Source organism: Lycium barbarum, chromosome 1, assembly GCF_019175385.1.
Source record: "Lycium barbarum isolate Lr01 chromosome 1, ASM1917538v2, whole genome shotgun sequence".
Lineage (NCBI taxonomy): Eukaryota > Viridiplantae > Streptophyta > Magnoliopsida > Solanales > Solanaceae > Lycium > Lycium barbarum.
Genome location: NC_083337.1, coordinates 142,591,129 through 142,663,217, shown reverse-complemented (window position 1 = coordinate 142,663,217; position 72,089 = coordinate 142,591,129). Strand labels below are relative to the sequence as shown.

The window sequence follows — 72,089 nt, the reverse complement described above, 5'->3', positions numbered from 1 at the left end:
ATTTAGAGTTAGTTGGAATGAATAATTTCTTAAGTGCCTATGGTTAATATTGGATATTCATTGGCACATTTTGTAGACCTTGGGGAGCCCGAGGCGTAGATTTGGAGTAGCTTTAGATTGGCTAGCTTGGAAGTGCGTTCGAGGTATGTAAAGCACCCTTCTTTCATTTGGCATGCCTTAGTTATAAATAGGCTAGACTACTAGTCTTAAGGATATCCTAAATTCGAAATCCGAGTTCGCTATGATCTTTACATATATTCTTTGGCACTCCTATGTATGATATGATAAAATATGAACTATTATGCCTTTGAAGAAATTTGATTCCCAAACTTTGCACAATGAGTTGATTTAAAGAATTCCGAACTATAAACGCCATATCTTCCTCCGGAAGGTTCGGATTGCTTTAATATTTTTGTAAGGGTTTTTTTTTTTTTAATTAAAGTCCACTAGGATTTTGACCTAGGGCTAATTTTATAAATTTTATCAAAAAATTCAGAAGTTTGTACAACTCTAGCCAAAAGGCTAATGAAAAATACAAAATTTAAACTAATGATCAAATTAAGACTTGTAACTTGTCTTAATTTGATATTACAAATTGTTAAAAAATTACTAATAGAATGAAATTTGAAATAATTGCTCCATAAAGAACTTCTGTTTCTATATCTCACATGCTCTACATTTGGCCCTCTATATGCACCAAGGCAGTACATTTTCTAACTAATGACCAGTTCTCAGTAGGATGAGCATCCCGGGGTGCTAATACCACCAACTAAGAAATAACCACTAAATAGAAATTGTATGCCCATGTGTACTCAAGAGGTCTGTTGTGTTCCATGTGCTCAATCATTAGGAGCAGTAATTCCACTTCATGTCATTTGTCAAAAGTGCCTCCAACCAGTTGCAATTTATGCTGGTAAAACTTCTCAACATCCTGATTACACTGTGTTTCGTTGCTTGTTGGTATTCCTTCGGTGTGGTTGTTCTGTGGTACCTGTTGAATTAAAATCCTCCATTTATGTTAGTTTGTGTACCTGCAACCATTAGCAAACAGTTAGTGTAAACCAAATCTTTCACATTCTCCTCCCAAAGGATTTGAGTGTGAGGACCTCCTTCTCTCCCACCTTCCCCCTATATTCAGTTTATATGGCATATGATGAATATATTTTCTATAGGCGGGCCCGGCTCGGGTCAATACCCGTCCGTGGGTCTCGCGACTTTCCTTTATGTAATTCGGAAATTTTTTGAAAGAATTTGTTATGATTATTATTTCGAAATTCAAGTATGATCATTTTGCTTATGTTTGAATTTATGATAATGATTTTATGCATATGACTACTCACGACTCTACTCGTGCATTCTGTTATTCCTTCGCCGAATCCCGGGCCGGTTCTGTTATCGTGCGCATTTTGATATACTCCGGAGTTATGTTGTGTTATGGTTCTCCGAGCTACTCGCTAATGAGGGTCGGTTTCCACTTATGTTTGGTGATGTGTGGTATATGGCGTTATGTTGTGATGTGATATGTGACGGGGGTACGGAGATTTGAGACCTTCTGGTGTTATGCTGTGTTATGGCGCCATCGACGGGCGGGTGACCATATTCTTCTGTACCCTATGCATGACTTGCACATTTTTGACAGTAAACAAATTTTGATATGCTGAATTTGCACTTATGTTGATACTTCCATTTCGTTATATCTCAGATTTTTGCTTTCCTTACATTCTGCTTTGCATACTCAGTACATATTCCGTACTGACCCCCTTTCTTCGGGGGCTGCGTTTCATGCCCGCAGGTACAGACGCACAGTTCGGTGATCCCCCAGTTTAGGATATCCCCTTCAGCTGTTTGGAGTGCTCTTCTCATTTCAGAGCATACACTTTTGGTATATACTTTTGTTCGCTACGTATGTATATATATTTGTTCCGGGGTACGGCGGGGCCCTGTCCCGCCATATGATTCGTTTGGTCTGTTTAGAGGTCTGTAGACTTATTTGCGGGTGTGTGTGCCTACTTCTGTACAGTTGTGTCCATATGATCTCTTTCGTTATGGCAGCCTTGTCGGCGTGCATTTTGTATATGTTTTTGGGCCGTTGTGCCATTTGATAGCCTTGTCGGCTTTTGATATATTTGACAGCCTTGTCGGCTTTTGACGTATTTGATAGCCTTGCCGGCTCTTCGATATATGTATATGTATATATTTGTGTCTGATACAGTTTGAGATAGTTTGAGACGGCATATAGCATTTTTGCCGCATATACTATTTGGATGTGATTCGATATGTACAGGTATGTCAGGGTGCCCAAGTAGGGCACTAGTCACGGCCTACGGGGTTGGGTCGTGACAGAAGTGATATCAGAGCGGTTTGTCCTTGGGATGTCTACAGACCGTGTCTAGTAGAGTCTTGTTTATCGGTGTGTTGTGCACCACATCGATAAACAGGAGGCTACAGGACATTTAGGGAGTCTCCTTTCTTTGAATCTTAGATCGTGCGATAGAGCTGTCCTATTAGGATGATTCTGTTCTGATCCGTTGTTGTTTTTCTTTCAGTGATGCCTCCGAAAAAGGCGACGGCCGCCCAGAAGAAAAAGGGTGTGGTAGGAGAGACTAGCCGGGCTCGGAAGGGTACCCGGACCCTTGCTCAGATGATGCGTGATATTGTGCCCCGGCCAACAGACGCTGCTACGTCTTCATCATCAGAGGAGTCTGGAGCAGCTTCACCATTAGCTCCAGAGGCTCCAGCTCCCGCGCCTCCAGCACCCCAGCCAGGGGCGGAGGATAGGACATTGAGGGAGGCCGTGCAGCTATTGACTACTTTGGTAGCGGGACAGGTTCACAGACGCGGGCAGAGAGATGATGATGATGATGACAGGCGTGATAGCTTGAGGGTTCGTGATTTTCTGATATGCCGTCCCCCAGAGTTCTTCGGGTCTAAGACCGAGGAGGACCCCCACGATTTCATTCGGGGAGTGCGGCGCTCATTGGATTTGGTCAGGGCTTCAGAGACCGAGTCCGTTGAGTTAGCCTCGCACAGATTACGAGATGTTGCTGCCAATTGGTATGAGTCTTGGGAGCTGTCCAGAGGTGAGGGGGCTTCCCCAGCTACTTGGGATGAGTTTGTGACTGCTTTTCTCCGCCACTTTCTGCCCCCGGAGTTACGGCGGGCACGGGTTGATAAATTTTTACAGTTGCGGCAGAACGGCCGGAGTGTTTGCGAGTATAACCTGGAGTTTGATTCTTTCGCTCGATATGCACCTGCTATAGTAGCGGATATGGCTGACCGTATGCACCGGTATGTGATAGGATTGGACCGCTACTTGATTGACAGTTGCATGGCGATGGCGTCACAGACAGATATGGATATCGCCCGGTTACAGGCCAATGCTCAGGGTATGGAGGACCGACATAGGGCCGATTATGCTGGTAGGGAGCGAGACTGGAGGCCGCCCAAGAGGGCCAGGTCCGCGGGGTATTCTGGAGATTCTCGATGCGGACCACCTCAGCAGCAGCCGTCAGGCAGATATTTTCCTCCGTCAGGCCGGGGTACACAGTCAGCCGGCAGACGATTTGACAGTGGAGGACCATCTGGGGCCGGTCAGAGTTCCAGAGCATCGGGTTCCCAGACAGTCAGGGGTTCCAGCCAGTCCTGACCACCCAGGCCCCGTTGTTCTTATTGCTGGAAATCGCACCCAGGGGAGTGCTATCGAGCTATTGGAGCCTGTTTTTCTTGCGGCCGTCAGGGCCATATTATGCGTGACTGTCCGATGGTGAGTGGTTCTGGCAGTACAGTTCAGCCGACGGGATCAGCCGCAGGTTCATCTTCTACTCCCTCAGCTGTGCGCCCTACGGGGCGAGGTATGCCGGTACAGGCAGGTCGCGGTCGAGGCCGTGGCGGTGCTTCAGGTTCTAGCGGTCCTTCGAACCGCATATATGCATTGGCTAACCGCCAGGATCAGGAGGCTTCGCCAAACGTTGTTACAGGTACTTTACTGGTTTTTTCCCGATCTGTATATGCATTGATTGATCCTGGTTCGACTTTATCATATATTGCTCCACTTGTTGCTAATGAGATTGGGATAGAATCTGAGCCAATAGAGCCTTTTGAGGTAGCTACACCTGTAGGGGATTCTGTTATAGCCAGACAGGTTTATCGAGATTGTTCTGTTATCATATCTGATCGTTGTACTAAAGCCGATTTGATAGAGTTAGATATGCTTGAATTTGATGTTATTATGGGCATGGACTGGTTAGCGTCCTGTTATGCTAATGTTGACTGCCAGCAGAAGGTAGTTCGTTTTCAGTTCCCAGGGGAACCAGTTATAGAGTGGTCCGGGTGTACAGCATCGCCGAGGGGTAAGTTTATTTCATACCTCAAGGCTAAGAAGATGATTCAGAAGGGTTATATTTATCATTTGGTCCGTGTTCACGATACTACAGCCGAGGCACCTACTTTGCAGTCAGTTCCGGTTGTCAATGAATTTTCAGATGTATTCCCAGATGAGCTTCCGGGTCTTCCGCCTGAGCGAGAGATAGACTTTGATATTGATTTGTTGCCAGATACGCAGCCCATATCTATTCCTCCGTACAGGATGGCACCGGCAGAATTAAAAGAATTGAAGGAACAGTTGAAAGATTTATTAGAAAAAGGTTTCATTAGACCCAGTACATCGCCCTGGGGAGCGCCGGTATTGTTTGTGAGAAAGAAAGATGGGTCACTGCGGATGTGTATTGACTACAGGCAATTGAATAAGGTGACCATCAAGAATAGATATCCCCTCCCCCGGATTGACGATTTATTTGATCAGTTACAGGGTGCCAAATATTTCTCGAAGATAGATCTGCGTTCGGGTTATCACCAGGTACGGGTACGAGAGTCTGATATTCCGAAGACTGCTTTCAGGACCCGGTATGGGCATTATGAATTCAGAGTTATGTCTTCTGGGCTGACAAATGCTCCAGCGGTATTCATGGATTTGATGAATCGGGTATTTCGGCCTTTCCTTGATATGTTCGTGATTATGTTTATTGATGATATATTGGTTTATTCACGATCAGCAGAGGAGCATTCTGATCATCTGAGGACAGTGCTTGGCACTCTTCGGCAGTAGCAATTATATGCTAAATTTTCGAAATGTGAATTCTGGTTAACCTCCATGGCATTATTGGGGCATATTGTCGGAGCAGATGGTATTCAGGTTGATACGCAGAAAATTGAAGCTGTACAGAATTGGCCTAGGCCTACTACACCTACAGAGGTACGCAGTTTTCTGGGGTTGGCCGGTTATTACAGAAGGTTTGTAGAGAATGTTTCTTCTATTGCGGCACCATTGACAAAGTTAACTCAGAAGGCAGCGAAATTTCAGTGGACTGATGCCTGTGAGCGCGACTTTTAGATGTTGAAGCAAAAATTAATTACAGCTCCCGTTTTAGCCCTTCCAGAAGGACCAGACGGGTATGTGGTTTATTGTGATGCCTCTGGTACGGGTTTGGGTTGTGTGTTGATGCAGCACGGTCGAGTCATAGCCTAGGCTTCCCGGCAGCTCAGACCGCACGAGAAGAATTATCCTACACACGATTTGGAGTTAGTTGCGGTTATTCATGCTTTGAAGATTTGGCGGCATTACTTATATGGGGTCCACGTTGATATTTATACGGACCACAAGAGCCTCCAGTACATTTTTAAACAGAAAGAATTGAATTTGCGACAGAGGCGGTGGTTAGAGGTGCTGAAGGATTATGATGTCGATATTCTATACCATCCAGGGAAAGCCAACGTCGTAGAAGATGCGCTTAGCCGCAAGTCCATGGGCAGTCTGATTGGTGTACAGTCTGGTAAGAAAGAAATGGTTCGTGATATTCATCAGCTAGCCAGTTTGGGAGTCCGCTTGGCCGATTCTGGAGATACTGGGATTTCTGTTCGAGGGGTGGCCGACTCCTCCATTCTGGGTGAGATAAAGCGGCGTCAGTATGATGATCCTGTTCTGATACAGTATAGGGATGCAGTCCGTGAAAAAGAGCAGACCCCGTTTGAGATTACATCCGATGGAGTGCTATCATACAGGGGCAGATTATGTGTACCTGACGTTGCGGGACTGCGACGACAGGTTATGGGTGAGGCACATTATGCCAGGTATTCTGTTCACCCAGAGTCGACGAAAATGTATCATGATCTTCGATGTATGTATTGGTGGGACGGTATGAAAAAGGACATAGCAGAGTTCGTTGCCCAGTGCCCTAATTGTCAGTAGGTGAAGATTGAGCATCAGAAGCCCGGTGGGCTATTGCAGGAGATGGAGATTCCGACGTGGAAGTGGGAGATAATTAATATGGATTTCATTGTAGGCTTGCCTCGTACTCCACGGAGGTACGACTCCATTTGGGTTATCGTTGATCGGCTGACAAAATCAGCCCATTTTCTTCCAGTTAGGACTACATACTCAGCTGAAGATTATGCCAGGCTGTATATTAAGGAGATTGTGAGACTGCATGGAGTTCCTGTGTCCGTTATTTCCGATAGAGGTGCCCAGTTTACAGCTAAATTCTGGAGATCATTTCAGGAAAGATTGGGGACCCAGGTGAGTCTGAGTACAGCATTCCACCCTCAGTCCGACGGACAGGCAGAGCGCACCATTCAGACATTGGAAGATATGTTGTGTGCCTGTGTTATTGATTTCAGGGGTAGCTGGGACGACCATTTGCCGCTTATTGAGTTTGCTTCTAATAACAGCTACCACTCCATTATTCAGATGGCACCATATGAGGCTTTGTATGGCAGGAAATGCAGATCTACGATCGGTTGGTTTGACGCGGGTGATACTCGATTAATTGGTCCAGATGTAGTCCAGCAGGCGGCCGATAAAGTGAAACTGATCCGAGAGCGACTATTAGCGGCCCAGAGTCGACAGAAATCTTATGCTGATAAGCGACGTCGACTGTTAGAGTTTCAGATTGGCGATTGGGTGTTCCTGAAAGTGTCACCGATGAAAGGTGTTATGCGATTTGGCAAGAGAGGAAAGCTCAGTCCGAGATATATTGGGCCTTATCTGATTATTCGTAAAATAGGCAAAGTGGCCTACGAATTGGATTTGCCAGCTGACTTGGGAGCGATTCACCCGGTATTCCATGTTTCTATGCTTTGTAAGTGTATTGGTGACCCTTCCAGAGTTTTTCCTACAGATGATATACAGGTCATGGAGGAGCTATCTTATGAAGATCAACCTATAACCATATTGGATCGTCAGGTAAGAAGGTTGCGGAATAAGGATGTGGCTTCTGTTAAGGTGCTGTGGCGGAATAATAACCGAGAAGAAATGACTTGGGAGGCTGAGGAGAAGATGAAGAAAAAGTATCCTCACCTATTTCCGGCACCTTCAGGTAATCCAAATTCTTTGTTTGCTTATGTTAATCTGTGAATGATTTGGACATGTTGGCTATAAAAGAAACTCCCCCGAATTTGAGTAAGATCCGTAGAACTAATCCAACATTCGAGAACGAATGTTCTTAAGGGGGAGAGGATGTTGCGTCCCGTATTTTTATACATTGGGACAACCCGGATTAACTATGATAATTTAAGGACAAAACTATTCCGGGATATAAAGTCGGAGATTTTGACCTTCGATTTTATTTCGAGACATAAGTTGTTCATGAATTTGTTGGTATGGAATAATTAGGAGAATTTAGGACCAAAACTGATAAAAATTGGAAGTTGAAAAATCATCCATTTCTATGGTTGGCCGTGTAAGTGGGGTGAATGGCCCACACAAATTGTGTTCAATTTTAATTGGAACAACACATGGTGTGGGCCAAGGGACAATTGTACACTTCATTTAAATGGCAAAAGATCACCACTAGTCTTCATTTTCATTTCACCACACCTAGAACAAAAAAAAAAGTGAAGCTCTCCACAAAAGGAGGCTCTCGGCCAGCCCAAGGGGATATCAACCCCATTTCTAGATCTTCCAAAATTTATTTCTTTGATGTAAACCCACTATTTTGAGGTCCCTAAGTAGTGTGGAGGTGTTGTTGGAGCGATCAACTCATTATTTCTCATTCTTGGAAACCCTAGGCTATTGGGAAATTGAAGAGAAAAGGTAAGATTTGATTATGTTTTATGTGTTATGAAGGTTGTATGCATCTTGTAGTATGTTAAAATGGAGGAAAATCATGAAATATGGAATGTTGGAAGTGAGTTGTGTGTGTGGTGCTTGAGCCGTGTAAGTATGTGTGTGTTGTGTTGTGTTGTGTTGTGTTGAAACTATGAATTAATGCCTAGTTAGTATATTATGATCATTGTAGGGTGAAGGAATGATTAAGAATTATCCATATGTGTATGTTGGTGTGCTAGCCGAAAATGGGTCACCTTATATGGCAATGAATAAATTAATGTCGCTTAATGTTTTAGTCGTCGTCGTTATGAATTCGATGTTGGAAATGAATGCTTAATGACTCAAATTGATGTTGTAATTGATGCGGCCTGATTTGGAGGTTATAGTATATTAAATGTAATTTGTATGTTGATGAGAATAGCATTGTTAGAATGTGAATTGTGGATGCAAATCATGATTTGAAAATGAGGAGTGGGTTAAAGTGAGGTTCTCGGGTTAGGGGCTGTTCTCGGCTAATGTGGAAAATTTTTGGATTGTCGGAAATGTTGTATGAATCGCTTAGAATGTCATTAAATATTGTTGGTATGGATTCGGGTTAGTAGTTGAATAAATAAGCATCGATGTTGGCTTAAAGGCAAGTCGTCGAATTGAAATCATGAAAGTTATAGAATGATGGAAAAGAGAGATATTAATGTTGATAGATTGGTTGTTGTTGTTGATTGATTTGGCCGAGTTAAATTCTCGGGATGGCCTATTTACAGGGGAAGTGCTGCCGAATTTTCTGTAAAATTTAGAGTTAGTTGGAATGAATAATTGCTTAAGTGCCTATGGTTAATATTGGATATTCATTGGCACATTTTGTAGACCTTGGGGAGCCCGAGGCGTAGATTTGGAGTAGCTTTAGATTGGCTAGCTTGGAAGTGCGTTCGAGGTATGTAAAGCACCCTTCTTTCATTTGGCATGCCTTAGTTATAAATAGGCTAGACTACTAGTCTTAAGGAAATCCTAAATTCGAAATCCGAGTTCGCTATGATCTTTACATATATTCTTTGGCACTCCTATGTATGATATGATGAAATATGAACTATTATGCCTTTGAAGAAATTTGATTTCCAAACTTTGCACAATGAGTTGATTTAAAGAATTCCGAACTATAAACGCCATATCTTCCTCCGGAAGGTTCGGATTGCTTTAATATTTTTGTAAGGGTTTATATGGCATATGATGAATATTTTTCTATAGGCGGGCCCGGCTCGGGTCAATACCCGTCCGTGGGTCCCGCGACTTTCCTTTATGTAATTCAGAATTTTTTTGAAAGAATTTGTTATGATTATTATTTCGAAATTCAAGTATGATCATTTTGCTTATGTTTGAATTTATGATAATGATTTTATGCATATGACTACTCACGACTCTACTCGTGCATCCTGTTATTCCTTCGCCGAGTCCCGGGCCGGTTCTGTTATCGTGCGCATTTCGATATACTTCGGAGTTATGCTGTGTTATGGTTCTCCGAGCTACTCGCTAATGAGGGTCGGTTTCCACTTATGTTTGGTGATGTGTGGTATATGGCGTTATGTTGTGATGTGATATGTGACGGGGGTACGGAGATTTGAGACCTTCTGGTGTTATGCTGTGTTATGGCGCCATCGACGGGCGGGTGACCATATTCTTCTGTACCCTATGCATGACTTGCATATTTTTGACAGTAAACAAATTTTGATATGCCGAATTTGCACTTATGTTGATACTTCCATTTCGTTATATCTCAGATTTTTGCTTTCCTTACATTCTGCTTTGCATACTCAGTACATATTCTGTACTGACCCCCTTTCTTCGGGGGCTGCGTTTCATGCCCGCAGGTACAGACGCACAGTTCGGTGATCCTCCAGTTTAGGATATCCCCTTCAGCTGTTTGGAGTGCTCTTCTCATTTCAGAGCATACACTTTTGGTATATACTTTTGTTCGCTACGTATGTATATATATTTGTTCCGAGGTACGGCGGGGCCCTGTCCCGCCATATGATTCGTTTGGTCTGTTTAGAGGTCTGTAGACTTATTTGCGGGTGTGTGTGCCTACTTCTGTACAGTTGTGTCCATATGATCTCTTTCGTTATGGTAGCCTTGTCGGCGTGCATTTTGTATATGTTTTTGGGCCGTTGTGCCATTTGATAGCCTTGTCGGCTTTTGATATATTTGACAGCCTTGTCGGCTTTTGACGTATTTGATAGCCTTGCCGGCTCTTCGATATATGTATATGTATATATTTGTGTCTGATACAGTTTGAGATAGTTTGAGACGGCATATAGCATTTTTGCCGCATATACTATTTGGATGTGATTCGATATGTACAGGTATGTCAGGGTGCCCAAGTAGGGCACTAGTCACGGCCTACGGGGTTGAGTCGTGACCGATTAAACTATGGACGTAGCCAGACAGTCATACGTATGTCAAGGTAAAGGTTAGGAGATAGGACTCCAAGGAAGATTTCATTCGAAGTTGCAAAATCAGGGAGTTATGGGAGGTTCGATAAGGAAGAAACAGAGAAAGATTGAGTATGATGGCATTCAAAGTAAATAATGAAGCATATACTATTTGGATGTGATTCAATATGTACAGGTATGTCAGGGTGCCCAAGTAGGGCACTAGTCACGGCCTACGGGGTTGGGTCGTGACCGATTAAACTATGGACGTAGCCAGACAGTCATACGTATGTCAAGGTAAAGGTTAGGAGATAGGACTCCAAGGAAGATTTCATTCGAAGTTGCAAAATCAGGGAGTTATGGGAGGTTCGATAAGGAAGAAACAGAGAAAGATTGAGTATGATGGCATTCAAAGTAAATAATGAACTAAGATAAGAAGTTAAGTGAAATAGTCACCGCGAGCTGGTCATGTGGATACAAAGTTCCAGCATCGCATACCTGTTGGGAAATCATTGTACAAAGAAAGCCTTAAAGGCAAGAGCATTCGAGTTAAAATCTAGTAACGTCTTTGTTAAGGGAGGGATGTGCGGGTAACAATAGAAGAGGGCTAGAATGGAAATAAGCTATTTGAAGGTACACGAGTACTTGAAGGTAACAGCCTACGATGAAAAAAAATAAATGTCTATGATTATCTGGAAGCGAAAGCTTATAGATTATACGAGAATTCCAAGCATAGAATATTCAGGACGTAAAAGAATTAAGGTCGCATCATAAGTAAGTAGAATAAGATGGACCTAAATGAGGAACTAAAGGCTAGTGGTGGCAGTGAAGAGGACAATGAGGAATGAATGAATGATCAGTATAGATGTTATAATTGTAAGGGATCATGTCAGCTATATATGGAATTGTCCAGTTACCTAATATCTCTGTTTACCAGTTAAGATGCCCAGTTCTCTACTAGCGCCTGAAGATTAGTATATTCAGAGAAACCTGAACAATATAGGTTACCTAGTATTGCTTTCCACCTTGAGATGAATGGGTAGGTAGAGCACACTTTTTAGACATCTCAGGATATATTATGAACATGTATGGTAGACCTTTAATGAGAAGTTGAACGACCAGTTAGTGTGGCTTGAATTTGTATATCCAGATGGCAGTACGAAGCTCTATAAGAATGGGAAAGTATCGGATTGTTTGAAATTTGGAATTTCATTCTGAAGAGATTTATGAGATGTAATAAGGAGGAGAAGTTTACCCTTGAATACTTTAGACTTCACAAGATTATACGTGGGATGGGCCGAAGGGCCTACGAGATTTACCCTTAGAATTGGAATCTGCATATCCAGTCTCTTAGACGTCTACGCTCCGCCAGGGTATTGAGAAATCCCCTATAGTTGTACCGGTTGATGATATTTGGATTACAGAACAATTATTGTACGAGAAGTTCCTACTACCCTTTCAGATTGCAAGTTCCAGGTTTGGGGATTGAGAACCAGAGATATAGCCTTGGTAATAGTACTATGAAAGAATGTAAAGGTAGAAAAGATGAATTGGAAAGCTAAGAAAAATATGAGAACCAAATATCCGCATTTGTTTCCATTACCAGGGGAGGTCCAGACAGAGATATCAGTGTCTTCAGGTGCGTAATGTTTCATTTCTTATGACTACGAGTCATGTGAGGCTATTATTGTTATTGCTTGTTGTGGCACTATGTGGCGTTGTATATTTTGGGTTGCTGTGTCACAGGTTGAAAGTGGTACAAATACAGAGAAAGCTTTACCGAAATTTTCATAAAATCTCTGAGAGTTTAACATTCGAGGACGAATGTTTCTGAAAGGGGGAGGATGTTACACCTCAAAAATTTTCGCGTCGTTTGCATCATAAGTAAACTAACGTAAGATCGGAGAGGTCATGGACCCTTAACAGTTAAGGAATACTTTTAACAAGTGTCTAAAGGTTTCGGGATCAAGCGAATCGAAGAAATTAAGTTTGTCAAAATTTGGGAAAACTTTACAGAATTTTGGACATAAATTTTGGTCCAACTTGAGAGGGGTATATCTCCTAAAATATGAGGAGTTATGGAATGGATAACCTATGTAAATTGAAGTTCATTGAGTCTAGTTTCCAATGTAACAAATCGTTCGTCAATACGATATCGGAGTAGAAAGTTATGGGCGATTCAAGATAGGCTGCCATATGGCTTTTCCACGGGCCCACTTGGAAAATCGGTGGAACCAACCTTCAAGGGGTATAAATACCCCCATTCCCCTCATTTTATCATCATTTTACACTCTCTTGAGCTCTATAAACCTCCATAAACATTGCTTAAACACTTATAGCCCCTTAGATTAAGAATTCAACAAGATTACACTGAACTAGTTCATGAAAAGTGATTGTTCTTGCTTCTATTTGAGGTTGTGGTAAGTTTGGTCTTGAAGCAAGTTGTGTGAGTTGAAGTTCTTCAAGTATAAGGTATGTTCTTCATCTTAACTTTGATATTGAGTTGTTTTTGGAGGATTTTAATGGTTTAAAGTGAAGGAAAACATAATACAAAGGTCGTAGTTTGATATGTTGATGTTGTTGGCTTATGGGCTGATTTTCGAAGGAAGTCTTGGACAGATTTGTATATGTTTGTCGAGTAGTATCTTTATTATGTTATTGTTGATATTGTTACTGATGTTTGGGAGCTGTTTTGGAATTGGTTGGAGTGGATAATATAGGGGAAATGTTGTCCGAATTTCGTTAACTTATTAACTAGCTAAGTTTGAGTATGTAAGTGTTCCTATGGCCGGGTAGAGATTGTACCGAGCCATCTATAGCCGGGTAGAGATGCACCGAGCCTCTAACGGGTAGTTTGCATCGAGCCTCAGATGTAGCCGAGTAGACTCGATAGTACAGTTTGCTTGTGAGTTGAGTAGAGGCAGATAGATGTACTTCTCAGGTTTCTCTAACACTTGTTCCTTTCAGCAGATTTATGTATTTCAGATTCAGTTATAATTCAGTTTCAATTATCTATTGCCTTACATACTCGTTACATTATTTCGTACTGAAGTCCCTTTTACCGGGGTGCTGCATTCATGCTTGCAGGTACAGATTGATAGACTGACAGACCTCCTCAGTAGACAGAACTTGATATCTACTGATTAGTGAGCTCCCTCTTGTTCAAAGTTGCCCGGTCTATGTGGGGTCTTCCTTTTGTGTTCATAGACATAATGAGTAGGTTGGAGCCCTGTCCCGTCTATGACTCAATTATGCTTCTCTAGAGGCTTGCAGACAAGTCCTGAATATATTGTGCAGTGTGATAGCCTTGCCCATTTGTATATGCCTATTTCAGCATTATTGGTTTTGTACGATCATAGCAGCCTCGTTGGCTTGGTCAGATGTATTTATATGTAGGTATATATATATATATATATATATATATATATATATATATATGTTTTGGGTGTGTGTGCTAGTTCATATGAGATAGTTAGTGTTTATGTTTATCCAGATTGTGGCTTTATCGGCCGGTTGGTATTGTATGTGTGCAGGTTAGCCCTATCGGCCTAAGTTGAGGGTTATCCCTCCAGAGTTACAGGTATAGAGTGGTTCGCTCGAGCCAAATGTCGCACCGTGTGCCGGTTACGCCTCTCCAGATTTGGGGCATAACAATCTTCCTCCTACTTATTTTACAATGTCGCCAAAGGAAAATCGGTTATTCTACGAAGTACTAGAAAATGTTAAGTTTCCACATGGCTACGCATCTTATCAGGACTAAAAACTCATGATTGCCATGTTATAATGCAAGAACTTCTTCCTATTGCCTTGCGGAAATCGACAGATAGAAAAGTGAGTTCTGTTTTAATTAAACTATGCTCATTTTTTCGGGTGTTTTATAGCAAAGTGCTTAAATTGGAAGAGTTAGAGTTACTCATATATAAAATTGCACAACCATGAGTAGTATGGAGACCATCTTCCTTCCATCATTTTTTACTATCATGGTACATTTGGTTATTCACTTAGCAATGGAGGCTAAAGTTGCTGGACCGGTACAACATCGTTGCATGTATCCAATTGAGAGGTACAAAAAATCATATTAACTTTTTATCATACATTTCAAATTGTTAATTACTAAAATATTAGACTGATGGAATAATTTTATGCAACAGGTACTTGTGTACATTGAAATCATATGTTCGCAATCTTTCATGTCCAAAAGGTTCAATAGCAGAAGCATATATTGCGAATGAGTGTGTGCAGTTTTGCTCACGATATATGGAAGGTAGAGATTCAAGATCTTATTGGTCTAGAAAAAGTAAAGATGATATTGAACATGTGGTCGATAAAGAGGGATGTTTTATCCCTACTATTGGGAAATCAGATGGCTTCGTAGAAATATTTAAGCTGGATTATAAAACATGGGTGCAAGCACATCGATATGTTCTTTTTAACTGTGAATTAGATGTGGTCAACAATTACAAAAAGTGAGTACTATATCTCTGTTTATTGACTTTATATTACTCTATTTGAACTTTTCAAGAATACTGTATATGATCCATGATTACTGCCATTTTTGGAACTTCAGATTTTATGACAGTTTATGTTCGGCTAGCTCTAGTTTACATGTATAGTGAGCATATTAGTGAAATCAAGCGATCACATTGCAAGCGCCGCATTACCCCACGTCAGCTTAAACGTGAGCATTTTGAAACTTTCCATGAATGTTCAAGGAACAAGTAAGTAGTAGGATTTAGTCGTTATCTACTTTAAATTTTCATCTCTTGTACTAATATTTGTAATTACAATTGTATATTACTCTTTGGGTAGGTTAACGAGTTGGACCCTACATCTAATATCTCAAATGATGTTAAAGCCCTTGCACGAGGTCCATGTTACTATGCAAGAAGATTTCAAGCTTTCGATATGAATAATGGGTCGATTTTCGGACAAAACAATATGAAAAGTTCAAGCAAACGCAAAATAGTGGTGTTATGATTGTCTCGATGACAAAGAGCTATGCAAGTACTAGAGACAGTGTTCCGATATCCGCAAATATGACATATTATAGAAGATTGAATGATATTGTGGAGTTGAACTACTATGAAGAATTTAAAGTTGTCTTATTTAAATGTGATTGGGTTGATGTGACCCAAGATAGAGGAGTTATGTAAGACGACCTAGGTTTCACGCTTAAGAATTTTATTTTATTTCTACTCTATTGACTATCGCGCATTTCTTCATTTGATCAACATCATGAATGGTGACGAAGTTGCGTATATGGTTCACGGTTGTCTCTAGTGACTAAGCTATCTATTTGTACCTACTCACCCCATTTTTGTATGTCCAACTGAAACAATCAAATAGGATTGCACAAAAATCAAACCTTTCATCTACCAACAAAAGAAATTTACAATTTGAAGGGAAGATCAGAAATAAAGCCTAATAAGTTGAGCAAATGTTTGAGTATGCAGAGATCTTGAACACCATTTTGGTAACTGCCACTTTTCCTGAGAGAAATCAAAAGACTTGTTTTGAGCCCTCTATTGCCTTCAGAGTAATTTTATGTTTGTTGCTTTCCCTGTCTTATTTTTCTTCTTCCATTTCTGGGAAATATTAAAGTGGGTGAAGGCATTGTTGATTGCATTACGTTCATGCTATTTACTTTAGTAAATTTGTATTTTGACTGTCATCACTGACTTATTTTTCTCCATTATTTCAGGACAGATTTCAAATAAAGTTGGCTCTACTAAAGATCCTCCAGATACTGCATATGGTAGTGATCTAAGCTGCCATAGTTTTCCTAGGAAAAGAAATAATGGCTCAATTTTCTTGTTTTTCGATTGTTGAACTCATTCTTATTTTTCTTGGGGTAACTTGAACACATTCTTATCATTCATTCTCCTTTTTAACTCTAGAAAGTTGGTGTATTGAGCTTGTTGTTCTTGTTTTAAGTCAATGACATTGTTCTGACCTTCTATTACTATCTTCGAGTTAATTTTTCTTGTGATTTTTTATTTTTAAAGCTATAAATAAGTAATTAGTTAAATGTGTCGATGAAGGTGAATGCATGGTCAGTTTTAGCAGCTATATAATTGCCACTAAAACATGCCTATTTTACTGGCAATTATTGTATTTTTGCTAGCACTAATAGAAGCCGCAAATATGTTTGATATCACATTTCTAAGGCAGCTTTATTGGCAATATTAGTTGCCGCCGAATAAATGCTGCTAAAAGTAATTATTTTTAGCGGCAATAAAATGGATCTTTACCAACACTCGACACAAGTGTCGGTAAAGGCTTTAGCGACACGGGATCCAACGGCATTTACTCAATTGCCGGTAAATACTTTTGTGACAATAAATATTGCCGCTAAAAGGAAAATGTATTGCCACTAAAAACCTGTTTTAGTATAGTGAAGCAGATGATTTTTCATTTGTTTTGGTAATATATATGTGAAGTTATACACGTGTATTTATACAGATAAAACTACTTCTCTAGATTGATATACATTTCACACAGTCAAGCACCTTGAATTAATAACTATGGTCTATGAGAAACGTTATGAAAAAATTATAATAAAATTTATAAGCTGTGAAACTAATACCTAATTAGAATCCTAATATGAAAACATGTGTACAATCAAAACGAAACCCAATAACTCAACAGATAGAGAGTTACTTGTATGATTTGTTCAATAGAATATTTTTGTTGTCATGTTGGTGTTGCAAAATGAGTGGATCTGGTTTCTCGAGTCTCACATGCTAATTAACTCCCACATGTGTCTTCCAAAAAAATATGTTCTAACCTAAGTACGTCTTCGTTTGAGTTTAAGCTTTATTCTATATACAGTTTTTAACAATCAGGTGCACTTGTTAGATAAATAAGTAGATTTTTTTTATGTATTAATTAATAATCCGACAAAAAGATAGCCATTAACTTGTTATTACCGGCTAAAGTTTACTAATAGTATAAAAACTTGTTATGATATCAATATATGTAACTTAAAAACGTTCACATGGATTAATGTATAAAGGACTGTAAAATATCGAAAAGGAAATGATTAATGGGTCCATCCATCTCTAGATAGGGGTGTACAAAGTAAACCGAAAAATCGCACCAAACCGATAAACCGAGTCAAATCGAGAAAAAAACCCGACTAGTGGTTTGGTTTGACTTGGTTTGATGTTGGAAAAAAAAACCCGACCATAATTGGTTTGGTTTGGTTTTAGCTAAAAAAAGTCAAACCGAACCAAACCAACCCGACATTACATGTATTCAATTTTTAAAATATTTTATACATAAAAATATTTATTTGTAAAGTAATTTATAAATATTTCTTAAATTTTTTCGTAATTTTTTTATCTATTATCATATTATTCAAGCTTGAACTTAGAATTTTGAATGTCAATAAGTTTTATATCCTATGGATGTTAGTAACTCAAATAAAGTCCAAACCAAAACCAACTCAACACTAATCCTAACAAAAGAAATTCAATTTACTACTAGAAATGACAATAATGTTGGATATCTATTCTTTAGTTTTGCATAATTGATTTAGAAAGTAAAAATACATAACTTAAGTTTTTTTTTCTTTGTCATATAATTAATACTTATTTTAGCATGACTTAGTATTTTCAGATTATGGTCATTTTCTTTTATGGCTTGTTAATTAGCAATATTTATTTTAACCGGTTATATTAGCTTTTGTTGAATATTTTAATACAATGTCATCACTCTTCTCACATTTTGTGTTATTTTCTTAAGAAACACCTTAATTATATAATTGTATCTTAGTAGGGCTAAAGAAATATTTGAAGTAAAAGTTATATGTTTTGTATCAAGAATATTCCGAAAAAAACCCGAAAAACCCGAGAAAACCGAACAACCCGAGAAAACCCGAGGTTGAAAAACCCGAATTTTATTGGTTTGGTTTGGTGTATAAATTTTAAAACCCGACGCAATTGGTTTGGTTTGGTGTTTAAAAAATCCGAACCAACCCGGTCCATGTACACCCCTATCTCTAGATATGACAATAGGCCTGTGCACGAATCGGTTCGGTTCGGTTCGGTTTTGGCCATCATCGAGTTGAAATTTCGAATTTCGACTTTCTAAAATTCTCAACCAAACTCGATTCATTCTAGGTTCAATTTGATTTGTTTTTTATTATTTCGGTTCGGTTACACAAATCGATTTGTTCGGTTTATTCGAAATTTAAACAAGCAACTATTTCATTTCAGTTTTAGAGTAAACATAACAAAAAATAATGAGATCCTAAACTTACAGCCTTATAACCAAGACATTAACCAAGAAAAACCCATAAACTTGCAAGCATAATAGCATATAAATAGCAAAACAAGAGCTTGACAACTTGTGCAAGCATACAAATCCGCCAACACCACATTACATTTACCAAATTAGTCATATTAATCACTAGTGGCATATAAATTCGGTTTGTTCGGATCGGTTCGGTTGATAATTGAAGCAAATCGTATCCGAACCGTTAAACCGTAATATTTTACAATTGCATTTGTAAATCAAAATCGAATTGTATTATCCAAATTAAATTATCCGAATTATTTCGAATCGGTTCGAAAATTCGAATTGAACCGATTTGTGGATAGGCCTATATGACAACTTCCTTAAAACCAGGTCAACTTAGTTTTAAATGGAGAAATGTGTACATTATTTTCTTCGTAAAAGTGTCTCGATTTTATATGAATTTTAAGCCTCAAAAAACTTTTTTTTTTTTCCTTTTTCTTTTTTTGGGATGTGGGAGACAACATAACTCTAAATTATGTCACAAATTCGTTTAAAAAGAAAGGTCAACCCAGACAAGAGTTGAAAATAAAAACAAGTTGCAGAAATGATTAATTTAAGAAGACAATAAAATAAAAATAACTATGCCTATTCTGGAGAGCTAGTTCACTGTGAGAGGTAGTCTATAAATTACACCCTTTGTAAATAACAAGATGCCCACACAAATATTTCCTATAGAGTGTAGTATTATTTCTAGAATGGCATTACTTAAGCTTGGTGCTGTTTTCACTATTCTCATTGCAACCACAAGTTAGTTTCCATTTATCTCTAGATTGATACATATCTGTGTGCGTATGAGACGAATTGAATGTGTATATATTCACTTATGTAAGGACCAGATGGCCGTATGCACGGGCATTTCACCAACATCGTTGTGCAAATGACGTTGAATATTGGGGAAGGTAATTTCACGGTGGTTCCATTGTGTAGTGAAATTATCCAAATGAAGAAATGTCATTAAACAAAATATTAACATGATATGCTTCATACTATGTACATTCATTTGGGGAACAAAGTTATACAAGTACATTGTTGAACTTGCTACGAAGACAAAAACAGTGAGATTGTTCATGATCATGTAGGTGGTCCACCATCTTATGTATGAACTATGTTACAATTGCATGAAATCTGGATTTTAGCCGCTGCGGTTGACAACACGTATTTCAGCTGGGTATCCACTGGAAAAAAAAAGCATTAGAATTAGAAAATTGTTGTGGGTAGCTGAGCAATCAGCAGTTAGGAAAGCTTACAAATTAACAATTTCCTCCTAACTTTGTTGTTCTTATGATAGGAATAATTAACAAATTCCTCTTAAACCTAGAGATGCTCTTCAAATATGGGTCAATGCTGCTTCTTCACTTTAAAAGTGAATGCTGATTCACTTTAAAACACTTGCAACATAATGGAAGGGCCACAAGTAAGAGAAGAAGACGGACCAAATGCAGTAGCCTTATACCTTGTACATCACAAGTTTAAATAGTTTTGTGTAACTTGGGCTTAAACTTAGTTGGGGAATTGAGTACCTCGTAATTGAACTTGCAGTTATGAATAGGCTTAAACTTGCGAACATCCAATGTTGTTAGGTCATCATCCTGCACATATAAGAACTGAGTAAGAATGGGCACCAAATTAATATCCGTGATGGTAAATGTTACACCTCGGAAAATTTTTCGTTGGTACGCAAGAGAATGAACTAATGATGAATATGAGTGCATGATGTCCATGAGCAAGAAACGACGTTTGACGACCTTAGGCGAGATTTCGAAAGTATCTGATGTGAGACGAGGAAGTTGGCTAAGTTAAAGATGAGATACAAGGTGAGCAATGCATGTGCATGAACGTGGGTGATTCAAATGAGAAGTCTAAGAAATATGGGAAGTTGCAGAATTGCAACTGCCCAGTGGTCGTAAATTGCAAAATACGGACCGTAAAGTGCAATACGGTCCATAAACTGGCAGTCGTAAACTGCCATGCAAGGCTTCAACTTTCTGCCAGCCGAGGAAATGGTTAAATACGACCTGGTGGACGGACCGTAAAGTGATTTACGGCCCGTAAACCATGGTCGTAAACCACCATGAAGGCAGCCCAGCTCCTGGTTCTGGAAATGGTTAAATACGCCTATGGAGGACGAGCCGTATAGTGGAATACGGACCGTAAACCTCCATGGACGACCACTGTTCACCCAGCACAGATTTTTCAATTCATTAAATATGAGGATCGAGACTTGTCTTATTTCATTTCCACATTACACCACTTCTCTCTAAATCATCTCTCTACATTTATTTCATAAGTTTTCAAGGATTATAAGTCCCCAACAACATAAACAAGTGAATCAAGTGTAAGCAAGCCATTAAATACCATTCAAGTCAAGAAATGCAAATGGAGAAAAACTAGGGTTTGGCTCAAAGTGGGGTATTATCAACCAAAGCTTGTTCCTACAACTTCTAAGGTAAGATTCATGATTTTTACATGATGTTTAAGGTATTGGAGAATTAAAATACATGGATTGTAGAAAATGTGGTCAACTAGGTCATGAATGGTGAATAGTGACATTTTGAGGAATAGTTTGAATTGAATTATGAATGTTGTTGTGTTACGATATGAATGTATTATAAATGGTACTAAGATCATGAACTCGACACTTTAGACGAATGGACGAAGTTGGAGGTCATGACCATAAATATGGGAGAATTAGAAGCAGATTGAGAAATCTAGATAATGTGGACGATGTGAATGACTAATGGCCATTGTTATGATATTAATGAAGGTATAGACGCTAGCATTGGAAGGGAACGTGCAAGTGTAGAATAGTCCGACGAAAAGGTATGTAAGGCTAACCCTTCTTTCTTAAGGCATGGTTCTTGGCCAAATTTCTAATTCCTCTATATGAGTATGTTGTATTCAAGTGATTGACACTCCGAGCTCATAAGCTCACGATCCTTAACATGTACTACGATTGTACTACGCCCCTCATATGACGAGTAAGCCTAAGATATGGATGTAGCAATAATGACGAAGATAGTGATGACGATAATAATAATAATGATGCCAAAGGTGCCTACGGGCTATTATACTTATATGTGCCTATGAAGGGTTATAATGATACCCCGAGCTTATAACGCCGGGTAGGATATATGTATATGATTATGTATAAAGTATGTATACGATTACGTAACGCGCGCACACCTCTGCAAATGGTACGGATAACCTGAAGCCTTGGTAGGGCCAGGTAGAAATAACATTGAGCCTTGGTTGGCTAAGTACGTATGAAACACCGAACCTTATGGTCGGGCACGCTATGTGTGTATATAAGTGTCTGGCTATGTATATAATATGAATATGAATGTGAAAAGACTATGTATACGAATACGAATAAGGACATGTATGCGAATATGAGCCCAAGTAGGGTACGAGCACTATTATGAAATACGCATGAGAAATGGAAAGTTCCTATGAAAGGCAGGTAAGTGCCATGATGATGATATTACCGTCTTCCCTCCTGTGCCACTTCATATATTGTCTATGATGCTTCTATATTGATGTTAATCACGCTTTACATACTCAGTACATTCTTCGTACTGACGTCCTTTTGTTTGTGGACGCTGCGTCATGCCTGCAGGTGCACAGGGAGACAGACTTGATCCATAGCTGCCTATTTGGAGATCACATAGAGAGCTCCATTTCCTTCGGAGCCATATCTTTTGGGTACTCATTCTTTTGTGTATATAATTATGGGCATAGCGGGGTCCTGTCCCGCTAATGTGATATGTTATACTCTTAGAGGCTCGTAGATATGTGTGTGGGGGTAGATGTGTTTGGCCTTGTTGGCCTATGTTTTGTATATCATTTTGTTGGCCTCGTCGACCTTGTACTTATGATGTGGCATAGATGCCTATGATATGTTAAATGATGATGGTCGTCTAATGGGATCAATATGATTAACGATAAGAAAAGCACGAATTGACTTATGGTTCACCTAGATGTTATGTTATGTATGATAAGGGGGTGCCCGGGTGGGGTAGCACCGGGTGCTCGTCACGGCCCCCTAGCCGGGTCGTGACAGTAAATGACAACGAACTCCATAGAATATCATCAATAAAGCTCATCATAAAATATGAATGATAATGCATGCAACAGAAATAGTTATACTTGTGTAGCATTTATGTCCAGTTAAAAAAAATCAAACATTGGACACTTATCTGTTTTCTCTTAATCGAAGCCATCAAAGGTAAAATAATTGGATTCAGTTTCACAGCTAGCTCATCATACTGACAATCTTGTTACGAGCAGAATAGAAAACATTTGAGTTCTCAAACATTTCCAGCAACTAAAACAACAAAAGGTCAAGATTCGGATGCTTAAAAGGTACATAACATATGCAGCGAGAGAAGCAAAAACTTAAAAATGACAACACCCTTTTCTCCTTACAACAACTTCTAGAACAAGATACTTTAATACCACGAGAGTGAGCTCCAACACAGTGCCAGATAGCGTTTCTACATATATGTATAAGACTTCTTGTTTCTGTAAATTGCAAATAACGTTTCAATAATATGCTTGAGAGGAAACATTAGTTGAAGGCTAATGTTTAATTAGCTGATTATAAGCAATCATTAAATGATTTGTTTTTGTTGAGTGTCAAATCTTTTATTTTCCATCACATTGATTTTAATCTACCAAACGCGTTTAGAGTAAAACTAAAGAGGAAACGAAGGAGAGTCTTTTACCCACTGTGATCACTTGGCAAATTATATTATACTATTTTGCCTGCTTCACTAAATGAATCCCTTCAACATTGCACCTCCTCCCGATCATCTGTCAAAATGTCCTCGTCTCTGGCAACAGATTTAAGCAACCCTAGTTCAATCAATAATACAAGCTAAAACAACCTTACTAATGTCCAGAATAAGACAAATTAATAAAAGGGTGTAAGACTGCATATAGTAATTAATTTAAGAAGTATAAAGCTAGTGAAAATTTAAATAAGAAAAGTTTCATCAAAAGCTGGTCAGGCAGCTCAGAATCATGGAAACGAAATATCAATTAATGAGCAACTGAAGTTTTCACTGCATAAATTTGCCCTCTCCTCTTCTTTGTGTTCTTGCGAGAAGCAAAAGAAGATAAGCAAGAATAATTAGACAACAATTTAACTCACTCTTTGAAAAATAAACAACTGAGGTGCTACAATAATCACACAAAAATTTGCACACACAAGATCCAAATCCGTTATATTCTATGACTATACTTGACTGTTAATCTATCATGTTGACCAATAATACAGCTAGCCATCTTCTTTCAGAACTTCATATCTCCTCAGAATTTCCACGGTAGAAACTATCCTACACAGTATTAAACCGTAACTGAGCTTACGAACAGTGTTAAGTGCTCGATGGACCAAATATAAAATGTACACTTGCAAAGTTCAATTAAATTCAACCTTCAAAACATGAGTTATGGGAACACACAAATGCAGAAAATATAGACAAATTAACAGAATAAATCTAGTTCAGTACAATTCCAATCAATTCACAGAAACATGAAAGAAATTATCTAATCAACTTTATTCCAAAATAACCGCAGGAAAAAAATCCAAATTCACATGCATAACATTAGACAACTGTTGTATAGCTCAGTTAGAAAATCTTCATTGATACCTTTTTGAGCAGTTAAAAAGTAAGATATGTTTTCGTGTACGACAAGCGATATCGCAGAACACATAGAACGCAGATCGAAATACCAATATGGATTTAAAGACTTAAGTTGAAATCTCAAATACACCCAAACATCAATCCAATAACGTTATATAGGGGATTAGGGATCAAGTTTTTATTGTTTTAAGGAATACATTCACACTATTACAGATGAAAACCTTGAAATTTTCTAGATTAAAAAAATAGAAAAAAGAAATTCAATTAATTACCTCCAAAGCCATGCTTGAAATCTAAGTAGTTATGCCAAATTCTCTGTGTATGGTCTTAGAGGAAAAAGGCTAGCCCGAAAGGGATAGAAAGCGAAAAAATCAAAAAAGAAAGAAAGAACCGAAGCATGACTATAGATGTCTGGTACTCATGAATCCAGTCCAGAACTATAAGTTCACCATCGTGTGTATGTTGTTTTGCAGAAGTAGCATCACCAAAGTTAATTTAGGGGATCACAGTGAATAGACAAAACACACTTATGAAGGAAATGAACTTTCACACTACATACATAAGCAAAAGAAATTACTTAATGATTCAAGTTGTAAAGATTGACATCGAAAAAAGCAGTTTATAAACTATTCTATAGTGTGTGTGTCTCTCTCTCTCTCTATATATATATATATCTATATATAGAAAGATAAAAATATAATACCATAAACCTTATACAGTAAAAGAACCATATGTGCGAGCAGTTTTCTTCCAAATGATTCTCCCTTGTATCTTGTGGCTCTCCATCATCCCAAAGCTGCAATCAAAATTAACCACAGTAATCCAGGAGCACCATCATTATTCCCTTCGTCTAAAATAACCTAAATACTCCTTAGTGAACAGAGAAAACTACAAACAACGCACTACACATCCATAGACAGCTGGCAACTCACGACAGACAAAATTGTGACTGATATTTTTGTTTTACCCTTTTTATCTTTGGTCAAGTATATTATATGGTACACTTGCTACAAGTGAAAACTTGCAATTTTTATAAGGAAAGCTTTTAGTAGGAAGAACATCAACAACGAATAATATCCACCATTTCATAAATAACAGGAATTTTGCATGCCATGAAACAAACCTGAACAACAACAGAAAATTCTAATACTTTTAAGGCTTGTCCCATCTCCATTTGTGTCCTTGGAGGTGCTAGCACCATGTTTGTGTTCAAAGAGATTGGCTAAAATTCACAATTAAATTTAGCTTAAGCAAATAGTTAGTTGAGTGCAAAAGTGAAGTTTAACTTGAGCAGCTATTAGCAAACCCATAGGGGTCGGGAGATGATTCCCAAGTCATACCTTAAGACATATCAGCCTTCTTGGCTAGCTATTCATCATAATACCATAATTTGGAGTGTTTCCTTCTGTATACTCTCTCCCCCACTAAGCCTAATTAGCCATGTTGTCTCTAATTCTTTTTCGGGTCAGGCATATCACCGAACATATTGTCACATCAGCAATTCTTCAATATCCATGAGGATAAAAGATTTTTAGCCAATTATCCAAAATGTCTCCAAACATGCGTGAGCAAATCAAATAAAATTCCTAACATGCAATAGGAAAAAAAAAAATTACCCAAAAAAATAGGAAAAGCTAACTATAATCACCAAAAAGAATATTGCACTAATATACACCCAGCAAAATATAGAACTCATTCTTTGAAAAAGTGAATAGCACAGGAAAAAACAGAAGAACTTGCCTGCGCACCTTGCCGAATCACAAAACCCGCCCTCACTGAGCTGTGGAGGCAATTGATTAGAAATGCTTAGCACAAAGATTATTGTGCCCTCGAAGACCTTGTGCTTCGCCAGTGCCATATTAGAAAAATAAGAATGGAGCAAGAGAATATAAGTGATGGAGAGGGCAAATATTCATCAACAACAATTAACATAAAAAAACAATAACAAAATTAAACCAAAACACTCAAATTACATCAAGCAATATAAGAAAACAACATGAAATCGAAAAGAAAAAAAAAAAAAAGCACTTAGGATAAACACGGTGTAAATCCAGAGAACGAGAGAAGAAGGCAGAGCAAATATTTAACTAGTTGGATGTGTATTTTTCATGTTGCATCACTCATAATTAGTTCTTGATATATAACTATGTTGGTGTAAATATTGCAGTTAATATGTCGTGGTTTTCGAATACGCAACTCATGGCTGCACGGAATGCTGAGCACGATCTCTCTGGAGTTAAGAGGAGACTGCTCCCACAATTCAATACCTGTACGAGATCTTGTAATTCGCATGTTGATTGCAATGATTGTTGGGTGTGTTGCACTTGTACATCACAATTAGGTCTTCCTAAATTTTGTAACACCTGAAATTAGTTTTCATTTGTAATGAAATGTGCTATGGGGATAATAATGGATTTGAATAAAAAGCTTGTCACTTGGCTAGAATGATGCACTCGATGCATAAGTAATTAATTTATTCAAGAAATGGCCATCTAGTTTGATTTCTTACAGCTTGATATCATGATCAGATACAGATCGATTTCAGTCGAGTGACAAATGAACCTGTCACAGAAACATATCAAATTAACAAAAATAAATACTGGACTTGTTAAATGGTAAACCTTAAAATGTTTTTTTATGTTTTATAAAACTTTCAACTCAAATACTATTGTACGCATAATTTTGATTTCAATGCTTTGATTTACAACATTTTAACTCATCGAATCACAGGATAATATGTGTGTGTGTATAATAACGTCTCAAATTATTTATTCTTCAATCTATAAATAAAATCAAATATTAACATATGAACTTTTTAACGGTTTCACCTTGAAAGTCTTAATCTCTTACATTTAATAAAGGAGATACGAAAATACATTAGCAGAAAAAACACACTAGGAAAAGGATAACAACTATATAATGAAATACTATTAAATAATCTTCAAATAATATAAATCTTGAACGGATTTCTGTTTTGCATGTGCTTTAGTCTTTGAACTAGTTAACTAATGCGCGGGAAGTGCGGTCATTCATCTTTTTCTAAATTTAGTATATATAAAAAAAATAATAAGTTTATAATACAGAAAATAAAAATATATATGTAATGTAAAATGTGCTTATGAAAAAATAAAATCTAATATATGACGAATATATATATATATATATATATATATATAAGAAATCAAACAAAAACGGAAAATTAACAAAATAAAGCATTGACTACTTTCTTACTCCATGATTATATATTTCTCAAAGAACACTTCTGTCAATTTTAAAGGTGATCAATAATTCTTTTTTTTTTTCACCCAATGATATATAGAGTTGTTAATAGTTCTACTTATTAATTTTATTGAAAGTTGAAATAGGTTGTTTAGTTGATTGTAGTTAAACTCTTCTGTTAAATCAAGAGGCAGCGTGTAGTTGGTTGAATGCCAAGTGCAACAACTATTTAGGCAACGCATTTGATAAAATTGAATCAAACAATATACTTCTAAAAAATATAGTAATTGTATATAACATTTTGATCTTTCTGAAACTTTACTTTAGATTTTGGTCACTAACTATTGAAATATTATAAGCGAAAATAAATATATCAAATACCATAATGGTTATGCTTACTAAAAGACATCGAGACCCTTGCCAAACGGGATAAATATAATGCCCCTTTTCTGAAAAACAAATGACTTCTCAAAATCAATATTTCTCTTGCTAATTCAAGGCATTTAAAAAATACAGATAAAATTGCTTATTAACATCCAAAACACCATTAGAACCGTTCCATTTATGCCTATTAAAAACATGAACCTCTAGAATTCCTATTAACATATACATTCGTGAATCGTGAAAACAAAGAGTTGAAATGAATAAATAAAATATCTGTTGACACCCAATTTTGTCCCGCCTCTCCTCCGAAATACCTATTTATACTTCTGGCATTTTGAAAATTTAAAAAAAATATGCATTTAAGTTTTACTATAATTATTAATCTCTTATTAACACCCGCGTTTTATTATTCTACTGCAGTTATTATTATCATCATTATTATTTTATTATTAGCAGTATTACTACCGCTATTTATTTGCTGCTATTATTTAGTATTATTGAAATTTGCATTTTTTCAGCGTTTTACCAACTTCCGCATACACATCGCATTTATTTCGCACATTTAAAATGATAGCGTTTATTTATTGTTAAAATATTATTGCACGGTCATTGCAACATCATATAATTTTATTATTCAGGTCTCTTATAACTACACATTTTCGTATTAGGTGATATTCTGGAACCCTTAGTACATCATTAATCAAAATAGATCTCTTATTCAAATTTAGAAGTCAAACTATTTCTTGCATTCGGTCCGTATTTTGACTTACCGGACCCCAAATCAAAGTCCGATTAACTCCTAATATTTTTGGACTAGACCATATTTTTATCTCAATTTTTTAGACCAGTCCATGTTTTAATTCACTAGTCCATCCTTTAATACCCAGTCTAAAAATTGACCCAGTCCACAAATGGACCGGGTCCGATCCATTTTTCCCTTCATTTTTCTTTACCTCTACACGCCGCACACCACCCCCATCCCTGTTCTCTCTCTCCCTCTCTCTCTCTCTCTTTCCCTCTTCTCTTCTCTGTCATCGCTCATCTTCCCCACCTTCCCTTGTCTCCCCACGCCACTACCCTTCCATTCCTCCTTGTCCCCCACGCGTCTGTCACCCCATTCCCTTTTTGTTCCCCGCTCTTCTCTCTCTTCCGCTCCTCCTTCTCTCTTTCGTCAACACAAAGCAAAACCCTATAAATAGTGGCGGATTGAATCGTTTGAGGGGTTTTTTTTTGGAAAAAGGCTGGAATCGCAAAAAAATCCCTTACAAAACCAGAGCTTGAATCGCAAAATCCCCCCTGAAATTAAGTTCTGAAACGTTTTTTTTAGTCATGAAATTCCCCAAGAACCAGGGTTGAAATCACAGAAATCCCCATAGAAAATACTAGTTCTTAGCAGTATCGTCTGATCTTGAGTCAAAATCCACACCATTTTTCTCTTCTGTTTTACCCTTGGCATCTGTTGGATTCAAGGGTATATAAATTCGGGATTCGTAGCGTTTCGAAGTAGATTTGAAGTGTTCTAGGCTATATCGAAACCCGCGCCCACTTCGCTGCGCCCGAAGAAGGTAATTCCCCTTCCTTCTTATCGTTTGCATTTTGTTCGGTTTCTGTAGCTATATGAAGTTAGTTATGTATTATATCGGCATATTTTATGATTAAGTGTGTTTTGTGTTGCTGTTTAATTCAGCCACTATGTGGTAAAGGTTAGATTAACTTCAGTTTTTGTTTACACATATCGTTCAAATTCCAGTCCTATGTTACCTTAAAAAATATATAATTAGCTTGATTAAGTTTTTTTTTGGGTTCAAATGCTAGTTTCTTTTCCGCTTTAGAATTTCATCCTGCCAATCTGTTTATATTTTGTGCAAACTAGTCTTTGTTTCAGTCCCGCTTGAAATGAAAAAGATTAGTTTTCCTTTTTAACTTAGTTGTATGAACATTCAAAGATAATTGTTTGGTTCTGTTTTGATCCCATTTGAATCAAGTTCGAAGCTTTTGAATGATTGTCCCCAAGTTCGAAGCCGTACTAGCATATAAGTTATTCAAGCCATCGTGTTATGGTGGTTCCTCATTCCCGTGAAGTTGTCATTATTTGCCAGCATTTTAGTTCCTAAGTTAAAGTCTACCTGGCCTGCTGATTATTTTTTTTGTTGTTCATCTTGATTATTGAAACAGTTAGTCTGAAACTGTTTTAGAAAGCTCAGAGATAGATAGATTGTTTGATTCTGTTTTGCTTGGTGAATTAATGTTATCTACTCCTTAAAGTCAGTAGGGTATTAACCGAGTCTAGAAACTAGTTCAAATATTCCAAGAGGATTAGTTTATAAGCGTTAGGGTGATCTTGAATAAACTCTTAAATTTAGAAGTTATTACTTGTAGAACTCATTGGCAGATTTGTAGAAATCCTTAAAGTTGTATCCTTCTTAGCTTAGTTTGATTGGTTCTTATCCTCAACCTTTGTGTCTAACCTCAAATGTGCTAGAAATTAGGGTCTTAAACGATAAATAAGATCCAAAAGAAAATTGTTTATGCCTACATCATGGCCATATCTGTTAATTCTCATAATCAAAGAATAGTGTGTACTCTTAGTTGCTATGTGGAAGAAGTTTTGAATTCCAACAAATATTCAAAATGAAGAACGTATGTTCTAATTATTATATATTCTTTGCAAAACACAACTTTATGTGAAGATCATTTGCTAATTGTTATTTCTCTCATTTTTTTCTACATGTACACATCGGAGCAAACGGAGTCTTAATTCGTGACTTTATCAAAACAAAGTCTCAAGGTGAGACTCGGCACATCCCTCCATATAGTCATCTCATGTCGCTATTCTTAAGTCACCTCGGGCAGGCGAAACTCGTTAGAGATCCCCTGCAACATTTTATTCTTTTTCTTATCATTCATTTCCTCTCATCCATTTTTATGATTGCTAATTTGTTTGTGGTTTGAAAGTATTTGTGTAACTTATGATTCACGTAGGATTAGAATGGGTAGATTTTCTCATTTAGGATTACCGCTCTGAACATTAAATACCTGTTTTTCACCATATAGAGTGCCATCATTCATATAATAATATTTTAAACTTTGTTAGCTATAAGTTATTTTTTTTCTTTTTTTTCTCAAAGCTATTTTCTTAAATTTAAACCTCAATTAATTAACCTAAGATTGGCCGGATAACCGTAGTTAACGGATTCTAAAGGATGCCTAACCCCTTCCCTTTAGGATAATATAGAACCCTTACCTAGAATCATACTGATTAAGCAGACTATTAACGGAGGTTTAGTTAGCTTTACCTTAGTTAATAATTTAGGTGCCCTAATTCACCTTAAAATCAATTAGGTGGCGACTCCTTAAAATAAACAAGCAATTTAGGAATCTCCAATATGTTGTACTCTACTTTAACCCGGGTTAAAATGGGGTATAACAGCTTGGCGACTTCACTGGGGAATTTTAGGTTTTTGACCATAACAACTTAGGTTAATAATTAATTTGTTGGATGTTTGGTTGTTTTTCTTTATTTTGCCTTTATTGTTGCTTCATTTGTTTTTCTTTTGTGTTCTTTTAAGTGATTGCTTTATTATGTGAGATTTTCTATGTAATAATATGTTACTGCTTTCCTTAAATTGGCATTCCGGTCATATTTCCTTCACTTCTGGAGAACTCACACTATCACATGTACACGCGAGGTGTGTTTTGCGCACCCGCAAATTTTTCTTCGTAGAATCCAAATTTTAGGAGAGTTGGCGTATGCGCGGGGTGCCCGAGTAACGGGGAACGCGTAGCCTTCTCACTCGAGTAGTCCGCTCGGGAACCCTGTGTCTAGTAAGCCAAATCTCAGAAAACCTTAAGATAGAGCTTTGCCACCAATTTTATTAAGTCATGCATGCATAAGCCTTAGGTGGGTCGGTCCCTGGTATCGACTCCACAATTAGGAAACCTACCAAATTGTCGACGAGTTTCATAACCCAACGACCAACAAGCATACTATGTGTAACGTGATAATGATAGAAGGATCCGAGCCTAACCACGACATGTCGAGTTTGGGAGTCATTTCTTTTTGTAGGAAGTTTAACATTCCCCAGTCCTGAACTTTTCAATTACGTCGCTTAAAACAAAAAAATCTTGTAAATCGAGTCCTTGAATTATCGGAACAAGTAAATATTTTTGAGTTCGAGTTAGTTGTCGTCGTTGGTGAAAAATAATCTACTCGACTCTCGTCGCCCTTGTCGCTGCTCGACAAAAGGGGTAACTCCTAAAATCCCCCTTTTAATTCCCTTTTCCTTCAATTCTGTGATAGGATAATGTTATGTGTGTTCTGTTCAATGTGTTTTAGACTTATGTAGATCTAATTATGTATAACAACTTCAAATCTTGATGATTGTTTTGGTTTAAACTTGACAGATTAGCAACACCTAGGTTAATTTGTATGCTTGATTCGATTAGTTGCTACATCATAGTTCAGTTCCTACTTTCTGCCATGGTGATTAACTTAAAAGGAAATTTGATTTGCAAAGAGTAGTGTCATGACATGAATATTACTTGCAGCTGTTGATAAGCATTGATTTAAGTCAGTAGAAAGAAAGACAAGCTTGAACTTTAAGTCTGTTGCCATTGAAACCCTTTAAGGACAAGTAATAGAATGGGATCCTAATGTAGCTCGGGATAATTTCTTTATATGTTTCTTGATCTAAGTTAAGACAGGAGTAAAATTTGAGCCCATAAGATTAGATGCTATTTTTTCTAGATTTCCTATAGAAGTGCATTCGAATGTCTTGCACTCATAGATATGCATATTCGTGGTTCAAACTGTTTAAGTAGAAATCTCTGTTTGATTTGGTTCACCCTTTTTATCATTTCTGGTAAATCTGCGGTGTTAACTGATTATATTGTGCACTTGAATTATTTCTAATCTCAATCTGTGTGTACATGATGTTCAAGTTGAGGACTTGTTTTCTTTGTTTGGGATTAGCTGAATAATAAGTAGTTCAAGGGCCAAAGAGGCACTCTTATGGGCTCGTGAGGTAGAGAATGGTCAATTCGTGGTGTTCATTCTTTCTTGTCTCATCCTTGGACTAAAATTAGTTCAATACCGATTCCCTTATCCCTTATATATGTCGAAAGTGATCTCATGCATTACTAAAAGTCTATATGTATTTCAAGATTCAACTATAAGTTGGCGTTTGTCAGAATACAGGCGATGAGCCCTAACTATCTAGCACGAACCCTCTTAGGTGGTAATGGTTGTTGAGAAATCAGTTAAATGCATTCCTATAGTTGTGCTGGTTTGACTAAATGATTTTGTTGATATGCATTTTGCTCTACAAGGAAAGACTGAGTGAAGAGTTCAATTTTGAAAAGAAAGGGTTGAAGCTAGCCCACTTCTTAGGATATGTCTCATCAGTAGTCATCCTTTGTTTAGTTCTTGTAGTCATTGTTTAGCCAGTCTTAGTTATGCTTGTCTGTTACTTCCTGTGCAAAACAACAATTAGCCTGTAATGTTTAATGATAGTTTGTTGGTTAATTGACTGCAACTAATTTGAGGGATTAAGGGAATGCTCATTTGAACATATAAAATTGTGGAGGTGAAACCTTATAAAAAAAATCCATGCCGTCCTTTTCCAGAATCTGTCTCAGCATGGAACATGAGTATTCCCTCTTAACATGAAGCGTGAACCTGTGATTTGTGTAAGACCAAAAGACGTTCATACATAGCTTTAGTTGAGTGGGACTACAAGCTACTGACAGTACTCAGTAATATTTTTTTTTTAAATATGAAAGAATGATGAACTGAAAATATACCTGATGTGTTTTCTCCTGAAATCACCCTGTGAAACCACACTGAAAAGTTCTTAGCCTTTGCACAGATAGCATTGACAAATATCTCAAGGTAGACCAACACTGTGTTATGATAGGTGTGATTACAGTTTCCTCTTTGATTCATTAATGAAAGAAAAGGTAAAGGAAAGTGAATGTGATTTCAATCTTCCTTAAAGAAAACCAGAAGAGATTTGAATTTGAGCCTCGCATGATCATGTTCCTACTTAATGAGTCCTGTTTATCTCTTTTCCTGTACTTGATTGCTTGTGCGCGTTGTTAAGGAAAATGAGGCAGTTCATATGTTAGTAAGGAATGAAAGTTTTAAAGAATAAGTTGCCTCATAATATGTTAGACACCCTGGTTTGCTCCTGTTTGAGTTGAACTGCATGATCTTAAAACCTGTCCCTTGCTTATATTTCTGCCCCCTTTTATGTGCTATGTTGTCTGTTGTTCAAGAGGGGATGGGTTCCATTCTTTCTCTCATTCAATCTCTCATGTTCTACTAATGGGAAAGAAGGGGTATATTACATAATAATTTAATTAAAGGGAAGAGATCACTGATGATATAGGTTTATGTTCATAATCAGAAGTACAAGTTATGAATCAGCTCAAGAACCAGAAGATGATTAAGATAAGTGAAAGTGATTAGATTAGGAGGCTGGAATATCATTTAGAGTGTAATATGGGTACATTTGGCAGTCCTAGATGTACATATTGAGTTCAAGCTTTTGAAAGGAAAGTTCTGTGTTTAGTTATCTCACTATTTGTGGATGCCTTTTGTTTGATAAATAAGGTCTATGCCTATAGGGGTGTCCATAAAATGTTTTGGGTTCTGGAGTGTAGTTTCAGTATGTTTAAGACTTCCCTTAAGTTATTTTATTGCTTGAATCTTCATCATCATGTTGTAATACTGTCTGAAAGGTCAAGGCAAGCTTTGGGTATGGTTTAGCCTCCCCCAATAGCCCACCATGCCGAGGTTATAGAGACATTTGGATCTTGTGTGGCATTGGAAACATGGATGGTGGTAACCCCCTTTGCTTGTCTCATCTTGCAAGTTTGATGTTTGGTCTGCCATTATTCAGGTCCAGATAAGAATCTGCTAATTGCATTTAAATATAGTTTGTCCATACATATTGTGTATGGATCTGCCACAACATGAAGTCTGTTTAAACATGTTTTCTTCCAATTTAAAAGCTGCAATTCATTCTTACTCAGTCCTAACTGCTGATTGAAGAAGTCTAGTTTGAATGCTTGTTTCTCCTGTTATAGTTCAATAAAACCTGGCTTAACAAACCTACTTTGCTAGAGAATAATCACACAATTTTAAAAGTCAAGTCTTACCTGTTAGGAGTTTCTAATTTCTGCAGACTTTGGTCATATTGCAAACCTTTTTGATGGTATAATCTAACCCTAAAGTTGTGAACTTGACTGTTTTGTCACCTTAACCATTGTCTAGCTTAAGACTAAGTTTTTATAGTAGTGTAATCAAGTGAAGCTCCCCTTTCAACCTATTTGGGTATTGTTTTGTTGGAAATTGTTTCTGGTTACTCCTCCTTCACCCATCCTTCTTCTTTGCATGACTTGAGGAGTGTTAACTCCTAATTTTTCTTGAGCTGCGTGGGCTGATGGTATGCTTGGCCACACCTTGAGAAGTTGTTGCTATGTTTACTCAGTTGTACTACTGATGCCTTGACAAAATTGTTGCTTCTTTTCTACAATTTGAGATCTCTGTTGCAGCTTTTAGCTGAGTTTTGCTGCTATTTTTACTGCTGGTTTGAAGTGCTAAATTTGAGAAAAACTGGTGAAATCAAACCATCATTGTCTTGCCCCTTAAGTCTCTACTGTTGCATTTGAACTAACCAATTTGTTGCCTTCTGGGCCAAACCATTGCTGCACACTTGAGTCATTGCTATACTTGGTGAATTTGTTGCTTAGCTGGAACCTGATTGAAAATGATGGTTGTTATACTCAAATGCTCTTAAAGTCTGCTCCATCTCAATACCCTTGGTTACTGTTTGATAAGCTACTGGCTGAATATGAAATTGCAGCTAAACATTCTGTGATTGCTGATTTGTTATACCTGCGAGCATAAATGAAAGTCAGGGAACACTTATGGGATTGGTTAAGCCTTCTTTGATAGCCTGCCATGCTTGGGGTTATAGAAACCTTTTGATCTTGCGCGGCATCGAAAACATGAAGGTAGTAACCCCATAAGTTTCCTTGTTCCTTAAACCTTTGCAGACATAGTTGACCACACTTTGAAAGCTGATGCTATATCTGGCTTGACATTGTTACACCTCGATGACTACATTGTGATGCTGCTATGCTTGTTCTTTGGGGCAGTTGATATTTGTCTTTTCAAGGCTATTATTAAGCTTGTTCTTAGTGGTTGTTGTTGCTGTGCTGGCTGTTGTTGTTACTAGTTACTATAATACGTTATTATATTTATAAGAAACAAAGGCTACACTTGAGAAGAAAATGAATTGTGGCTGCACTTTGCTATGAATTATTACCCTTTTGAAGCAAGACATTTGCTGTGAATAGCTGATGCCTTTGAGGACTTGGTCTATTGTGTAAATCTGTATTCTGGGGCACCTTTGACATAGAAATATTGTCATTACCGCCCATTGTTATATTTGCCATCTGGGTTGCTTTATTTGGACAATGTTGTACTGCCTTCGAAACCTCTCATATTTATGTCTTTTAGAAGGCTAAACTGCCACCATTTATTGCACTGCTTTGCTGCTATGCTTATGGCTTGTTGTGGTTACTTATTCCTGCCTTCAAAGGCACACTACCACTGCTCTCAAACTCTGATTGTTTGCTCCTTGTTTGACTGAATTGTTGCTGCCATTTGACTATTGACTGCTGCATTAATAGCCACCTGTTGCTACGTCTTGGTCAAAATAGTTTTCTGTTGGGTTTAAAACCTTCTAAGCTGTTGTTGGGCATGTGTTACTGTTGCTGTTGGCTATTGCCTGCTGTGACCAGATGTCATTTAGTAGGTCTGTTTATTACACTCTTGGGCCCTTTCTAGGCAGCCGGTGATACAGATGCATGCATGCTATTATTGTAGAAGTAGTAGAATTACTGACCCTTTGCTGTTTCGGGGTATAGACACTGTTAATTTGTTTGTGGAAAATTCTAAATTATAGAAGTTTGTCAATGACATTGATTTTATAGTTTATATGGCACTTACTGCTTTATCTACATGTTCTTCTTCTAAATGTATGATTAGATTCTGCTTAACCAGTTTAATATTTGCGGGGAACTATGATTTTTCCTGAGATTTTAACCATATTTTTTTTTTCTACTCAAATTATATGTATGAAAATGTTGAAGGAAATTTGCATGATCGTGTTTTGTTGGGAATTTTTGAAGTTGGAGTCGATCCCATTTCTTCCTTTTGCTATGTTTCTTTCATTGATTTCTTCTGCTCGGTGAAAATCATTGATGAGTTGTACCCAAATGGCGGGCTTTCTGTTAATATTTTCACACAGACGATGGATAAATTACCTGTAGTACTTAATGGTGGTGATATTATTCTGCTTTCTCGAGTTGTGACAGCTTCATTTACTTCTACCTTTGTAATATGTTCTGCTATATTTCTGAAAATCTTGAACTTGGGGATTTGATTTCTTGGTCTTTAGTTATATTCAGCGGGAAATAAGAATAGAGATGAATAAAGTTCCCCATGCAAAATTGCAACGAACAAGCACAAGACTAACACTCAAACACAAGAGGACGCATGACTGTGGACTGCTTAAGTTTAGTTAGGAAGCATTAGAGTTGAGAGACTATAGAAGTTTATAATTTTTCCCCTGCATTTCACATGCCAGGAAGAAATGTGTAACAAGATTTCGCCGCAAAAGTGCAAAATTTTGTTTTGAAGGCACAAAATGCATGATTCCCAGCCATTAATGTTATTTGATTAACAGAATCACCCAACATCAAAGCTCTTTTTGAATTGGGAACATCTGAGCATGGGAAGCACTTATTCTTGGCAGATCTCTAACTATGCAAAGAAGGCCTCAGCCCAAGCGTGTGAAATAGTAAAAGTAGTGGCATCTCTTGGCAAAAGGGTGAAAAGAAGGATGAGAATTCAAATTGCAGATAGTTATTATCTGTGTGCCTTTGGTAGCCTTTTGGCATCCACCTAAGTATGTTGCTAACAATGGAATATAATACTCCAACATGTAATCAACTGAAAAAGCTATTTTGGGAAGTCAAAATGCATTGTATACAGGGAAAGTTCTTGGATTATATATGGGAGTCCTTTTCTAGGTCCATGATTACTAAAAAGTACTTATCAACTAGCATTCAAAGTGTCTAAAGTAACTTTCAAAGTTAGTAAGGACGAAAATATTCAGATGGTGACTAATTGAGTATCAACACTACTAAAGCCAAACCTTTTTAGTCTAATTGATAATTTGCAGATTAATGTAAGAGCCTAACCAAGTGAAGGGGGACAACCAAAACTGTAGAAATTTCACAAGATCATGTCAGTTCCTAGATCATGAAAAGATAAACTCGAAGGAAGGAACGAATACACACGCCCACACACACACACTAAGATATATGTCTTCATAGCTTCTGGTTCTGAATATTCATGAACAAGGGTTGTTGGTTTAGTAGCTATAAGAAAATCATTGGCACAACCGAGAGGAACAACCACCCTTAGAAGAAAATCCCTTCACTCGGTTATCCTCAGGGGAACACATTGCTAACTAAATACTGATTTCATCCAAAAAAAAAATACTTTCAATCCTATAAAGACATCATAAGGATTCATGGCGTAATAGTAGCACGTTTGAAATTCCTGAGAAGAAAAAGTGTTTTGGCATGAATCAAGTGCGAAAGATCTAGGTCAAGTCTTAGGATTGTCTTTACATATGTCTCCTTTTATGTGTTTTGGTTTATTGTCTCATCAATGTACTCGCTTTTGTTATTTCAATGAGACTTGGCCTTTTATTTCCCAACTCAAGTGTCTCAATTAAATGGCTTGGATCATTCTATCATAATCTCGGATATTTGGCGTTAGGCCTACCTCTGGCATAAAAAGGTCCCTGCATATTAGGACGTGTTTTGCTTGCTTACTTGCTAAGTGATTTACTGGAATTTATCTGTAATATGCTCGCTCTTGAATTTATTTGCGATTATTTGATGCTAAGAGAATTATTTGAATTTATTTTCTACTTGTTTAGTTTTAATTCTTTAGAGGTTGCCTAGCATTGAACATTGCGTTGGCTGCGAATCTGCATTAAGGACAAAATACAATGGCAAAAAGATTTGAATCATTCAACATCGGTGTGGGATTGGTGCAAGCGCAAAATGAGGATAGCGAGAAGAATGTGGTACCAAGAAGCGTGTTGGTCAATTTGGGAAATACCTTCAGCCTTCTTCCTAACACAAGTTCAACTTCCAGCTCAACCCAAAACATTTCCTTCACTATTTCTCCTCACCCAGCTCCTACATATATACCACCAAGATTCTCTATTGAACCAGAAACTTTGCAAGTCACGCGGATGCCTAATGTTCAAAAGCCTGCATTCGCAGCACCCTTCACAGAAAACCAGCAGAATCAGCTAGCGACATGCCCATACAAGAGATTGAGAAATGAAACAAATGCAATTAATTGGGATGACTCGGATAGAGAGCTTCACAATTTAAGGATAATTGTCGAAGAAGAGATACGGGCAAGAAATGTCCAAAGTTTAAGATATGAAAGCTTGTGCATGCTTCCAAATGTTGAGTTGCCGCCAGGATTCAAAGTGCCAAAATTCAACACCTTCAATGGCAGAGGAAATCCTATTACGCACTTGAAGGACTATTGTAGCAGATTAATGGGAATTGGACACGATGAAGCCATACGAATGAAATTGTTCATTCAGAGCCTATCAGGGTTAGCATTAGATTGGTACACAGAACAAGACTTTCGCAAATGGTACACATGGGAGGACATGGCCCGCGACTTTGTAGAACATTTCAAATTTAACATCGGGGTTAGTCTGAACCTTTATGATATGCTTGAGATAGAAAGAATGCCACATGAGTCTTTCCAGGAATATGCCATCCGATGGAGATTGGAAGCTTCAAAGATACGCCCCCATTGCCCGAGAATGAGTTGATTTCAACTTTCATCCACATACAAAAAGGCATATATTATGAAAAGTTGTTATGTGCGCGGTTACGTGACTTTTCTGATCTAATTCAAATTGGAAAGCAAGTAGAAGCGGGCATTCGAGCAGGAAGAATTGTTGACACTTCATCAGTACAAGCAACTTTTCAAGTTGAGACATTCAACAACTTGCAAGGCAAAAAGAGAGAAACCGACTCAGCTGTCAGGTCTACATATCAGCCGCAATCACGACAGAACTATCAAGTTTCACGTGATCATATATCTCTTCATCAACGAGGCTTTCAATATCAACCCGATCAAGCACAGTCTAGCTTACGACAGTCAGAGCACGTAAAATTCCGCATTTTTACTCCTCTTGAAGAGTCATTAACCAGCATATTTGCGAGAGTGAAAGCTAAGGGACTCCTGAAGCCAAAGAAAGGATGGATCCCTAAAAGCCTACCGCCAGATTTCGATTGGTCCAAGAGTTGTGCTTACCACTCTAATATTCCAGGTCATTACACAGAAAATTGCCCGGCACTTAAGCATAAGATCCAGAACATGATCGAAAAGGATAAGATAAGTGTGCAACAAAATAAATTGTGCGACAACGATGGCCCTCCAGTTGTAAATGCAATTATTTTTACCGGTGATCCATCAAAATTAGCACCGAGACATTTGAAAAGGAACCGTGGAACTAAGTAAGATGATTGAAAGGATCTACTGTCACTAGCATTCTCCACCCACTTGCCTCATGATCAACTTTCCTTCTTGTAATTTTTGCTAAAGCTTTGTATTATGAACTACGTTCGACCAGATTCCTGTTGGTAGCGGGATACGTAGGCGCCTATGGTGGGTTCGGTCTTAATATAGTGAAAATTTCATTTTCCTACGAAGCAACACTGGGGCAGCTTTGCAAATGGCCTATCATTATTCGACAAAAGCATGAATCGAAATCTCGAGCAATATATTAGCGTCACCAGATTGTTGCAATGCCATCACCACGAGAAATGCAGATTCAACGCCAAAGCTTTGGTGTTCAATGCAAGGCAACCATGTTATTTTACACTAACGAATTTTCTTTGAGTAACGCAGGGGCATATTTTAGCTATTTCTTAAGGATATCGCACAGTATCAAGACGGCCATTACAAGATTCGGATAAAGCAAAGGGCAAAGCCAACTTAATATTAATTAAATTTGAAACTCACAAACTTCTTTGAGTGCAAGAACTTTTGGCAGGGTAGAAGGTCCCCAAGTCTTCAGCATTGCATCATGAATATTTGTTGCTGTAAATTACGCATTGCGTCAAAACTCGTCTCACCGCATATAAATCAAGCATCGCAAAAGCTTTTCGCTCCGCACTAATTTTTAGTAATCATAAATCAAGCACTGCATTTAGGCTCGTCCGCCTTTAATTGGACATTTTAGGCTTGTTCGCCTTTAATTGCACATTTTAGGCTAGTCCGCCTTTAATAGGACAGTTTAGGCTAGTCCGCCTTTAATAGGACATTTTAGGCTGAGCACCGCCTTTTATATGTTGCGTGGGCTGTGCACCGCCCCTTTGAAATTTTAGCATAAGACCGAGCACCGTCTTCTATCTCAATTTTATTCTGCTTTGTAATTTAAACTACGCTTGACCTGATTCCCTTAGTGGGATACATAGGCAGCCTATGTCAGGCTCGGTCTCTTCATTCGCAAAAGCAACATCCTCATATACCAGAAACTGGGACAAATTTTAAGAGCATCACCGCAAAAGCTCAATATCCTCCTATACCAGAAACTGGGACAATTGTTAAGGGCATCATCGCAAGCGACATCGAGAAACATGAAAGAGAATATGGCCAACAGAGTTATCAGGCAAAAAGAAGACTTGGGAGAAAGGACGCTCGCTTTGTTTCACGGTTCCCAAGTCGCAGAAGCCAAAATATATAATGTTCACAACCTTGCAAGGATTGCACGTCGAACGGTTTGATCTTTATTATAACAATTATGCCTCTCGAGTATCAATAATTTGCGAGATTCGCAACAAATTAATGCTTGAGTCTTGCAAATGATTTTTCAAACGTGTCGACGCACAAATATTATTGCTTTCAAATGCTCTCAAATGCACTGCGCATGCACTACTATTTTAAATACCACGCACTGCTGCTTTAAATTCCCCGCACTGCATGCACTACTATTTTAAATGCCACGCACTGCATACACACTACTGTTTTCAAATGCCCCACACTGCAAAAGCAACCGCACCTGCATTACATTATTACTTTCAAATGCCCTGCAAAGACACATCATCATTGTTCGCAAAAGCACCGCATTTAGGCTCGTCCGCCTTTAGTAGGACATTTTAGGCTCGTCCGCCTTTAATAGGACATTTAGGCTCGTCCGCCTTTAATAGGACATTTAGGCCCGTCCGCCGTTAATAGGACATTTTAGGCTCGTCCGCCTTTAATAGGACATTTTAGGCTCGTCCGCCTTTAATAGGACATTTTAGGCTCGTCCGCCTTTCATATGATGCATGGGCTGCGCACCGCCCTTTGCATCGCTTTCATATATTGCCTGGGCCATGCACCGCCCTTTTAAATTTCTGCATAAGGCTGTGCACCGCCTTTCATATGATGCATGGGCTGCGCACCGCCCTTTGCATCGCTTTCATATATTGTCTGGGCCATGCACCGCCCTTTTTAAATGTCTGCATAAGGTTGTGCACCGCCTTTCATATGATGCATGGGCTGCGCACCGCCCTTTGCATCGCTTTCATATATTGCCTGGGCCATGCACCGCCCTTTTTAAAATTCTGCATAAGGTTGTGCACCGCCTTTCATATGATGCATGGGCTGCGCACCGCCCTTTGCATCGCTTTCATATATTGCCTGGGCCATGCACCGCCCTTTTTAAATTTCTGCATAAGGTTGTGCACCGCCTTTCATATGATGTATGGGCTGCGCACTGCCCTTTGCATCGCTTTCATATATTGCTTGGGCCATGCACCGCCCTTTAAAATTTTCGCATAAGGCTGCGCACCGCCTTTCATATGATGCATGGGCTGCGCACCGCCCTTTGCATCGCTTTCATATACTGCCTGGGCCATGCACCGCCCTTTAAATTTTCTGCATAAGGCTGTGCACCGCCTTCCATGTTAGCATGGGCTGCGCACCACCCTTTGTAGTTTCTGCATAAGGCTGCGCACCACCCTTTGAAAATTTCTGCATAAGACATCGCGTCGCACCTGCCTTGTTTTATTATTATTTTCAAATGCTCCTGCGTGCGCTCGCAGCCGCATTGCACCGCACTGGCATCGCTTTACTTCAATATTTTTTTTTTTTTACTGACTATCTTTATCTAGTGTAAAGTTTTCGCAGGGGCTTTAGCGCAACGTGGAACTATTTCTTCGGCAGCGAACTGGGGCAATACGTCGGGGAGGATAAGCAGACTTCCCAACAAGGGTCAATGATCTACCTCGAACACTCGACTCCAATTTCAAATCTTCCGTTCGCATTCCAGCACACTCCATATTCAGGGTTCTATCACAATACCCAGTGTCATCATAACTCGACACTGGGACAATATTTTTGCGAAGATTCGCATCAAATCGTGAGTTGCCAGTCATAGGTGTCGTAGTCTCCCCAGAACTACACACGGCCTGATTCTCGTGCAACCCGAGATATGTAGGCGATTCAGAGACCAGAGTACGACCGTAATCTTCTTAACCCTTAGGCCCCAAAATCCTTTAGCCGGGACAAAATAGGCTACTAAGTCAACGTCTTTGCTCAACAACTCTTTTCATCATTACCGGGCAAAGAGGGACAAGTTGTTGACACCCAATTTTATCCCGCCTCTCCTCCGAAATACCTATTTATACTTCTAGCATTTTGAAAATTTAAAAAAAATATGCATTTAAGTTTTACTATAATTATTAATCTCTTATTAACACCCGCGTTTTATTATTCTACTGCAGTTATTATTATCATCATTATTATTTTATTATTAGCAGTATTACTACCGCTATTTATTTGCTGCTATTATTTAGTATTATTGAAATTTGCATTTTTTTCAGCGTTTTACCAACTTCCGCATACACATCGCATTTATTTCGCACATTTAAAATGATAGCGTTTATTTATTGTTAAAATATTATTGCACGGTCATTGCAACATCATATAATTTTATTATTCGGGTCTCTTATAACTACACATTTTCGTATTAGGTGATATTCTGGAACCCTTAGTACATCATTAATCAAAATAGATCTCTTATTCAAATTTAGAAGTCAAACTATTTCTTGCATTCGGTCCGTATTTTGACTTACCGGACCCCAAATCAAAGTCCGATTAACTCCTAATATTTTTGGACTAGACCATATTTTTATCTCAATTTTTTAGACCAGTCCATGTTTTAATTCACTAGTCCATCCTTTAATACCCAGTCTAAAAATTGACCCAGTCCACAAATGGACCGGGTCCGATCCATTTTTCCCTTCATTTTTCTTTACCTCTACACGCCGCACACCACCCCCATCCCTGTTCTCTCTCTCTCTCTCTCTCTCTCTCTCTTTCCCTCTTCTCTTCTCTGTCATCGCTCATCTTCCCCACCTTCCCTTGTCTCCCCACGCCACTACCCTTCCATTCCTCCTTGTCCCCCACGCGTCTGTCACCCCATTCCCTTTTTGTTCCCCGCTCTTCTCTCTCTTCCGCTCCTCCTTCTCTCTTTCGTCAACACAAAGCAAAACCCTATAAATAGTGGCGGATTGAATCGTTTGAGGGGGTTTTTTTTGGAAAAAGGCTGGAATCGCAAAAAAATCCCTTACAAAACCAGAGCTTGAATCGCAAAATCCCCCCTGAAATTAAGTTCTGAAACGTTTTTTTTAGTCATGAAATTCCCCAAGAACCAGGGTTGAAATCACAGAAATCCCCATAGAAAATACTAGTTCTTAGCAGTATCGTCTGATCTTGAGTCAAAATCCACACCATTTTTCTCTTCTGTTTTACCCTTGGCATCTGTTGGATTCAAGGGTATATAAATTCGGGATTCGTAGCGTTTCGAAGTAGATTTGAAGTGTTCTAGGCTATATCGAAACCCGCGCCCACTTCGCTGCGCCCGAAGAAGGTAATTCCCCTTCCTTCTTATCGTTTGCATTTTGTTCGGTTTCTGTAGCTATATGAAGTTAGTTATGTATTATATCGGCATATTTTATGATTAAGTGTGTTTTGTGTTGCTGTTTAATTCAGCCACTATGTGGTAAAGGTTAGATTAACTTCAGTTTTTGTTTACACATATCGTTCAAATTCCAGTCCTATGTTACCTTAAAAAATATATAATTAGCTTGATTAAGTTTTTTTTTGGGTTCAAATGCTAGTTTCTTTTCCGCTTTAGAATTTCATCCTGCCAATCTGTTTATATTTTGTGCAAACTAGTCTTTGTTTCAGTCCCGCTTGAAATGAAAAAGATTAGTTTTCCTTTTTAACTTAGTTGTATGAACATTCAAAGATAATTGTTTGGTTCTGTTTTGATCCCATTTGAATCAAGTTCGAAGCTTTTGAATGATTGTCCCCAAGTTCGAAGCCGTACTAGCATATAAGTTATTCAAGCCATCGTGTTATGGTGGTTCCTCATTCCCGTGAAGTTGTCATTATTTGCCAGCATTTTAGTTCCTAAGTTAAAGTCTACCTGGCCTGCTGATTATTTTTTTTGTTGTTCATCTTGATTATTGAAACAGTTAGTCTGAAACTGTTTTAGAAAGCTCAGAGATAGATAGATTGTTTGATTCTGTTTTGCTTGGTGAATTAATGTTATCTACTCCTTAAAGTCAGTAGGGTATTAACCGAGTCTAGAAACTAGTTCAAATATTCCAAGAGGATTAGTTTATAAGCGTTAGGGTGATCTTGAATAAACTCTTAAATTTAGAAGTTATTACTTGTAGAACTCATTGGCAGATTTGTAGAAATCCTTAAAGTTGTATCCTTCTTAGCTTAGTTTGATTGGTTCTTATCCTCAACCTTTGTGTCTAACCTCAAATGTGCTAGAAATTAGGGTCTTAAACGATAAATAAGATCCAAAAGAAAATTGTTTATGCCTACATCATGGCCATATCTGTTAATTCTCATAATCAAAGAATAGTGTGTACTCTTAGTTGCTATGTGGAAGAAGTTTTGAATTCCAACAAATATTCAAAATGAAGAACGTATGTTCTAATTATTATATATTCTTTGCAAAACACAACTTTATGTGAAGATCATTTGCTAATTGTTATTTCTCTCATTTTTTCTACATGTACACATCGGAGCAAACGGAGTCTTAATTCGTGACTTTATCAAAACAAAGTCTCAAGATGAGACTCGGCACATCCCTCCATATAGTCATCTCATGTCGCTATTCTTAAGTCACCTCGGGCAGGCGAAACTCGTTAGAGATCCCCTGCAACATTTTATTCTTTTTCTTATCATTCATTTCCTCTCATCCATTTTTATGATTGCTAATTTGTTTGTGGTTTGAAAGTATTTGTGTAACTTATGATTCACGTAGGATTAGAATGGGTAGATTTTCTCATTTAGGATTACCGCTCTGAACATTAAATACCTGTTTTTCACCATATAGAGTGCCATCATTCATATAATAATATTTTAAACTTTGTTAGCTATAAGTTATTTTTTTTCTTTTTTTTCTCAAAGCTATTTTCTTAAATTTAAACCTCAATTAATTAACCTAAGATTGGCCGGATAACCGTAGTTAACGGATTCTAAAGGATGCCTAACCCCTTCCCTTTAGGATAATATAGAACCCTTACCTAGAATCATACTGATTAAGCAGACTATTAACGGAGGTTTAGTTAGCTTTACCTTAGTTAATAATTTAGGTGCCCTAATTCACCTTAAAATCAATTAGGTGGCGACTCCTTAAAATAAACAAGCAATTTAGGAATCTCCAATATGTTGTACTCTACTTTAACCCGGGTTAAAATGGGGTATAACAATATCAACTATAAAATCAATTGTTTTCAGGAAAGAGAGAGAGAGAATTTAAAAGAAGACCATTAGCCTTGCGCCGATACCTAGACATATTGATTTATGAGCCAATGTTACATATGATGCCATTTCAATTTGGGGTGTTCCAAATTATTTGACATTATTTTACTAACAACTTTTTTATGTAGCTTCAGTTACATTCAAAAATAAATTTATTTAACGAATTAAAATTAAAGTTTGATGTAATTCTAAATTAAATTTATTCACACAAAACTTCATATGAATGCATAACATGTGTAATTCTAAATTCAACGAAGGAAATGGAAGTTCTATTCGATCGCTACGCATTTCATATGAACTTTTGCGTGAATGCATATATATATATATACTAGTAGCATTTGGCCCGTGTTAAACCCTGGCCCAAACTATATTAGATTTTTTAAATAAACATTTAAAATTATATAATTAAAAGGCTTGAAACGGCGAAAGGAATTGAAAAGGTAATGGAGTAATTTATTTTTCTTACTCTAATCTTTCCTTGTCCTTAAAAAATGCATCTTAATAAATGATGATGTATTTTTTTATTTTTTCTTAATTTAATTTATTTTTTAAAGAAATCTATATTGTAATTTCTTAAACGATGTAGTTTCAGTATACGTTTAACTAACCACTTATCCTAAATTATACAAAACATTGATTATATCATCTTTTGTAAAAATTCAATATTCAAAAATGTGAAATGATCACTCTCATTTTGAATTATTTAATTATTATAATTCTGATAACTTTTTTTTAAAAAAAAAATTATCCCTCCCCCAGGAGCTCCTCTCCTTTTTGTCTCTTGGTGACTCGAACCCACAACTTTCGGGTTGGAAGTGGGTGCTTCCATCTGAGCAACCCGCTCTTGTTATTATTCAGAGGGCTTAACTGTTTAACTTACTGTTTCAAACATTTTTAGTTATATATGAAAAATAATTTTAGTTTTTATAATTAAGTACTTAGGTAGAAAGGGAATGTCACGATAACTTGTTTACTTGTCTATAATAAATTTCATAGGGAAAAACAATACTTTGAAACAAATTTAATAATCATTTCCACGAAAAAGAAAGACAATAATTTTTGGATCAATTTTAAATTTGGTTGAATAAATAGATCTTTTGTGGTGTCACTATCACTCAAATCCACATCATCACTCCTTGTAGCATTTAAGAAACCCATAAAGTTATTCAAATTTACTAAAATGGATGAAAACTTATAAAGCAATTAAAGCTTCAATTAGGGATAAAATGGACAAAAATTTCATGTGAGGACTACAAAACTTTGAGATCCTGTCTTATATATAATAGTAATATATATACAAAACTTCATATGAAATGTATAACAGGTGTAATTCTAAATTCAACGAAGGAAATGGAAATTATATTTGATCCGTATCTACCAATTAACTTATACGATAATCAAATTAATTCTTCTTTCGTGAAGAGAAAATTGAACAGAGAAGGAACCAACATAACTGAAAATGAATATTCTCCTAACAAAAAGCAATAAATACATGTGTAGATCTGAAATACCAATTTAGTATAGAAGGTGACTACATTATGTAATCCCAACACTGCAGAAATATAAAGAAGTCACGTAGAAAATATCCATATAGCAGCATCCTTCATCTCTTTTCATCACAAAGGTATAGAGAGAATATTGGAAGCCTTTACAATTCACGAGGCATTTGAACATAAGAAGATTGTCCTTTATATATTTTTAGGGTCACTTAAACTTTCTTGACCCTTTGTTTTTTGTAATTAATGTGAAATTTAAGGGACCATTAATAGGGAATACCAAGGGAATTAGAAATCAGTACGTGCTTATGAGTTTTGGTTCTCAATAAATTAGAGGATGAAAAGTTTGGGATGTTAAATGATAATAATTGTGACTTTTATTCTTAATGAATAAGATAAGATAAATGATAAAAAAATTAATAGGGAAAAAGTCCCAAAAAAGGAGAAAAAAGATAAATGTCACTGGAAGCCATTGAGTGGTGCCACATAGAATTTCCTATTCCTAGCTTTATATTATAAGAGTATATAGATTCCAGCTTCGTAAGACCTAATTCTAAACCTGTTAACCGGTTCGGTTTAACCGGTTAAAACCGGTAACCGGACCGGTTAAACCGGAACCGAAATCGAAACCGGTAGAACCGGTTCCGGTTAACCGTGTAAAATTTTACGGTCCGGTTCCGATATTTTTGGAACCGGAACCGGACCGGTTTAACCGATTTAACCGGTGAAATTAAAAAAAAAAAAAAAAAAAAAGAGCCGTTGGGCCGCTGTGCGTTAATGGACCGTTGGCAACGATCCATTTGCAAAAATGGTTGTTGCCAAACGGTCATTTTGTTAATTTTTGGCCTCCAAATTATTTTTTTTAACACTTTAACCCATCTCCACCCCTATATAAACCCTTCTTCATTTTCATTTTAATTCACACCAATTCACTCTTCTTCATCTTTCCCTCAAATCTCAATCTCTCAATTATAATTACTTTGCAATAATTAGCCACAAAGTCTTATTATAGTTTCAACTTTCAATTATTAATTTTACAATTATAATATTGTTCGTGGAGTTGATGATTTTGCAACAATTCGAAGTAGCTTTAGTGGATTTGCAATTCTAGCCGCCTTCACTTTGTTGGAAATTAATCCGGCAATTTGGTACCTTCGTTCCAACTCTATCTTTATTTTTCGCAATTTAATTCTAGCAATTTATTTTTCGCAATTTAATTTACGCAATTTAATTTGTTGTAATTTATTTTCTTGTGATTTATTTGATTGTGATTTAAATTAATTCTATTTAATAATGTCAAAGAGATTAAGACGTGGTGCCGGTAGTAGTAGTCGTATTGTTAGGGGTGCGCTTAATGAGGAAACATTTGTGGAAGAAACACCTAATTTAGGTATTGATGTTGGTGGAAATAATCCACTTTTAGGTCATGAGGCAATGCAACAACATTTTACTGACACTTTTAATGAAGACTTAGATGATGATGATGAAACACAACCCCCCGAAAATCCCATAGGAGATACATGTCCTGCACAATCACATACACAAGACAAACCGCCTAAAACTCGTAAGCCAACAGCTAAAGTTTGGAAATTTATGACTAAGAATAGGGAAAACCAATAAGCTACATGTAACATATGTGGACAAGTATTTAGTTTTAAGCAAGGAACCGGTAAGGATGGTGGAACGGGTACACTAAATGCTCATATGAGAACCAAACATATGGATATTTGGGGAGAGCAAACGGGTTCAAATGTGGGGGGGATTCAAATGACGATAGACCCACGAACCGGTAGAAATTTTAAGTATGACAAGAAAAAAGAACGCGTAGAAATAGCTAAAATGGTAGCTTATGATTGTTTACCATTTTCCTTTCCCTCGGGTTTGGGGTTTATTACTTACATTCAACGTTGTTATAATCCGTTATTTGAGTGTATTCCTAGAAGTACTTGTAGAGCCGATGTTATAGATTTGTTTAAAAAATATAAATTTTATTTGTGCCATGTATTTAATTCTTTAAATTGTAATGGTTGTCTTACCGCTGATTTGGGTCTTAGTATTAACCATTTAGATTTTTTTGCTATTACATGTCATTGGATTGATGACAACTGGGTTATGCAAAAAAGAATTATAGCTTTTTTATATGACGAAGGAAAAGGTCGTCACAATGGAAATTTTTTAGCCGATTCAATGTCTACTATTATGAGATTTTTTAACATTTATAGAAAAACACTTTGTATTGCTTTAGATAATGCTTCTAATAATACAAAGGCGATAGGTCTTATAAAAAGAGAACTAAACCCTCCGCTAAGAAATATTTTTCATGTAAGATGTAGTAGTCACATTTTAAATTTAATTGTTAAAGATGGTCTTGTGCATTTTGATGATTCTGTTCAAAAGTTAGAGATGCGGTTGCGTTTCTTTTTTGTAATGCTAATAGGGGAAGAATTAGAGATTTTAAGAATGCTTGTGTGGAAAATAACCTTAGACCTAGGAAAATTCAAGTAGAAATTGAGACTAGGTGGAACTACACTTACATTATGCTACAACAAGCATATGAGTATAGGATTCCCATACAACAAGTTCACAACAAATATAATACTGATAATGATGATTGGTTAAATTATTCGCATTGGGAAGATGTTAAAGAATGTGTTGAACTCTTAGAAAATTTTTATAATGCAACTCTTGCTTTTTCTAGACAATTCTACCCCACAGTAACCGGAATTTTAGCCTACTTAGCGGAAATAGCTAGAGTTTTACAAGAGTATAAATATAAACCCGATTATCAAGTGGCTATTTTTGAAATGATAATCAAATTTAAGAAGTATTTTTTTCCCATCCCAACTTTATTTATATTGGGTTCTCTTTTAAATCCTTGTTTAAAAGTATCTTATACTAAAAATTTGGTTAGTCAAATTTATACATTTTTAGAAATTGAAGAGGGAGTTCAACCATCTTTAGCTGAAGCCGAACTCGCTATTGATGATGAGTTTAGAAAATTTTTTACTCATTATTCTAGTTTGGAAGAACATGCTACACCCGTTGTTGCTCCACGCCCTACTACTTCTCAGAGTAGCAAAAAGGGCTTGTCAGGTTTAAAAGTTTTACATTCACAGCCAACTTCTTCTTCTACTGCAAACTTTGATGAATATAACTTTTATTTGATGCAGCCAAATATGGATATCAAGGAACTGGATAACTTGGACGTCTTAGCATGGTGGAAGAAGTACAAGGCAAGTTATCCGATACTTTCAAGAATGGCTCGAGATATATATCCTTACGGTTCAAGTATCAACCGTGTCTTCGGAGAGCGCATTTAGCCAAGGAAGACAGTAAATTGGAGACCATAGACATTCATTATCCGGCTTTAGCTTGCAAGTACTAGTGTGCATTCGCGATTGGATTAGATCGGAGCGACGCAACCAAAACTTAGAAGCGGAGGAAGGCGAAGAGGAACAAATTGAAGATTTGATAGCTAGTGGACCGGACCAAATGGAAGACTTTGAAGATATTTCCATGACCGAATATGATGTGGGGGAAATTAACGAAATGGTTCAAAATTGGTGATTTTATTATTCTATTATTTTTATACAACTCATGTATTATTTGCAAGTTAAAAAAAACTACAACTTGCAAATAAATGTTATCCAAGAATGAATAAAATATATGGCTCATTGAGCTTTCTTCTATTTACTTGTGTTCATATTTTTACTTTTATTAAGTTAGGAATATACTTAAAATATACTAAGAATATACTTATAATATATATATATATATATATATATATATATATATATATATATATTAAGTTATATAAGTATATATAGTATATAAATATATATAGTATATATATTAAGTATATATAATATATAAGTATATATAGTATATAGGTATATATATACTATATATATTAAGTTATACATATAAAGTTATACATATATATAAGTATATATAGTATATAACTTATATATAAGTATATATAGTATATATATAGTATATATAGTATATAAATATATATAGTATATATATTAAGTATATATAGTATATAAGTATATATAGTATATAGGTATATATAGTATATATATTAAGTTATACATATATATAAGTATATATAGTATATAAGTATATATATTAAGTATATATAGTATATAAGTATATATAGTATATATATTAAGTTATACATATATATAAGTATATATAGTATATAACTTATATATAAGTATATATAGTATATAAGTATATATAGTATATATATTAAGTTATACATATATATAAGTATATATAGTATATAACTTATATATAAGTATATATAGTATATAAGTATATATATTAAGTTATACATATATATAGTATATAAATATATATAGTATATATATTAAGTATATATAGTATATATATATATATATATATATATATATATATAAGTATATATAGTGTATATATTAAGTTATACATATATATAAGTATATATAGTGTATATATTAAGTTATACATATATATAAGTATATTAAGTTATACATATATATGTATACGAAAAGCACTATTCTGTATTGCTGACTTACTATTAGCCTGTTAGTCAGTAAATATTTAAATTTTAATTATAAAGTTGTATAACATATGTAAATATAGCTACAATATACTAATAAATACTATAATATATATATATATATATATATATATATATATATATAATACAAAAAACAAAAAAGGTTTTAACCACTCCAAACCGGACTGGTTCCGATTTGGAGTTTCAAACCGATAAACCGGAACCGGTTAAGCGGTTCCGGTTTTTTAACCGGAACTGGCCGGTTCCCTAACCGGTTACCGGTCCGGTTTCGGTTGCAACCGGTTGCCAGGTTTACCTAATTCCCATCAAACAGAACTCAACAAACTAATAAATATTCAAGTCCTCTCAATTCTGATCAGCGATCATGGATATCATGTTCGCCGAGTTTCAAAATTAAATATTGCTCCATCCCAACTTAGCCTCTTGTTGAAATTGGAATCGCTACTGACTCATTCAAAAATTAGTAAATTGTTGCTGAAATTGATTATGAAACATGGAGTACTATTTAAAATTAGTTATTTTTTCTCTATAGATTCTTAAGTATTGTTATTATTGGGAATTTTCATAGTGAAAAGAGCTCTGAGATATTGGACAACCTAAGTTGGCAAGAACCCGAGTTGGAAATTTACTCCCCCCTCGGGCCGATTTGAGAGGAAGTCTAGAAAATTGAAAATTAACTTTTAATGATTTCAACTTGAAAGTCTAAAATTTCTATTTAATGAAGGAAATATGAAAATACATTAGCACAAAAAACAATAGAAAAAGGATAACAACTACAAAAAGAAATATTATTAACTTAACCTTTCAGCATGAAAAAAATCGTTAACAATTTTTCGTATTGGACATTTCGATTTTTTCGAATAACTTAATATTTTAGGAAACCACAATTCTTGAATTTTTCATGTGTCTGTATATCCGCACATACTTTCATAACTCATGGTATATATAATTCTGCATTTTACCTGGAGATCTTTTTCATTATTGTATAGTAGTTTTCAAAACACGAAATATTAAACAGAGTAACATCTCAAAACACATATAGTGCCCTAAGAATAAGAGAGATGGATGTCACGTGCCTAAACGAAATGAGACGTGACACGACACTCAATACCTGTCAACTTGCATCGAACGAATCAATTTTGTGTAGTAACTATCCACTTTGCACATGTATGTCAATTTGCTTAATTAACAATAATATGAAATGATTCAATTCAATATGTTTATAGATTAAGACATTACGATAGAAATGTCATTCATAAAGCCATACGAGTACCATAACCCAAACAAATTAATACAAGTTCATATATGGAGGATCTATGTCAACACTTTAAAATTAAATAAGAATAAAAGTTACGGCCTTAACTCGACTATATAAAAGAAGGGAATACTTAAGGTGCTTCCATGATCCAAAGTGATCTCACTGTAATAGAGATGAAGTAGGATCCTAACTCGCACGTGAACCGCCCTGTTCCAGACCAGCGGTTGAACGTAACACCATGAAAACTAGAATAATATAGATTATAATCCATATGTATGGGAGAAACTATGAAAACCTATCAATCTAACAGTAATCATTAGAGATATACAAACAATATATGCAAAGAATATACTGCATTGCAGTGAGTCGAATGATAAGAATACGAGAGCCTAATCTAGAGAGAAGAAAAACTTTCCATTGATTGTAGAAAAATATCTAACTTCTGTTTACAAATCTGAATATCCTCAAGTATATATAGTGGTGTATACAAGTGTATATGAAAGCTGTATACAGGTGTCAAACAACCTCCACGACCGTGCACCACCACCACTGCTTCACACTGTTGATCAGTTGGTTGCATAACTAACTTCTCTCACAGCGTGTCAACTAACTACCACTCGTATTCACTAACTAACTAGACTGCTAACTACATTGCTAATTACACATTAAGCTATATCTATTACAAGTGTATCACAAGTGATCATGATGCATGAATTAGCATATATAGAAACTGTTAAAAATTAGCTAAGTTTACTTCATATATAGACATAGAATTGGCGCAAAGATTTCATTTAATATACGTTGAGGAATTGAGAGACTGAGATCGTGGTAAGATATGAAGAGCAAAGGACAGAAAAATCATTTCACGTTAATTTTAATGGAGAAATAGCGATTTTGAGTTACATTTCAAATGATGGATAACCTTAAAACCCGGCCCGAAAAGTGATAGGTGTGCCTTTGCATGATTCCAACAGGTATATCATGTAGAGATTACGCTGTACATATTTGCACATGTGCTAACTAAAGCTATCCAATATTTTTTAAAGTATTTAGAAAATACTTTCAAATTCATATATGCGAAACGACTTTGGTTGTACAATTTTTACAAGTTTGACTGATGAATTGCAACAACTCACTCTATAAAGAAACATATAATCTACATCATTAAAAGGCAACCTAATACATGACTTTTAACATGATACCAGTTTGGATACTCTATCAGCAAATAAGTAGCTCACTCTTTTGCTTCTGCAAATGTACTAAATAACAACTAATGATGAGTACTTCTTGAGATAGAAGAATATTGCAGTTAACTACCTTTTCCTTCTGTAATTGAGATTCAGCTATACACAAGGTGAAAAAGAAGGGTAAGGATGAAATTTGAACTCCAAACTTCACCCGAAAGTTTCAAGTTTGAAGATGGCCAAGCCTAACATCAGACTGTCGAGTTTGAAGTTCAAATTTCAGACTTTCAAATTCAACTTCAGCCCAGTCGATTGAAGTTAGGCTTGGTCCAGTTCCCAATTGCAAACTCGGAAAAGTGAAGTTGAAAGTCAGACCTGAAATTTTCAACTTTAATCCTGTATATCTCAATTTCATTCTAAAATGACTAAACTTTAAATATTTATAAATTTCGATTATTCTTTAATTAAGGATCCTCCAAGCAGGTGATTTATAAGAATGACCTTAGAGATGAGTGGTCTTGAATTTTTTTACCCCATAGTTTTGTGCCTTAGACAACACTTTGACTTTTGACTTTGAAAGTTTGCCTATGAGCTGAAAATTCAACACCAACCATTTTCAAAGTCATTTGACGTAATTTCCTTCCTCCAAGCAACTATTTGTGCACTTGCATGCTTTATTTCTTATTCATGCAATAATTATAAGAGTTTTAAGTTATGTATGTACTAACATCGTAAAAATTATTTGAATAATCATGTCAAGTTAATAGCTAATTACCGGTAACTCTATTAAATAGCATTGTTTTTATTTACAACTTGGAATAAATAATAAGTAACATAACATGTTATAACAACTTAATTTTCAGAAATGATGTAAAAGATTCACTACACACTACCAATGTACACGATATGAATGTAGAAGAATAAAATAAATGAACATGCAATAGATTGGAAGATCAGATATAGCCGTACAGAAATGGAATCTCTACAAAAATGCTACACATACATCCACCACAATTGTCGATTGAAATATATATTTTAAACTTATTTCTTTGGATATTAGTTTAAAACAGAAATGTAGATGTGTTTACACTCATAGAAAATCAGAGTTGACGCGGTAGATACAATTGGTATATATTTTGGTTTTCAAAGTCAAGGTCTTTCGTTCCAAAGCATCCACGCGCTTCAATAGTGATAAGTTTCATGGAGGTTGTTACTCTACATATATTAATAGCAACTTCCCTTTTTTTATTAATTCTTTTTTGGGGATTATTAGGCAACACTTTTTGTTTATTCTTTTATTACTTAGCAACTACGCTTACTAGAAGGAGAAGTTTCAGATCAAATAAGGCTTAATATAGTGCTTAGAAGGAATATATTCCCTCGGTCCCAAAATATTTGTCACTTCTCGCTTCTCAAAAGTCAATTTGAATAACTTTCGGAACTAAATTAGATTAGATTATTTTAAAATTAAAATTTAGATATTTAAAAATTATACGAAAAGAATTATAAGTTGTAATTCTTCTCATATTAATATGGTAAAAATATACATCTTAAAATGTTTGTCAAAGTTTATGTAATTTGACTCTCGAGAAGCGAAACGTGACAAGTATTTTGAGACGAAGGAGTATAGAATTTACTAGGCTTTTGATATTTGAGAATAGGGCCTCATTTTTTTTTGGAGACTTCAACATTTGTTTTTCACCCGGTGTTTGATATTCGTATTGGGGCCGGATTAAATCCGATTCGGATGCATCGGAAAGTCCACATTGGGGGTAAAGCACTCCCTAAAAAAGGTGACTAAATTCATATTCAGGCTCGAATCCAACGCCGTTGATTAAGAATGAAGGAGTACTTACCACTCCATCACAACCCTCGGTGTCGAAGACTTTAAAGTTTCCATAAGGCACCAATGCATCACTAGTTGTAACAACTATATCATTTTTGTCTATTTTGTATGTCCAAAAATTAACTTTTTTTGCAGTTGAAGTGTACACAATATTAGTTGATAAATAAAATGAAATTTTGAAAGATAATTCAGACAAAACTGGAAGAAGAGAATCCCAAATCAAAGAACAACTAAAATATGCACAACTGTCAATTTTCCATATACATTACTCAATAACTATTTGAATTTCATCTGAGCTTGAATAATCTGAGTCACTGTTGGACGAATTAGTAGGAGTAACTTCCTCATGCTGCTGAAGGGATTTTATTATTTCTTCAGCTTCACCAAGAAGATGAATAGCATGTTGGACATTTTCCTCCCTCTTCTCTATGGCACAGTCAGAACATATTTTAGTAATGACATAAGGCATATTGATCAAACAAGCACCAAGAATACCTGCAATCATAACAGAGATATAATCGAAAAATACTACGTGTGTCTGATCATCAATTCTTTCGCCGTCCTCTAGTATGATTTGACTCATTTGATACATAGAGTTTGCTGCTATAACCTTGGCTGGCTTTCTTGAGTAATCATCTTTTGTAACATAGTTTTGTGCTATGTCTGCAAAATTCTGAAGAATCCCTTTTCCTGTTTTTCCTTGAAGAGCCAGTTTTTGCAAGTTTTGATCAAGCCATTTACGATATAGATATAGCTCCAACCATGCTATGTCTGCTGCCCGTGTGTTTTTCTCCGAATTTCCATTGGTTCCAAGGACATCTTCAATGAAGCTGACATACTTGAGACTTTCACTGACACTGAGTAAGAGATTGTCTACAATTTTGTGATCAATGTTAGGAATTGTAGTGGCAATAGTTGTTAAAGTTACAATAGGCATTTTCCAACCATTATGTAGCTCTTGAAATTGTGGAGATGGAAATTGGTTTTTGTTAAACTTACCAACTAAAAGCTTCATCAGATGTTTTGGCTGCTGTTTTCTACCAATTTCCATCATCCAAGTTGTGTCATCCCTCTTGTTTTCCATCACCTCAGCCAGTTCCTCCTCACCTTCTAGATGTAAAACATACCGACTTATGTCTTCCTCCAGATTCTCTGCTGATTCTGATTCTGAGTTGATTATGTTGTTGCACCACGAGGAAGGAAAAAAGCACGAATTTAGCAACCTTAGTAGGAGAATTGGGAACAGTTGCACTATCTTGCTGGCTACCGCAATCAGAATCTGTACTCTTATACAATTTCCCAAAATTAAATTTTGTATCTGCTGAACTAACTTTCTGCATTTTGGATTCATGATTTGCAGGGCAAAGGGACTATCTTTCCAATCTTTTAGTCTTTCAAGCAAATGCTTTTCTACTTTAATATTCATTATGTTCCTCCATGAACATTTAATTCTAGCAATTGCAAACCATCTGATAAGTGAGGACACTGTGCCTACTGCCACTCCACCGGCTTGAATCCTGGAAATGCAATATGTTGATCTTCTATAATCGGACATGGACTTCACATGTGCACCAAACAAGTTGTCACGGAGTGACACTTCCAATAACAAAAGACCATTCAGACAACAGATTGCGCAACAAGTAGCACAAGTGGCAGAGCGTGCCAACACAAACTGAGGATTCCCTGTTTCTGCCATGATAAGAAATTTCCTCAAATTTTCTTCCAGTTTCACTTCAACCGGTTTTTCACCTTCTACTAAATCTTGAAGCGAAATCTCTTGGACTTTTCCTCTGTACTTCAATTCCAAATAACATTTAATCGTTGGAACTGTCAGCGCTGAGAAGCACATGATCACAAATAGAAAAACAATAGACAGCATAACCACAATATGCTCTATTTTTTCTGAGTAGATAACACCAGTGCCTAACTCAATGCAAACGTTCGCAGCAAGGGTGAGAACAAGAATACCCAATGCTGCCATTTCCATGAAGATATCTTTATTATCCATCAGCGCGAGCGAAGGCATAAAATTAGCCATCGCTGTGGACATGAAAACAACACTGCTAAGTTTAGCCATCTGATCATTTTCCCCTGGCATGGGATTGTTTAGATCAAGTGGCAACTTAACTACAACACCTAATAAAGTTAATGAAGCAGCATTAAGAGTGAAAAATCTGCATGGAAGCCAAAACTTTCTCCTTCTAATTCCTTGTATTGCATCTACTATCATTGCAAGTATGCAAATCAAAGATGCTGCTACAATATACCTTCCAATCCATGGCATTGGTGCACTGAATTTGTCATTAGACATATTTGTCATGAGATCTTTTTCTTGGGTGAGGTGATTAAGAAAGAAAATGTGGACAAGAAATGACCCACAAACTATTGGAACACACATAAAACTTGGTACTTATAAATAAAAAGTTGCTTGAAAGTAGATTTTATTCCAATAGTCTTGACACTCTTTTGAGTCGTGAGGTGTGCAGTTTGACCTTAGCCAAAGAAATTGATCAGTATGTTCATACTCTTTAAGTCAACATACAATTAGTTATGCCAATTAAAAAAGGAATTATTCCTTTTGCGACAGAAAAATCCATTACGTTTGGAGATTATTATACGAATAAATTGAGCGCAATGGTTTTGAAAAAAATTTGAAGATTATAGGAAAAAGTCTGTTCAATGCCTTCTTTGACGATACCAACCTTATTTTTTCAACTTACAGTACTGTATTGAAATTTCCATTCAATTTCTATTTCTACGATGCAGTTTCCAGTGCTTCATTCAGTGGAAATTTCATGTCATATTTGGAGGACCAAAGCGTATTTTAAGGAAAAAAACTCTCACTACTTCACATACTTTTCTATGTTCCTTCGTAAACATTGTTTTAGATTAATGTTTAGTTAATCATTAGCCACAATAATATGCAACTTAACTTAGTTAAAAAATAGAAAGATTCCCAATGTTGATCATGATAGTTTAAACTCAACATCTGGTTAACATCCGCTAATTAATCGACCGAATATGGTTCCACTCTTTCTCGCACCTTGCAAGTTGCAAGTAGGGAGAGTGTAATTTAATGCATGGATTGAGTTATTCGTTTTTCTTTTTTATGGATTTAATACCCTGTCTAATCTAACGGCCAATTTGAAAATTAGAAAAAAAACAGCATGTACTAACTACATCTACCCGAATCTTTGTCTGGCTATGACTTTGTTAACACGTAGTCGCAATAGTTCTCACCGTCCAAAATTTCCAACTTGTAAGGAGCTTTTTATTTCTTTACTAGTAAACTTATTCGCGCTTCGCGCGATAATATTATCGACATAGTCTCTAACTCTTTTTCTAATACTCGGAGATTAAAAATAAAACTATTGATTTAGTGACTTTTATTTATATTTTTCATGTTTTAGGCTCTGTATTAAATTCAAAAATCACCTTTTAAGTTAGAACTATCTCTCTTCTTCTTCTTTCAACAATATCTATTTTTCATTTAGCTAATAAAAATAATGCCAATAGTTTGCATAGCAAGACACTTTATTTTTAACATTCACTCACAAAATAGACTTATAAATTTAGAAAGTTCAAACCGCGTCAATTTTTTTTATCATCCTCTTTGTCCAATAAAAATAATTTTGAAACATTTGTAATGAATTACAATCTAACGTTTATCAATATAAATCTAATTTTAAGAATAATCTTTAGATATTTAAGAAAACATTTTGTATGTTGTAAACCATAATATACATTTTTCGTTTTCATTAAGAAATTAGTGGGACAACCTCTTTAAAAAAACACCATAAAAAGATCTTGTAGCAAATTTTGAGGAAGTTAAGTCCTTTGTGGTTCCGACTTTTTATACTGTATGCATATGCATAGGAAGATAATCACATATTTTTCATGTTGTCATTTATTTGGGAAGCATGTAGAGATAATTATACTTTCTCAATTGTCGCTCTATCTTTTTTCTATTGCAAGTAATGAAAAGATAATGGAAATCAATTTGAATTTAGTACAATTAGCCCTAAAATTCAAATAGACATTTTAGGGTAACTAAAGGCAAAGTTACTAAATACGAATTAGCACTATACTTATTAAGTTTGGAACAGACTAAAAGAGTAACAACACACATATATACCCCGCTTTTTTTTTGAGCTCTTAAGGAGTGAATACCTTTTTCTCTGATGTTGTCGTTACCTATCAAAAACTCAAAATCATTTTAAAAGCAAACACAATAAAGAAAATAAAAGAGAATCTACAATAGTGTGCATCACGAAAACAAAATAAACTAATACATGAAAAAGCTCCTCAAAGTGGGTGTATATATATGCGTTGTTACTCTTTTCCTTTTTCTCGACGTGGGTTTTTTTTTTGCCAGTCATTTTCTTTTTCGTACTCTTATTTAACTCTTCTGTATAATTGATATTGTGGTGAGCTTTTTCATGTATTAGTTGATTTTGTTTTGAAAATATAAAAAATGTGTACTCTTCTGAGGTGAACAAAAAATGATTTTAGGTGAACAAAAAATACGTAGGAGGGTAAATCATACGAGACAATGACATTTGGAATAGAAGAGTTAAATAGGAGTACGAAAAAGAAAATGACCGGCAAAAAAACACCCACGTTGAGAAAAGGGAAAAGAAAAAGATGGAACTTTCTGTGCAAAAATTTGGGAGGAGGAGCGGAATGCAAATGATAAATGAAAAGGAAGAGAAAAAATTGTGCAATGAATTAGATATGTTTTGTATTTATAGTAGCCAATACAATTATAACTTATTACACTAATATTGAATGCATTATGATCGTGGTAATAAAATTAGTGTATGGTGCACTAATTTTCGTACAAATAATCTAGGAAGAATGTTCCCCTTTTCAACGGAAATAATGGCTAATTAAAACAAAAATTAGAGAAAGTTTTTTAAAAAAAAGGCAAAAAAAGGAGAATTAACTGAAAAAGTAATATAATTAAGAAAAAAAGATCATTAACACTCCCAATGCAATGCAAGATGACTCTTTGCTAACACTCTTCATTGTCTTCCATTTACTACAATTCTTAATGGTCTTCATAACTTTTCATTTTCCTTCTCTATAATAACGAATAGAAGAGGAAGAGAGTAAGAGAGTTAAGAGGTATAATTAAGAGAATTAAATAAGTAATGTTTTGGTTTTTTTAAAAATAGAACATTAATTTTTAAATGAGAAAAAAATTAAAAAAAGGAGAAAAAATATAAATGGTTTTCTGGGTCATAGAGAAGTGCCACATCACCTAGCTTATGCATAGCTTTATATTATATATAGATAGATATAGATTTCCATTAAATGTTTATTTATGTGTCATCTCATTAATAACATAATTTTACTAAGGTTAAATGGAAAATAATTAATTGTGCATGAACTTCTAAAACTATAAATAATTTGAGACAACTATTTTAATAACCACAACCGATAAATGAGACAGACGGAATAACTTTTTTCAACATATTTCCCACTGGTACTTTTCTTTTACCTTTTCCGTTCTATTTTTGTCTTTTTCTCACACTTTCCCAAGTTTAGTCCAAAGGCATGATATATAAACAGACGCTCAAATTTGGCCTTAGCTAGCAAGCATGTCATCCAACTTTGGGTGTGCACAAATAGATACCTCAACTTGTATAAAGTTGAACACGTAAACAAAAATGATAATGTGGCACTGACGTGACACATAAATTTGGAGGTGTTTAGATGATCATTTGGTAAGTTGGATTGTTTAACTGACAAAGTGGAGATAAATTGAGATGCCTACTTGTGCACACCCAAAATTGGAGGACGTACTTACAAGCTGAGGCCGAATTTGATGGCCTGTTTAACTATTATGCATATTCCAAAAAAGAAAATTCTCTCTTTGTTCATTTGTACGAATCTTCAATACTTCCTCTTCCTCCTAATTCTTTGGAGAATTCACGTATGCTTTTTTTTATTCATCATACCCTGCAAAAGTTGGTAAACATAATATTTAAGTGGAACTTAAATAAGAAAAGAATTGTAAAAAAATAACAGAATAATACCTTGATAGTATTTTTTTTGTTTTGTTTCCCACCTAGTTTCGATATTTGCATTAAAGCCCGACTATATTCGGATTCGCACTACGTAGGGCCTCATCCGGTGAAAGCGCTCCTGTTGAGGATTTTTCCATACCCAGGACTCGAACTCAAAACCTCTGGTTATGAGAGGAGCAACCTCATTCGCTGCACCACATACTTTTGTTTGGTCGTTGATAATATTTCCTATCACTCTAAAATGAGAATTCACCCTTTTAATTTCTTTATATCTTCTTATTTAGTAGAGGAATCACCATTCGTTATTCTTCCCCATCTAAAGTTGTACCACCAGAATCAAAGAACAAACATTAAATATAAAACGGTATAAAAATTTCATTAAAAATGATCGGGGAAAACATGTTAGTAGAACGAAAACTAAAATCAGCAAGAGAAGCTTTTTAAGGATAAAAAAGATTGAAATATAATAGTATATATATGAACAATTCTAAAAGGGTATTAATCAGTTTTCCATTTACCTACTTCATTAGCAAATACCGACGTCGAAATCATCATCGAACAAATAAGTAGTGAAAATGGAAGGACAAAGGCCGAGTCTCTTCTTTCAATATAATATCGCATTAGAAACCAAAAGAAAGGGAAAATGGTCAAAACAGATTAAGAAGTAGATGAAATAGTTATACTTATATTTACCGATGAGTAACTGATGCAGCTTTACGGTTTCGTAATTAACGTAGTTTGTGGTTGTTGAACTTTTAAGCACAAATTAGAATTGAAGTGAATGAAACATACGGGGTAAAAATGAAAAAAGAAACGGCAAAAAAACTGAAGCAATAATCGTGATCCTAAAGTGATGCCATTTTAGCGCAATAAATTAATACGTCTGTTACATAATTTTATCAAACTCAATAAAGGCAGAGTACAATTAATCCTTTAATTAGAAAATAAGGAAAAATTGAGAAAAACTCAAAAAAAGGAGAAAAAAGATAAATGCAAATGGAGGTCATAGAGAGGTGTCACATCACCTTGTCTATGCCTAGCTTTATATTATATATAGATTCTTCATGTGACACTCAAAATCAACCAAGACTAGAAGAACTAGAAAGCAATTAAATTCAACAAAGAAAGGTCAACAAGGAAAAAAAGACAAAGTAGTAAAATAAATAAAAACCCTTGTATCGACTAGTTGAACCTTATAAAACAAAGGTACCATAATATCCTACTCAAATAATCAGTTGATAAGTGACACCTTCATGCTAGTAATTTATTTAGTAACCACTAGCTCAATTAATAAGGGAAAGATAAGATTTGTTATTGTTTCAGTTCAGTTTTCAGAAAATGTAATAATGATATCTTAAAAACGACTATTGTGACATGTGATGAATGATCTGATTAATGATATAACATTGTAGTTTGTGCTCTGTATTCAAAACTTTATTATATTAGTGTTTGCTACGAATACAAAGTTAACAAAAATTTATTAATACTTTTTAAAAGAGAAGACTTATTTAAAAGGACACTATTTTTCTCTCTTTGAGATAAAACAATAGCAATATTTAAGCATCAATTGATACTTTGAATTTTGATTCAATTAATTTAAAGGTGTAAAATATTCTATTGTTAATGTATGTAGATTGGGCCTAAACAATACCTATTATTTTTTTTATCAAATTTTGATTTGGATAATTTTAATTCAAATTATTATATTAATTTTACATGTTTAAAATGAAACAAAGTAGAAATTTGATTTTCTATTTAAATGAAGAACTTCTATTTTTTAATTTTTAGTAAATATTTTTGGTTTAACTCATTTTACTTGTCATGTTGTCTTTTACACGGTTTTTTAAGAAAACGTCAATTAGAATTAGAATTTCGCTAATTTACCTTATTAATTATTTGATCTCCATTTAATATTATTTTTTCTTTTATGACATTAATCTCTTTTCACATTTATTAGAGTAAGGAAAAAAATAAAAAAGTAATTAAATTCTATCTTATTTTAATATATAAGTATTTTAAGTATGTCACTGTACAATAATTTCATTTGCTCTCACTAATGGGTTGATACACATGTGACAATGAATCCATCATTATTGATTTAATGAGATACTTTGGAAATTACATGAATATTGTTTGATTTTTTAATATGAGATGCACTTTTTTTTTTTACATTGTTTATTATTTTAATATGGGATTCACTTTTTTTTTTTTTAATATTGCTTGATTTTGTTAATATGGGGTCCACTTTTTTTTTCCCGTGAGTTTGGAGGTGGTGGGTTTCACTTTTTTTTTTTTTTAAAATATTGGATGGTGTTTAATATGGAGCCCACACTTTTTTTTTTTTAAATGAAACGGACGACGAAAAAGTTGAGTCAACCCGCTCTTCTATATAGTTAAAAAATTATAGTCTTCAAAAGAAATAGATTTTCCTATTGCAAAAGGAATAATTCCCATTTAAAATTGGCATAACTGATTTATAATCGATTTACTCTGGTATAATTAGATGGCTAAACATTGCAGTGTTGTCTTTAGTTTCTATTTTGGAAGATCTTCCAGAAAGATCGTTCTTTTCTGCACCAAGACAATTTTGGTCATGACAGTAACATTTGTCAGAATGCTTTCTATCAAAATGGGCCATAGAATGTCGGGCTATATGTATTTTCTGATTCGATGTCAGGTATTCGTGGTCGGAACCAGTAACCCAAATTCGTGTGGGAAGACCTCGATAAAACACTCTCTATCAAAAGATAACTTTATTAATTCAACTCAACTCCGATACATCCTATTGATCGAAATAACAGGGCGTCACGAGGAATATTGCCCCTTTCTAATATGTCCCTTCATAAACATTGCTTGAGATACATGACAAGATTTCAATTTTTAACTTGTCTTTTTTTTTTTTTTTTTTTTTTTGGTGCATAATTTTTTAGCTTGTCTTCGAAGTGACACGGGAGGAATTAAAATGTGGTTTGTCCCTTCTTTGAACTCGCGTATAGCAAAAATTTAATGGACAGGGCCAGTCATTTTCTATTTTAATGGATTAATGTCTCTGTCTAGTTAGTTTAAGGTCAATTTGAGAACTAGAAAAGCAATATATACTAAATCCACTAGACTTTGTCTGGTTATGGTTAAGGACCTGATCGTTTCATAGTTATCACAATAGTTATCACCGTCAACTCCCACCAGCACTTCAAAGAAGTTTTTAATTTCTTTATACTTCTACGCAACACTCAAAAATCAACAAACAAAGAAGAACAAAGTGTTAGAAAAAATGATTTTGATATCTCTGAAAAGAAGTGTCCAATGTAATCCTAGTAAAATTGTGTCTAGATTCATTTTCTTTACCAAGTTGATGAGTCTTTAATATGTCATTTATTTATCCATATTCTAACGTGCTTTTGGGATTTGTAAGACAAATATTCAAAGCCTTGAAGAGCCTTATTAGCCCGTTCTAACCTAAAGTCTTTTCAACCAGAACAGACCCTTGGTTGCAGGCTTGAGTCCTTCAGCCATTCTCATGTCTTATATCTATATACACTTCTTGTTCTTCTCATATAGAGAACAAGATTAAGAGAAATTTCTTCTCTCATATTCTATTAGTGTGCTGGTTTTTTATTTTATTTTATCTTTGTCAGATTCTGGCTCCTAGTTTTATATATACTAGAAGAGCTTATTGAATCTTGGGAGATACACCTACACCTGGTGAAATATCCTTAAGGACAGTATCTTCGACATGCCTCAAGCTTTCAAATATTCTTTACAATGTCTGTGACAAGTATTTTCCGTAAGATTTCCAACACGAAGTACCAATAGATGGTAAAAATTAGCTCGGATGACCAATTTCGAATCACTTGTTAAATTAAGCCATCATTTAAAATGTAATTGAGAGATAATTAATTTTAAGGTGAACATAATATTTGAACAAAATATCCCTAGTTAAAATACGAAACAACTCCAACAAAGGGTACTTGATTCAAAGCTCCGACAAGTAAAACTCTACTTGGGGTACGAAAAATTCCTAGAGTGCCTTTTTTTTTTTTTTTTTTGCTTAATCGGAATGATTTTATTTATAAGTATAAAAATTCCTAGAGTTACAAATGTGTAGTTCAATCCTAGAATTTTTTTTAGAGCTTTGAATTGAGACCTTTCAAACTCCCAACATTTCTGCTAAAGTTTGAATTGATAAAGGTTCAAACTCCAAAAATTTGTTAAATTTGTAATATTGGAGTAAAGTAATGTTTTTCTAGGTAGCATGATTGAAATAATACTAAAAAGAAAATTGTTTGCTACCAAGAGTGACATAGGTACCATTAAGGGATTGTTTCGTTCATACACACACATATATACATAACCTTCTGAGTGAAATAGGTAAGATTATTTCACTCATTATACCTCTTCGAACTTAATTCATTACATTTTTTTGGTGTTTTAAGTATAATTTTTACTTCGAATTTGAACTACATATATTTCAAATTCTAGAAATTTTTCGAATTTTAACATATTGTATTTGGAGTTTTTCTGTGTTCTAGCTAGAGATACTTTTATCCAACTTTTGTTTCTGCATTAAAAACAACTGAAGTTCAAATAGTTTTGAAACAACTCCAACAAAAAGTGATTGTTTAGCTTTTTGGTTTAACTGAGACTAGAAAGCAATTAAACTCTTAGAAAATGAAATAAAAGAAAAAACAAGAGACACAAAAAATACAACAAAAAAAAAGTAAATATATAACCAATTGACTAGCCTAGTCTTATGAAACAAAGTATAGTCAAACCTCTCTATAACAACATCGTTGGGTCCGAAATTTTTCAGTTGTGATAGAGAATGGCTATTATACACATATAATAACATTGACATTTAAATAATATTTTGCTGTTATAGGCAAAAAAGATGCATAAAATCTAATTTTTATTTTTGACTGTCAAATTCTAAGCTTAATCACACTTTGTATAATGAAGAAAAATCATTTAATGATGAAATATATATATTCATATAAATTTTTTTTTGGTTGTAATAGTGTATTAAATGATCAAATATTTTGTCAAAATCTCTACACTTATTGTTGGTAATCACATATATTCTATTTTGTTAAAGACGGTTAATTATTATATTACCAAAAAAAGAAGATAGTTGTTATATGTGGGGTAATTTTACAAAGAGTATACTGTTATAGAGTTGGTTGTTGCTATTATAGGTGAAATGTTGTTATAGAGAAGTAAAATATAACATAAAAAATCGGTTCCGAAAAAAATTGGCTGTTATAGAGAGGTGTTGTTATATGCAAATGCCGTTATAGAGAGATCTGACTGTACCATATTTGCTACTCAATTAATTAATCAACGCGGACAGCAGGGTAGATGATATTCTACTCTTATATATGTACAATATACAATATATAGTTTATCTAGTTTTGCCATTGCCTTGTGGTTGGAATTGATTATGTTCCCATTGTCTCACTGGTAATAAGGGAAAGATGTTGTAAAATTGTTGTACAAAACACGGAAATAATAAGAAATTATTGTAGCTTGAGGCGTGTCAAAAGAGACTGTCCTTAAGGATAATTCACCTGGTGTAGGTGTATCCCCCAGGATTCAACAAGCTCTTCTAGTATAAACTAGGAGCACAAAAATTGACAAAGATTATCTTTTTGAATCCAGCACTAAACGAAGAAAAAGTGTTCAAAAGTTTTACTTTGTTTTTCTCTTCCATATTTCTGTGGTTGAGGACATAAGGGAACAAGATATTATTAACATAATAAAGACCATAGAAGGCCGTTCAAATAGCTTCACCCCAAAGATTGCCAGGTGCACATGAACTAACAAGCATACAATTCATCATTTCTTTTAAAGTCCTATTTTTCCGTTCAGCTACTCCATTCGATTCGGGTGAATATGGAGGAGTAACTTCATGAATAATTCCTTCCTTTTCACAAAAATCATTAAACAAAATATATTCTCCACCTCTATCAGATCTTACTCTTTTGATCTTCTTATTCAACTGATTTTCAACTTCAGATTTATACAACAAAAACATTTCAAAAGCTTCATCTTTATTTTTCAACAAATATACCTTTGTATATCTAGAAAAGTCATCTATAAATGTGACGTAATACCTTTTACCTCCCCTAGTCATAGTTTGTTTCAAGTCTCCCAAATCAGATTCTCTAAACACAGAAGCATGTGATTTCTTAAATTGTTTAGCCTCAGCACAAATTTCACACTTATCAATACTTGAAAAATTAACATTCGAAATAAGTCGTTCAGAATGCATTTTCTTAATATAAGATGAACTAACATGTCCAAGTCTAGCATGCCATAAATCAAAAGAATCAATCAAATAAGCAAAAGTACTATTTTTTGCATTCATAACATGAGAAACATTAAGTGCAAATAAACCATGGTTACATTATCCTTTGCCCACTAAAACATTATTTTTTATTAAAGAAACCATATTGTATTCAAATAAAACCTTCACCCCAGCTTTTCCTAATAATCCCACAGAGACCAAATTGACTTGGATGTTAGGAACATGCAATACTTCAGTTAAAGCCAAAGTTTTCCCAGATGTGAGTTTAAGAAGAACTTTTCCTTTTCCAAGAACTTTAGTGGTTCTTGAATCACCAAGATATATAAATTCTTCTCCTCTATTGACTTGGGTGTAAGACATAAAATTAATTTTATTGGCACAAATATGCCTAGTAGCACCAGAGTCTATTACCCAGTCACTCACATTGATTTCAATGTTCTCTCGGGAAATGACCGCAAAAATAATATCATCTACTTTATCCAAATTAATTTTTGATTCAACAGGATTGTCAATTTTCCCAAAAATTTTCTTGAAAGTTCTATTAATAATTTTGGGCTCGTAACCATGTTTATTTTCATTAAAAAGAGTAGAGATGTACTTACCTACTTTAGCAGCATAATTTCAAAAGTTGAGTAGTTTAGCAAAGACAATTATAGTTGAAAGTATAACAAGAGTAGAACCTCCAACACCAACGGTTTTACTAGCCATCCATGATTTGTAATCACAACAACAAGTAAATGTCCACCCGATCACATCACTAATCTTGTATACTTCACTCTTGAATACACCATAAAGTATCAAAATCATCAAGAACATAAACCAAACTTCCTTTAACAAACCAAGACTAGATTTTCCGTGCTTCATGACAACAAGAATTATCCTTAAGATTGTTGTAAAATTGTTGTACAAAACACGGAAATAATAAGAAATTCTTGTAGCTTGAGGCGTGTCAAAAGACACTGTCCTGAAAGATAATTCACCTGGTGTAGGTGTATCCCCCAGGATTCAACAAGCTCTTCTAGTATAAATTAGGAGCACAGAAACTGACAAAGATTATCTTTTTGAATCCAGCACTAAACGAAGAAAAAGTGTTCAAAAGTTTTACTTTGTTTTTCTCTTCCATATTTCTGTGGTTGAGGACATAGAATATATATATATATATATATATATATATATATATATATATATATATATATTGAGAAGGGAACAAGATATTATTAATATAATAAAGACCATAGAAGGCCGTTCAAATGGTCAAATACGTTTTCCATCATGAAATCATTATTTTGAATAAATTATAGTAAAGACCAATAATGACTATTAGTGATAATAGAACCGTTAAGATGATTTCACCATTTTTCCTTATAGTCTCTTAGACACAATCTGCCAACTTTTAAAACACCATTGAATAAAATATTAATACCCATTAAATAATGAATCTAGACATTTCTTTTTGAGATATTAAAACAATTTTTATAACAAAAGATACGACCAATCTGTTGGTTGCTATATTTGTTTAGTTTTGAGAAAATCTTGAGATTGATATCGAAAGCAGAGAAAGAGAGTGCAAAAGAGAATATGGGACAAAACTACATGACTCTTCATAATATAGGACAAAGTCTTCTATCTCTCAAGTCTACTCTGCAAAGTCTTAATTCAATCTTAAGTTCATTTTCTAGTCCATCTTTTTGACCTCCAAATTTTGGCACTTGTGAGTTATATCTTATCTGAAATTCTGAATGAGTCATCCAAGATGTCTATCTCTGGCCTAAAAAGAAGGTGGATAAGTTCACACAGTCTATGAACTTTAATCCGTTGTTTTTGTAAAGTTACAAAATTATTTCTCGTATCAATAAAATTACTAAATTATGTTTTACTTTCCTGGAAAATAGAATTAACAGGGAAGTCAAACCTTTGACACTTGAAAATGATATGTCCCTGCCACGGCTGCATTTTTGACACTGGTACATGCCATGTGAGCATTGTTTAAAAGAAATTCCAGCTTATCATAATCCATAATAAACTATAAAAAATTAAAACTAAAAAAATGAAGAAAGAAAAAGAAAAAACAACTAGTACAAATTATAGAAGTAAAAAATTCATATTCTCCAAAAATAACTATAGATTAAATTCCAAGTCTCAATCTAGTCTCCAGTATTAAGGCCCATTTGGAATAGAAAGCATTCTTACAAATATTACTGGCATGAGCAAATGCTTTGGTGCATAATTTTAGTAATAGAGAGGAAGTAGTTTGAAAGTAGAGAATAGATTTGTCATACACATTAAAATGGAAAACGTAATTATCATATAAATAGAGACGGAATAATTAATTAAATACTGCTAACTTTTAGTTGCTTTAACGTTTGTAGCT

General features: G+C 35.5%; 2 protein-coding genes and 1 long non-coding RNA gene across 6 annotated transcripts; 1 reads left to right on the top strand and 2 right to left on the bottom strand.

Annotated features, from left to right (window-relative positions):
* Nucleotides 1-19,715: 19,715 nt before the first annotated feature.
* On the bottom strand, nt 19,716-26,757 carry LOC132641102 (uncharacterized). 2 transcript variants are annotated; one of them, XR_009582688.1, is made up of 4 exons: nt 25,181-26,757; nt 23,550-23,657; nt 20,346-20,414; nt 19,716-20,000 (listed from the first exon to the last, which is right to left on the bottom strand). It is a non-coding gene; the product is annotated as an uncharacterized LOC132641102 (long non-coding RNA). The 2 variants fall into 2 exon arrangements; XR_009582685.1 differs by having other exon boundaries at nt 25,174-26,755.
* A 2,086-nt stretch (nt 26,758-28,843) lies between these two features.
* On the top strand, nt 28,844-42,725 carry LOC132641089 (uncharacterized). Of its 3 annotated transcripts, none has more exons than XM_060357978.1 (2): nt 28,844-29,638; nt 37,733-42,725. In XM_060357978.1, the coding sequence occupies exon 2, from the start codon at nt 39,170-39,172 to the stop codon at nt 40,019-40,021; it is 852 nt and encodes a 283-aa protein (XP_060213961.1). In that variant the 5' UTR covers nt 28,844-29,638; nt 37,733-39,169; the 3' UTR covers nt 40,022-42,725. The 3 variants fall into 3 exon arrangements, 2 of the variants coding, with proteins under 2 accessions (XP_060213961.1, XP_060213957.1); XM_060357974.1 differs by having other exon boundaries at nt 28,855-29,638; nt 37,544-42,725; XR_009582683.1 differs by lacking the exon at nt 28,844-29,638 and adding an exon at nt 29,645-30,861 and having other exon boundaries at nt 37,544-38,180.
* Nucleotides 42,726-57,647: 14,922 nt separating this feature from the next.
* On the bottom strand, nt 57,648-59,693 carry LOC132615325 (uncharacterized). Its single transcript, XM_060329913.1, has one exon. It carries the CDS (start codon nt 59,691-59,693, stop codon nt 57,648-57,650), a length of 2,046 nt encoding a protein of 681 aa, XP_060185896.1.
* Between the last annotated feature and the right edge of the window lie 12,396 nt (nt 59,694-72,089).

Coding starts and splice junctions, on each gene's coding strand:
- LOC132641089 (XM_060357978.1), top strand. CDS start 39,170: ATGGCAAAAAGATTTGAATCATTCAACATCGGTGTGGGATTGGTGCAA.
- LOC132615325 (XM_060329913.1), bottom strand. CDS start 59,693: ATGTCTAATGACAAATTCAGTGCACCAATGCCATGGATTGGAAGGTAT.